Here is a 72,089-nt window from a genome sequence, read left to right as displayed (position 1 = left end):
TTTGCATTGAGACTAAAATTTGAATGGTTTGCAATTTCAGGATCACTTTCTTAACTTTTACAGGATGCAGGATTTCGATGACATGCACGTGGCCTATAGAGATAATGCTCAGAGAGAGCGCTACATCGCTCTGTATCAGTGCCCTATGGCACCCACACGTTATCCTAATCAGCACTGTATGGAGGCACTGGGTATCGAGCCGAGTGACCGATTCCTTAGCCACCAGCTTCACTGGGACGAGTTTGCTGATGACTTGAGTAACACCTACAGGAACCTGACATTGGAGTTCCTGAGTTCATTCGACTATGACCCATACTCTGGACCAAATGGGTATGCTGCTTTCAGGCTCTTTGGAGTTGAGTACTTTTTCAGCCAGAAAGAGTTCGGCGACCTATTGGGTTTCCAGACCACTCCTGATGCTATCCCGGAGACACCTATGGGATATTTTCTGGGTAAGGAGGTGGAGAAGTTTTGGAGTGATATATCAGGTGGCGGAAGCCAAGATCCATCTACGCAGCTATCTCATGTTATACATAACCCCGCCTTTAGATACTTTCAGATGATATTAGCATATTCCTTCCTGGGAAGGCCGGATGCAGAGACACTACTAAGTGAAGAGGAGATCTTCCTATTATTTTGTGCATCCCAGTCTCGCCCAGTAGCATGTGGGAACTTTTGGTTATATAGTCTCAGCGGTATCTCCAGATCTACCGAAGGAGTCATCCATGTGGGCGGAATCATCACACAGATTGTTGTCGCTTTAGGTCTGTCTCGCAAGCTGTCACATCTCCGGATCTACTGTGGGTACACTACCATGGACATCGACTTCTGTTTGACCAGAGGGTTGATGAGGAGAGCCTCTTTCCACCCATGTCAGTTCCGATTGCTGGTCGACAGCGAGGCTATCCATTATTTCACACTGCCAGATCCTATGATGACCAGTGTGCATGATCCAGCGAATTGGAGTTATGCTCTAGAGGGCCAGGGAGAGACCGTCGAGGAGCCGAGATCACCACCCATTGCTGAATACACGCCTACACCACCATCTCACAGGATCACTATTTTCTCTAATAATCTTTCATTGCAGACCCCCGACATTCGCACTCAGATTGCTGAGTGTCGTAGAGAGATCGCAGAGCTTAGACAGGAGGTGGTTGACCTCACTTTACAAATGGGAGTGTCTGATCTCACCCATGCTACTGAAGCCGACTGTCTATATCAGGAGATCGCAGAGCTCAGGCAGGAGGTAGCCATGCTCCGTGGATCCTCTCAAGAAGACGACATCCCTACTATATGATTTCACCATTTCATCTTATTTTATCTCTTTTTTATTTTTTCTCGTATTTACATAACTCATCTTATATTATCGCATTTGGAATATTATATAAACTATGTCTATACATTAACATTTCTACTTTTATTTATATATGTCTTATGTTTGTTTTATTTGCATTTTTTATTTTCAGTTATTTATTTATTTATTAGTCTAATATTTAATTTTTTCTTTCATTTTCATTTTTTATTTTTACTTTTATAAATTATGCAAGCCAATGATACTAGGAAATCACAAGACAAATGCTATCCGAACCCCTCAAAGCCAAAAGACAAAGAGAAGCCCAAGCAAAAGGACCAAAATCCGGCCCAACCAGATTTTGCCTTGTGGCGCCCACCATAGGCCCTGTGGCGCCCGCCACAGCGTCTATAAAAGGTCGGGGCAGAACCCCTTCCTTCACCATTTTCACACCTTACAACCTTCCAAACCCATTTTTTCACCTTGGAAAAACATCCTTGAACCCACAAAAAGCTCATACTTTTCTAACCATCACACCGTACAAATCATTTTTCCGATTTCCATTTTCATTTTCATCCGTCGGATTTCGTAAAAATCCAACCTTTTCACATTCCACTTCATCTTCTTCATCACTTTTCAAGAGCTTCCAAATGGAGTTTAACGGATTCATTCTCCGAGGAGGGAAACCGGGGGATAGACAAAGAAAAATTATCAAACGGTTGTAAAATCGGGAAATCCTCCCGACAAGGTATGTTGACGAAAACTGTCTCTACACTTTAGGTATCTATCATAGCATATTTCATTTATTAGATAATTTAGATTTGCATAATTTCTTTTCCAACAAAGAACCTACCTATGAGCGGTTGACAATTGAATTTTTGAGTTCCTTAATTTATATTGTCAACCCTAACACTGCTAGCACAGTTGGTATTGTCAGATTTAGAATGTTTGCTGTTGAATATGAATTCAGTATCGACGAACTAGCCAGCTTGTTAGGAATCCCTCATGGGGAAGGTGCTATTTGTGAGGCCCCTTTGGATTCAGAGTGGTCAGTTGAGGTATTTTCCTTCTGGGAGCGTTTATCAAACACTTCCATAAACTCTTTTGAAGGAGTTCTTGCCTCAACTATCCATAACCCGACCATCAGAGTTTTTAGATATCTGTTGGCATGCACTATTTTTGGCCGAGAGAATCCAAATAAGGTTAATGCTAGAGAGCTTCTATTTTTACAAGGAAGCCTCACAAATAGACGAATTAATTCGGTCCCGTTCATGCTTGCTCATATGACTTTAACTTTGAATAAAGCGGGACCGATTTCTTTTGGTGGATTGATTACATCTATTGCTCGGGCGCTTAACCTGAACAATGAGATGGCTACCCTAGACCCCTTACCTCCTCGCACAATTAACCTAAAATTTCTGAGAGACATGAAATTGTGTCGTTTGAGGAGAGAAGGAGGCTATATGCTTATGGTTCATGGTGTAGCCATCCCATCTGTTGTTTTACCGTGCACTAGACGTACAGATGTATGAGATGAAAGGAATTGGACCTACGCTTTAGATGCTCCACCTATTTTGGGTCCTCTTCCTCCTAACATTCCTGATGAGGTGGAACATGACACTGATGATGAATATGATCGGAGAGAGAGATCTCCCGTACCCCATGTGTCCCCCCATCATCCTTCACCACCACACACCGCACCATCTTCTTCTTCTGCAGGTACCACTCCTGGCTTTTATATTACAGAGGAGATGTGGCGTGACCACATGGCTAGAGAGCAGAGGCGTGACGACCTACTCTCTACCATCCAACAACAGCAGGCGAATAACATGAGTTTCATACAAGAGTCGCAGCGGAGGACAGACAGGTCCTACGACACTGTTCTACAGTCCCTGCAAACGATCACAGATACACAAGCCCGTCAGCAACACTACCACCAGAGACACATGGCACTCATTGAAGCCACTCAAGGTTCCATTATGGGTAACCTTCGAGAGGTGAGGACCGCTCAGGATGCCCTGCAGGCGAGGATGGATCAGAGAGACCGTCGTCGTACCCGATCCCGTCGTCCACCTCAGGATGGCGAGGGCACTAGTGGTCAGCAATAGGTTGTCAGGTAACTCTTCCCTTATCTTATTTTGTAACATTGGGGACAATGTTCGATTTAAGTGTGGGAGGAGACTCTATCGTCTTTTCTTTATTACCTTTCTCGTTTCTTCCTTAATCGCTTTTTCTTTGCTGTTTTTTTAGATAGTTTATTTATTGTTATTTCCTTTTTAGTTGTTTATTTTGCTTTTTAGTATAATGCATGAGTCTGACGAGTCACCAAATATAGTATATCTTTAGTACAATCCTACCTCCCCATACCTTTAGCCCCACTGAAAAAAAAATTGCAAAAGAAAATAGTGTTATTCCGAAAGTTTTCAGGTTTTTAAAGACATGTTTTGCGTAAGGATGCGGTGACTTGGGAGAACTTTGCGAAACATCAGTATTATTTTAGCACCATAGACTTCGTAAATATAGGAACCACTCCCGAAACCCCATATACCATAGCCTTAATCATCATTTCCGTATAAGTCCTCAGTAGTTTATCTCAGCAGTCAGCTTCGGCCTACGCATTCTCTACGTAGGGGACCGATGCAAATAAGTAAATGATCCAGCAAAACAAAAAAATAAAAGAAAGCAAAAAGGCAACTCCGGTATAGGTGACCCTCACAAAGTCATTTAAACTAAAGAATTGTAAAAAATTGCTACAAAAATAAAAAGAAAAAGAAAAAGAAAAACTTACCCACTATTAGTTGGTTCAGAGGTATCTGGCACTGAACTCGGTAGGGCGGATTACGATCCGATCCCCCACAACTACAGTTGGGTCCAATAAAAGGGTTTACACATATTTATGTGCCAGAAACCCCATGCTTAGATCATAATCACTGACATGTCACTCTACTATGAAGCATGTACGGATAACGGGCTTAATGTGATTGCGCCTGAATGAAAAGGACACAAAAAGAGATGAAGAGGCAGGCCTAGGTATTGTGGGATAATATGGGTTGGTTAATATAGGAATGAAGTTTATGTCCGTATTTGCGGATTAGTGTCATCATGATACCCTTAGTTCACTCAGTTAGTACCGATCATTGCATCCCGACTTGAACTTAGAATTTTTACCTGAAACACTCGTTTGCACCAGTTTTTCTTTTATGAGCTTTTTAATGTTTTGCTTGAGGACAAGCAAAGGTTTAAGTGTGGGAGAGTTTGATAACACTGAAATTCACCGTATTTTCGACTCCGATTTCACATGCATTCTAGTTGTTTTATTGTTATTTTGTTGTGTTATTGCTATGTTTTCCTTTGTTTTTCAGGTTTTTACTTTAATCGGAGCCCCGATCGAGAAAAGGAGTGAAAAAGAGCTAAAAACCCTAAAATTCAGCATTTTGTACTTGTGGCCTACCCCATGGCTAGCGCCATAGACCCTGCCATGACGTGTCCAAGCTCAACCTCTCTCAACTGCCACGTTCCCCACTACTTCCACTAAGGCGCCTCAGATTGGCCTTGTGGCGGGTGCCATGGCCTTGTGGCGGGCGCCACAAGAGGAAAAGTTTTCCCTCCCATTTTCAAGTTGAAGGGCATCCTTGTCATTTCCATCTTTTTACTTGCTTATAAATAGAAACTCGAAATCACTTTTAAAATCATCCAAACTTAGAGCAGAGGCAAACTCAGAGCAACTTTGTTTCACTTAGGCATATATTCAGTATTTTAAAGTGGTAATCGCTTCGCATTGGAGTGTTACCACAATTGTGTAATCGAGTCTGTGATCGAGTCTGTAATCGAGTTTGGAGCACTTTTGAAGGAAGTTAATCATGCCGCCATTTTCATTTCCGCTTTGCAATTTACTCAACCCTCCGATTGGAGCAGGTTTTTATTACTTGTCTTTATCTTATTTATTTTCCCGCACTCGCTTTACTTTATTTATTTCTCGCACTCGCTTTACTTTGTTTATTTTCCCGCACTCGCTTTACTTTGTTTATTTCCTCGCACTCGCTTTACTTTATTTATTTCCTCGCACTCGCACTACTTTTATTTACTTTCCGCACTCACACTACTTTTATTTAAATTAATGCACTTTTACTTTACCATGTCTAACTAAATTTATAAGGTTAGAATGTAAGGATCTTAATTGAACCAATAATTCGTACAATTTTTCGTAGAAACACTTAAGGGCTATTTTAACTTTCAACTTATGTTTTCCCGCACTTCAATTCCGTTGGGTAAGATCGAAAGCCGTCCAACGTCTATTTAAACTTAATTGTTTTTAACTATTTCAAAAACAGCGAAAGCGCTTTGTTTAGTTCATTAGGAGTTTTTAACTTAAGAAGAAAAGAGATTTTAAAACTATTTTCGGACGCGTTTATAAGTTTAGAGTCTGGTTCGTGAGAACCTCTTTTGGTTAAGAAATCTGGGTTATAATACTTTTCAACTTAGTCAAGATACTATATTTCTTAAAAATAGGTTTACTACTCTAACGCAATGTGCGCCTTTTTATAAGTGACAATAAGAGAGTTTGATTAGGGGGTACAACTCGGTTCTGAATACGTGAAAGCGACAGTTCCTGTTAAATTAGTTCTTTTTAAAGTAGGAAACATTGCCCATAAGTAGCTCTATTAGCAAGTACTTGGATTATTAATTGATTACGTGAATTACATTCGACACTGTCTTTATTAATTGAACTTTATTCAATACGTTACTTTTCCTTGCACACCCTAAAAACACTTATTTTGATTTCCTTTGATAAACACCATAACAATAGATAACGATAGATTGACACTTGGTCTCTGTGGATTCGACAATCTTTTATATTACTCTGACGCGTTCGTATACTTGCGAAACACCGCATCAGTAACCTATCAATGCCTCAAAGTATCATGAATGATCTATTAGTCAATCATTAATAGGTTTGAAACATTGAAGATTTAATCAACTCTAAGCAACCATGATTATGATCTAATAGACTTCATCAACCAAACAAATGTAACAACAAGTCAATAATAAACAGCAAATGAAACAAATAACAAAGTTTGATTGAAAATGGTGGATAAAAAGTAGTAAGAGCAAAAAATCCCAAAAAAAAGTGTAAACTCAAAAAAAACCCCTTGTCTCAAACTTGAGACAAATCTCTCTCAACAAACCAACCCAAGAATAAAACTCTGTTTCCAAACACAAAACAGAACCAAAATGTCAATGAGTTTGAGTTGCAACCATTACCAAATTGTGGTGTCAAAACTAGGTTGTTGTGGTATTTGGGTTTGAAAATGAAGCAAAAAGCTTGGAAGAGGGTGGCTATGATTGTTGTGGTAGAAAAATGGAAGAGAATAAAGTTGCATGTTTATATGGTGGTGGTGAATGATTATGTAAGTGAAGGTTACAAACTTGTTACTGATGTTGTTGTATGAAGATGGTGGATTTTTACCTGGTGGTTGGGTGGTTCAAAGAAGAAAAAAGGGTTTGAGTGAGTTAGGGTTTTTAGGTTAAAAGCAGAGAGCTTGAATGTGATTTTGGCAGAGGTTTAATGGCTGTCAATATTGAAAAATAAGGAGGGATAATTCTCTATTTATAGAGGAAGCAAAGTGGTTGAAGTGGGGAAAGAAAACCACTTTGTGTAAAAAAACAGAGTTACTGATGTTGTCTGCGCATGTATAATCGATTACCATGGTTAGGGTAATTAATTACACCAACCAAAATGGTCTGGAAATCAATTTTCTATCCGTGTAATCGATTACCATTATTAGGGTAATCGATTACACAGACCAAAAAATGATTTTTTTCTTGTTTTTGTTGGTTTTCCCTCCAAGACTTTAACTAGAAAACCCTAGTTTTTCCCATGTTTAAACACCATGCCTTGAGTCCGTGTAATATGTCTTTGGTTATGAATGTTCAATGAAGTTGTGATGATGAAATGATGAATGCATGCATGTGCAGTAGGGCCATGGATTAGATGAAAGTTGTATGGGGGTAGAGTGAATTTTGGGGTATGACAGATGCCCTTATTTAAACTTCTCAAACCTGAATATTTGGATAGCAACGACTTCCACACATTCAAGGTAAGAGAGGATTAAATACAAAAATTATCCAAAAATTTGCCCTACTGGGAATGAATGAATGTGATATGAAGTGATGTGTATTTGTGAAGGTTATTCATGAGACGGAAAATAAATTTGATATGAAGTCATCTACTGAGGATCGTTTATGGTATTATGTGGGGAGAACATGGGTCACCTATATGATGGTTATGTCATGATGTGTATGATATGTAATGCATGTTATGGTGTGTAACACAAGTATCTCTACAAATGAAGAACAAAGAGAAAAAGATTTATGACAAAAGGTCAAGAAGAAATATAAGAGGGAACATGACTTCGTTGGGGATAAGTTTCTTATGTAAAAGGTGGTGAAAATCCCTAGCAACGGCTGGGAAGATTTTAGTTCAGTGATGATTCCTAGCAATGGCTGGGAAGAAGAAGTCAATTCCTAGCAACGGTTGGGGAGATTTTAGTTCACTGCCGCTTCCTAGCAATGGCTGGAATATCTGAAATCTAAAGAGGTTAATCCCTAGCAACGGCTCAGGAAGTTTTAGTTCAGTGACATTTTCTAGCAATAGCTGGAATACCTGAAATCCAAAGAGGTTAATCCCTAGCAACGGCTGGGGAAGTTTTAGTTCAGTGACGCTTCCTAGCAATAGTTGGAATACCGGAAATCTAAAGAGGTCAATCCCTAGCAACGACTGGGGAAGTTTTAGTTCAGTGACGCTTCCTAGCAATGGCTGGAATACCTGAAATCTAAAGATGTAAATCCCTAGCAACGACTAGGAAGGTTTTAGTTCAGTGACGCTTCCTAGAAATAGTTGGGAATACCTAAAATCTAAAGATGTAAATCCCTTGCAACGACTGGGGAGGTTTTAATTCAATGACGCTTCCTAGCAATAGCCGGGAATATCTGAAATCTAAAGATGTAAATCCCTAGCAATGGTTAGGGAGGTTTTAGTTCAATGATGCTTCCTAGCAATAGTTGGGAATACTTGAAATCTAAAGATGTAAATCCCTAGCAACAACTGGGGAGGTTCTAGTTCAGTGACGCTTCTTAGCAATAGCTGGGAATACCTAAAATCTAAAGATGTAAATCCCTAGCAACGACTGGGGAGGTTTTAGTTCAGTTACGCTTGCTAGAAATAGCTGGGAATACCTGAAATCTAAAGATGTAAATCCCTAGTAACAATTTGGGAGGTTTTAAATTTGAAAATGTCAACCCCTAGCAACGGTCGGGAAGGTTTGAATTTTTAAAGTGTCAATCCCTAGCAACGGCTGGGAAGGCTTGAATTTGAAAGTGTACAAAAGGCAAAGAGGTACTTGCAAAAGGAAGATGACTTGATGATCCTCGTACCAAAGGTAGAGAGAACTTTCTAGTAGGTATGAAAACCTCATTATATCCCTCATGTGCAATGGTGTTGATGAAGTTTTCAAAATATGGCTACCACTCGGGACTCGGTAAACCTACGTCACATGTTTTAAGACAGACGGTAAGAGAATAGGTCAATCATCCAATCTCTTATTTTTGCTTAACATGCAAAGTTTTGATAAACGTAAACTCTTTCGTGCAAAAGGTAGCAAGGAGACTTGCAAAAGGCAAGATGGAACTTACAAAAGGTAAGCGGATGGAAATACTTCCTATGCAAAAGGCGGTGGGACTTCCCAGGAAAAAGACAAGGGGAAACTTGCAAAAGGCAAGTGAATAGATCTGGTGATTATCATACACAAGGTAGAGGAAACTTTGTAGTAGGTATAAAAACATCATTATATCCCTCAGGCACAATGGCGGGGATGAAGTTTTCGAAATATGGCTACCACTCGGGACTTGCCAAACCTACGTCAAGTGTTTTCAGACAAACGATAAGAGAATAGGTCAATCTTCCAATCTCTCATTTTTTCTTAACATGCAAAGTTTTGATAAAGGTAAACTCTCTCGTGAAAAAGGCAGCAAGGAGACTTGTAAAAGGCAAGATGGGGGTTTCCCATGCAAAGGGAAAAAGGGACTTATAAAAGGCAGGGTACTGACAAAGGGCCAAGAATATTTGCAAAAGGAAAATAAAAAAGAGATACTTTCGGGAATCCTACTGGGGTTGTTCACGGGGATCCTTGCGCTTTTGAGAAAGGCTTGAATCCAACTTATGCCAAACATACTTTCCCCAATATGAAGAGTATACTATGATGCAATGTTATGTATGCAAAATGTCGATGTATGCAGAATGTTGATGTATGCTCGGGCTGCAGAAGGTATGCAAATGTGTGGTCTATGGATTGTGCCAAGCATGGTTGGGCTTTGTGGAACTTTCCGTTTCAGAGGGAAAATTATGCATGAAGTTATGCATGCAATACACGTGGAAGTACAACTGGGCATGTGGATTATTCTAGGGATTGATTTTTGTTTCCAATGAGAGATTGTTGGCGAATATCATCATCAAAGGTTTGATGGAAAAGGGGTTTGGAAAATCGTCATCAAAGGGTTGATAGAAAAGGGTGTCGTTTATGGATTGATGGAAAAAGGGTTTGGAACATCACCATCAGAGGGTTGATGGAAAGATGTGTCATATATGGATTGTGCCAAATATGGTTGGGCTTTATGGTTAATGATAGAAATTTGTTTTGGAAGGTGCCAATAACGAATGGGCTTTTGGAATTTGGTTTGAATGAAATCAAGTTGGATCTGATGGCGATTGTATTTTTGGGTTTTCCAAGCAGGCTTTGGTTTTTTTGAAGGTATCAAGCGAGGCTTGGCTTCATTATTCTTGTGGGGCAAGGGCTTCATGTTATGCATGATGCATGATATGTATGAGTGAAGCGACAGGGTTGGTGCATAATAACTAATGCAATTCTTTTGGATAGTTCAACAAATGTCCCTGAGATGGGTCATGAATGGATGAAACTAGGAAATATTTTTGCTTGGCTTCAAGGCTCATTGCTGAAAATTTGTGGGATAATGTGCTTAGCGTGACTTCCCGACATTCGCTTTGAACTTGGTTGATGTAGTGAGCTTGGTCTGGATCTTATGATGCCTCGTGTTTGATCTGAGCAAGAGAATCGAAGATAATAAGAAAAATCTCCTTTCCATGGTCAGTCTTTCCCCAGTTTGTTAGGTATTTGCATGGATTGCCCCAATTACAAGCTATGAAGCAAGCCTTGTGATGGAGTGATTTGACCTGATATGCCTCAGTGTCTTGGGTATGCCTACCCCTATTTATCCATCTCTTAGAATTTTTTGATTTTCTTATGCTTTTGAGGTGGTCTACACTATTACAAACCTTAAAGGGATTTTCCCCCTAACTGGTTGATCTTTGAGAGAATTTCCTTGGCAACTGCCTTTGGAGAGATTTGCCTAATCTCGATATGGTTGTCCTAGACTAACTGAATCTTGAAGTGGCTTGCTCAACGGAGTTCTTAGATGCCTTGCCCCTTTGGTGAGATCAATCTAAGAGGATGGCCTTTGCTCATCGGAGTCCTAAAAAAAATTGTCTCTTTTGGGTGACTAGAACTTCTCAAGTCATGTTCATTGTAAAACGCTCTTGATGTTAATTCTCATTCACAAGTAAAGACTATTTATGTTAATGTTATGTTTATGCCAGTTTTAGAAATCCAAGTTTGTCTACTAAAAATATAACATATAGTGAATGGATCACTAGTTACAAAAGTCATTCTGATACTTAGCCAAACAAATAGGAGTCAGTTTCGACACAAGCTCTAATGCAATATGCTTTTTAAATAAACCTTGCTTCATTTATGTCTTTTGAGGGTTGTAACATGGGATGGTTCACGGTTTGAGAAACAAAGGATTTATGGCTCAAAAATTTATTTAGCCCGCCCATTCTCCTTGATACCCTTCAGTCCTACGCTCAACTAGTTTGACAAGGACGTCCGTCTCTTAGAATGATGGGAGTGGTAGTAAAAGAACCCACAAGGTTTCAGGAGTGACATTCACTTGCCTTACTATTTTTGTTTACAGTCACACAATTATGTTCTTTCTAAGGATTCTTTGTTTTCGATTCCCCTTTTTTTTTTTAACTTCTCTAATTTTTCCTGGACTGACTTTTTTGCTTACAGTCCATCGGGATACCTTAATTTTTGCCTAAGTCACTTGTTTCCAAATTTCAACTTATCCAGGCTTTCTTCTTCTCTTTTTTTTAGAATTTTTTTTGTGGAACAAATTGTGTGACATTTGTTCATTTGGTTTGAAAGGATTTCTATTTGTCTCACTTGTTTTGTTGGTGAGGGACAACCATTGGGTTAGTGATTTCGACCTCTCGTGAGGGAAATTATGTGGTTGTCCTTTAGACAAGATAGTCCCTAGGATGTGGTTGATCCTCAACTTGGACACTCCATACTTTTTCCTTTTAAGAATTGAAGGCGTGGTCAAATTAGCTGAAGACTACCCTTCCCCAGGTTTAAGATGTGAGGGTTTTTCTACTTTGAAGAAAACTTCTACTTCTAGGCTCAAAGGGGTTAACTAGGGGTTATCATCGTTATACCTCTGGTGTTTGGGGATTTGAAGCAATACCTTACATCATCAACAAGGTTTTTATTTAAAATCATATATGCACTGAGCTATTGTACCTTATTGTCATCATTTTTGTTCTAAGTTTCATTTTTAAACAAAGGTAAAACAAGAATGAGCACGATTGGATTGACTTAAAACATGCATATTCATTTCATTGTTGCAAAAACAAGTTTTTAAGAGTGAATATTACAATAACAAGCAAGAAAATTACACATGAAAACAAATGAATGACAACATAATTGCTGGCGTGATTAGCCTTGATTCAACCATAGACTGGTGTCATCATGCTTGCAGAAACTGGTGTGTGATAGTCCCCAAGGAGGCTCCTATTCAGCTTCTTGTTCCTTTTCCATTGGCACTGGTTGTGGCATTACAGAAGTGCCTTCATGTGGCAGTATGAGGTTGCTCAGTATATCAGGTCGTTTGGTGTGAATGCAATAGCCTTTGAACTAATCAGTTCCTGAACTTTGTATTTGATGCCCTTACAACTCTCGATCGAGTACCCAGGTGCTCTAGAGTGGAACTCACACCTAGCATTCATGTCGTAGTTCAAGGCAAGAGGTGTTGGAGGAGGTCCTAGTTCCCTTAACTGCACCAATGATCTATTAATAAAAAGAGGGAGAATTCGACCGTACGACATAGGAATCAGGTCAAACTGTTTCTCCGACCTCTTTGATTTTTTTGGCCTTTTTGAGCATAAGAGTTTTGCCTTTGTTTTGAGCACCAATTCTGATTCCGCGTTTGGTTCCTCGGAGTTAGATGAGAAACGAACAATGACTGTTGATTAAGAAACCTCAGAAGTTCGGTTGGGGATGGTATCCATGAGGTAGCTCATGACGTGAGGTAGAGCCAGACAGATGCACAGGAGAAACAATTTCCATCATGGCAGCTGGTACGAGATTGCCTTCCTTTTTCAACAGTGTTTGCAAGATTTCCATAACCAAGCTCATCTAAGTCTTCAATTGGCTGATCTCTTCCTTCAATGCATCTTGGCCTTGCTGAAGTTCTTCCACAATGGCTTGAGACATGCTTCTAGTTCTGAGCGTACATCGGAAAATCAACTAGCGGGGTAGAAACAGAAGGTGGTATAAGGTTTTGTTTGTGAGATGTAAATGATACATGAATGCGATGTTTGTTTATGAATGAATGGGTGAGCAGATTAATGGTTTTAACGGAACTCAGGCACAGGTTCATAATATGAGATCATAGTGATGAAGCATGAGGTTCAATAATGACTGCTTTTCAAACTAGGGTTCTCACTTTGTATGATCTAAGGCTTTTGAGAAATTGGGTGTAAGACATTTCCCCTAGAGTCATGGACTCCCTTGACTGTCAGCCGCTTATGTCAATTTACTTGTCAGGCGACTGCTCCATTAAGGTGATCTACTCTAAGTGAGATCTTCGTATCGACCCTTAGAAGGAAGGCACCTCGATGGCCTATACTACGTGACCATAGGTCTAGGATGTCCATAGTTAAAGGTTCTAAAAGGGGTCTTAGGGTCACTGACTCTAGTAAAGGAAAACATGCTTACGCAAAAAGCATGACGGTTATCAATCCCCTTAAAAGAATCTACCACTATGTGAGGTTCTCGTACGACCCTAACGAGGAAGGCACCTCGGGGACCAATTCTACTCAACCTCCCCTATCTCAAGCCAGCTCTCAGACTCGGCTCGAGGGTCTTTCACACAAGGTTTTCTTTGCCATTATTATTTCTTTCCATAATTTCTTCGTCACGGGACCAAGGATTTGGATCAAGAAACAAACAAAGAAAATATATACAGGTTAGCAATGAAAGCAATATATACAAGAAAAAAATAAGTAACAGATAAATCTTCACATACGTAAAAGAGAAACAACCCAAACTAGGCTAGACTCGCTTAGGGAAAACCGGATTCCCAACAGAGTCGCCAGCTGTCGCTACCAGGATTTCATGATAACAAACCGCGACTAAAGAGATGCTAAAGAGAAGCAAAATTAGAAGAGTCGCCATCAAATTTTATTTGTCTGCCTCTATCAGAGAGAAGAGGGGAAATAGTCGATAAAAACCCTAAAAAATATATGCGTACGGGAAACGTGTAAAGAGAATAAGGAATCGGTCTCGCAACCGAGATTTGGGTTCGGAGATCGGTTACACGAGGGAAAGGTATTTGCACCCCTCACGTCCATGGTACTCCATGGGAACCATTTGGGTTATTTTACATACATATGGATTTATCTATCATTGTTTTATTTTCAAAATAAATGAGTGTGAAAGAGGGGGTATTTTATTATTATAGTGCTCGTCAAGGGTTGAGGCCCTTGTGTCTACGTATCACTCATTCGGAGATGAGGAATCAGAGCTCCGTAGTTTGGAGTAGAAAATAGTTGTGTGTTGGTTGATTTTACCTTTGAGAAAAGGGTTTTCGGGATGATTCCTTAAGGCATAAAAATGAGTTTGATGAGTTGTATTGTTTTTACCTTGAATAAGGGTTTCATGAAAAGAATGTTTATGATCATATTGTACTAAAGTCTATGGGTGGAGGTGATTGTTCTAGACAACAAGCCAAGCGTCTTGCATCCAAGTTGATTAAGAGTGGAATGAATATTTTTGGTCTTATCATTTTATCAAGTTTTTGTTGTTTTTAATGTTTGATGACAATAATATAAATAACAAGTAAATAAACATGCATGATGAGTTTGTACAATGATGATGGTAATGAGTACTTGAATGTAAATTACAAGGTAATGGCATAAAAGTAAATTACAAGATAAAGAATGAAAATATCACAATAATAATGGTTAGTGGATATAAATGACATTAAAATAAATATAAAGTTAGTAGTGCCAAAATCACAATAAAAAAGGTTAATGATAAACAAAGTTAGTGAAGTATAATTAGTGGTTACTAATATTTACAAAATGAGCATTTTTAGGACTATCTATCCATAAGTCAAAAACTCAAAATATGACACATTAAGGGATAACTTATTATTGATGCAACGTATTGAAAATGATTAATAATCACCTTACAATAGATTTGTAACAAAAAAAGTTATACAACCCTAAATCTATCTATCAATACTTATGATTTGTTCTCTTTCTTTTGTTTTTACTCCTATTTTATTTAGCAAGATGGTAAGAGAGCAAATAAATTAGCATAATGTAAATGATATAGTTAGATAACAATAAACATAAACATAAACTATTTGAGTTCATGGCAGCTAGCATGAGGCAAGCAACTTCATTGGCATCATCAACATGCTTCTTATAAGCATTTCTTTCTGCCTTAGGCGCAGAGCTAGGAGGTTCCTCTTCAGGAACAGGTTTCTCCAAGACATACAACTTTTTATCATGCTTAAGGACAATCATCAGATTTCGGTGTCAATTTAGAAAATTTATCCTAGACAATTTTTCCTTATCAAGGATTGATTGCAAAATGTTGTTAGAGATGTTTGTTGTCGTGGTAATCTACATGAAAAATATGAAACTATAAGTATCATTAAAATAAAATATTTAATTAGGCCTTTAATTAAATATTCTCCCACTATTTTACTCAAAACAAATGCCACTCACCATTTGATTCAGAAAATACCGTTGGAAGATTTTCTAGTGGGTCGAGATCCACATTTCACTTTGTTTTAAGTCCGCGTAGGAGGATTACACAAAACTAAGTTATTTAGGTAGGAATTCCTTCCAATTGTATCTAATACAACTCTCAAATATTTTAGTTGGGTGAATAACTCTTTATTCCAATCCATCATATGGATCATTTCTAACTCTTGCTTCTAAACGTATATAATCTTATTATAATTTGTTTATTTAAGTTTGACCCATTGTTTTAGCAATTGGATATTACAATTATCCCATCGCACCTTACTAATATAGAACATGCACCTCGCGTAGGAGAAACCTACATTATTCGATACTAGTCTTGATGAGTGCTAAAACTTGGAAAGCATAAACTTAATATTTAATTTGAGGGAATTTGCAATTATTTTGATCTCTCCGTCTTATTTATCATATAAATCATCTCTCACATGCATCAACATACATTCACATGCATCAACATACATACAAAATGAAACAGTTATGACCCCTAGCGCAATTGTTCTCCCAAGCCAATGAGATAACCTAAGCTAACCTAATAAATATCTAAGCTTCTACAAGCAAGATCTTCAAGATTGTCCTCCTTTGATATTGTATTCTTCTCTTTCTTCATAATATTACATTACATAAAAGAAACTCGTTTTACATATGAGGGAGTGAGATGAGAAAAGAAATTACATTAAGAGATTAAAAGAGAGGTACGACACGCAGACCATATTTTAAAATCTCAAAAACAAAATAAAGGAAAACTAAGGCCATAACTGATCACCACAAGACAATAATAATAAGCACATTATTATTATTAATTTAAATTTTGTTAATTACATAAACCAAATTAAATTTTAGCGATTGATCACACTACCCAGAGTTAGCCGGGGGTTCCGCAAAATTTTAATGAACAATTCATTTGAAACCGACGTTGGTTTTTGGATCAACACCTGATACTTTAAAGCACAACTCTTGTGTAGACACATTGCTAATGTATAACTCTTTGACAACACAACCCTTATACCGTCACGAACCCTAATGCAACAATTTCATTCCGTCAATTACACCATGATTGATCAACACGTCATTGCTTCACCATACTAATATCAGATTCCGAAGAAAATGACCATTGATCGCTCAAAGGAATAACAATCATCAAGTGTTTGAATGCACGAAATAGAAACAATATATCATGTATACCATATTTTGCATCAGAATTACTTATATCACATATATAAATTGATCTATCTCATTTGTGTAACCTATGGATGATCGATGTATCACTGCTTCACCATACTAACGTCGAATTCCGAAGCATAGTCAACATCAATTATCCAAATCGTACACATAGAAAATACTAGTTTATTATTTAATTCATTCTGTCTTTTAATAGTATTAATATAGAAAACACATAAAATAAACAGATATCAGATGCATGGTTTCGTAAGTGGCTCTGATACCACTGAAGGGAAATTGTGATTCAAAACACAACGGAAATTTAAAAATTTCCTTCACTTATCCTTACGAATGAGCATGATCAATGATTAAAATCGTTACCTCTTGTGGCGATTGAAACCTTTGATGCAGATCTAAGGAGTGATCACGAGCGTTGAATGGTGACAACGCCTATACTCGGTCCACACGAACGGATTCCTTCAGTCTTAGTGCTAGCTGCTACGAATGAAGGCTTTGAATGAGAGAGAGAGAGAGAGAGAGAGAGACGAACAAAATTTCATCAAGTGAAATGCTTCTGCACAAGGGTTCTATTTATAGAACCACTTGTGCGGGTTGCAAGCTAAAATCCCACTTAAGTGTATGTGGCCCATATCTTATGGTATACCGAAAATCACTTAAGCGCGTGGTACCTTACCATATTTCATATTCTACTTAAGTGCATCTTACCTTACGATGTTCTAAAATTCACTTAAGTGCACCGTACCTTACGATGTTCCTTATTTACTCTATCTCTCATCAATTCGTCCTTTTGTGTGTGACCCTGTAGGTTTTCGCAAAATTGGCAATTATATTAAATCACATATTAACATAATAAACAGTGAGCGGTATCTTGAAACATACCTTTGCTACCCAAGACACGAAAATATCATGTGATCTGACAAATCATTTTTGTGATAATACTTGTGTGTACGATTACCCTTTTTGCCCTTATGTCTATATTGAACACAAGGGATAAAACGTGCCATCCTTGTCCAGTTCAATATTGGGACCTTAGACATTTATCATGTTATGTAGGATGGGCAAATTCCATCTAGGTCACTCATGTCCCTCAGCATGCTTAGTGGAGTACCCATCAACTATCTTTATGGTCATCCAGTTACGGACAATGTTTGATCAGCAATAAAACACTCGACTTTACATCTAAGGTCCATAGTGGTTTCAGGTCGAAGGGTGGTATACACCACTATCACCATGAGAATAACTTATGACACTTTGCATAAGATTCTATGTAGTATTCTCATAGCGGGTCAATCCAGTATAAATATTACTTCTAATATTCATACCTATGTTTAAGACTTGATAACTCCTTATCCATGAGATGTGATCACCAGTCTATATACATAATAATATTAATGTTTTAATGTTATCCCACTTTACAACAAAGCTCGACTACGGATACTTTAAGAATAATGTCCTTATGTTTAATGGGATCTCATGATTAAGTCACACTTGATACATTAAACGGACTAGATATTCTAGGGACTTTATTAAACAAAAATAATAAAGAAAAACATTTTATTATTAATAAATAATTCGATACAAGTACCAAAAGTATTGGCCTCTAGGGCTTACACCAACAGTTTAGACTGAAAAGTATTGTTTGCTTCATATGTATTGGCCTCGCAAAATTAGATTTAGGGGCGATGACCTCATATGTGTTTTTCTTAAAGTATTGTTTGCTTTACACTGTTAAGTGAAATCCAAAGACCTTGCTCTGATGCTAAGCAAAGGTGACAAAACACACGAAATAAGGGTTTGAATTATTTAAGATTTTAAAAAAATGATAATACAAAAACAAAGCGATTAAATGCTAAAAACAAAGATAGTATGAAAGATAACTCACACAATGAATTTATCACAGTTCACTATACAATTTGAAGCTAATCTAGTCTCTTCACGCTCAAAAGAGTTTTAATATAATCAATCCTAATTACAACAACCACTAAGACTATTTATTCATAGGTTTCCCCACCTTAAATATATGAGGACTTCATTGCCTCACACTAGAGGACTTCCTTAAATTACAAAAAGATGATTGTTTACAACAACAATAAAAAAGAGTAAATTCAATAAAGCTCAAATTACAAGTGAATAACTTTTCTAAGAAAGAGTAATGATAATAGTACTTGGGCGTGCTTTCTATTTTTTCTAATTTGACAATTAAATTCGAAGCACACGAATAATTTAAAATATTGTGAAACTATCCAAAAGTATAGCCTTCAACATTAGAATACTTCCTTTTATAGAGGTCTTGACTATTTGATTTTGTCGATCATTAGATCTTTAGAAAAAGAGTTATTATGAATTGTATTGTCTTGATACTATTCCTTGTACGATCACAATCGTCATGATGTGCCATTCCTTGTGGCTTGAATATCGATTAATCAACATAGCATGTCATTTGTCATATGGGCATGCGAGGTTAATTTGAATATGGTGGAGATGATCATGTTTGTTTAGGTACAGATGGTCATATTTTATTTAAGATCTAGGTGATCAACCTTGTTAACTTTAGCACAAATGATCGTTGTCTTGTCTGAAGGCATATGATCATTGTTATAATATGTATGATGTGATATTTAAATACATCTAACAAATTATACGGGGTCAAAGCTTTATCAAATGAAACATACATGACAGGTGGTTGAGTGACTTTTTGCTGATCCGCTTAAAAAGATCATATTTTTGTGAAATAGTCTTATTAACACATATCAGTTAAGTTATATATGAATAATACTGTAGGCAAGACAAAAGACCAACCAAATAAAGAGTTTCATTCATACATAACAAATGCAATATAAAAATGAACCAGCCAATAAGAAATCCAATAAAATATTAACAATAGAACACCAATTCAGCAGAGAAACACAATAACGAGAGTAATATCATTATACCAAAACAAAATCACTTTTAATATACAGCTTGCAACAAATCTAAATCGTATCATAATCGTGATAAAAAATACACTCACGTTGTCCAAGAAAACCGCTAAACCATCACAAGAGAAAAGCCATAAACTTAAGAAGAATCACAATATTAGCAAAAATCAACTATGTTGGAAACTGCAACACAAAAGAAAAGATATATAACATCGCACTAAATATCAATAGAAACACGCTAAAAAAAGAAATAAAACCACCATAAAAAAATAGGTTGTACAATGCACAATCAACCTAGAGAACAACTCACAATTCACCTTCTAATGACAAAATAATCACTTGGATAAGTGATGTAACTCAACTGATATGTGTTAATTGAGTTAAATAAATCTAGATTATTGGTCTAAGTTTAAATTCCTGACGACATTTATATATATTTATATATTATTGTATACAAATTCTTAATATTTATAAATTAACAATTAAAAAAAACAAAAATTACGTTAAAAAAAGAAAATCAAATTCGTCGCAATAATAAAAAAAATCACACTATAAAATAGAACAACATGATGGAAGACACTCATGACATGATAAAACTCATATTAAGGAAGAGTAAAGTAACTTACAACGGAGAAAAATAACATAGTCTCTGTTTAAGATGACATATTTTGAGCTTATAGTTTATAAGTTCATATGAAATAAATATTTGTTTAGTAATAGTCTTTATAGCGTATTTTACTACCTTATAATTTATTTTCTAAATACTATTTTAAATAACATTTTAACTTATAGCTTATAGATTATCCTTATTATTTTAATTAAAACTCATTTTTACCATTTATAGTTTATTTTAATTTAAAATAAAACAATTATGTATTAAATGCACTTTATGTCATTTTACATTTATAATTAAACCGTTAATTTTACCAAATACTTCAATTAATTTATTAATTATGAATAATCAATCATCAACTATCAACTATAAATTATTAGTCATCAATCATAAACTAAACCATTAATTTTATCAAACACAGTCTCAATGAGGTTCTGAAATCCCACATTTTATTTTATTTAGTCTCTATTTGACATGACATATTTGGAACTTATACAGTATAACATATAACTTATAAGTTTATATGACAATGAAAGATCTCTTTAGTAACAATATTTTCATCACGAATTTATAGTTTATTTTACTAATTTATAACTTATGTTATAATTTATAATTTATCATTTTTACTTCCACTTTTACCCTATTATTTTCACTAAATCTCACTTTTAACCTTTATAATTTGTTTTAGTTTAAAATAAAACAATTGAACATCGAACAATTATATAATTTTACATTTATCACCATTGAACTATTGATTTTATTTAATAATTCAATTAGCTTATTAGATATCAATAATCTACTATCAATTATAAATTATTAACAATCATTAATTATTAATCTTAAACTATAAGTCATTTTTCAACTTATCAGACCACCACTACTTTTAGTAAACTGAGTCACAATTGAAAAACAGTCACTCTTTGTCTCAATCTCATATATATAATTTGCCAATATGATAGTTTTGTAGTTTATAAATAATATATATATTATATTAATTATTTAGATAGGAAAGTTAAAATTGTAAATGGAATTAACAGAAGTAAATATCAATGACTAATAATTTTAATAAATGAGCAAGCTTTATTATATGTTTATATACTATTTAAGACCTACAAATATATTATTTTTTCTTTTACTCCTTGTAAAAAAATTGTTTTATTTTTAATACATGCAAATATACTTCTTTTTATTTTTTTATTTGTGTTTTGTTTTATTCTTTATAAAATTTATTCACATCAAAATTGATCTCTCTAAAATTTATTTACTTTTTATTTTGAGTGATTTAAAAATAAAGTTCTACAAATTATTCAAACACATTTCAATATAAATAAATTTTACGACGACTAAAATAAAATAATAATAATCAATAGTAAAAAGTGATATGTTTACGTAAAGTAAAAATAAAATAAAAATTCCAGAAACAAAAATTAATATATTTATATATTTGTAGTATAAAATTATATTTTAACTTAAATTTTATTTCTTTGAGGGTAATTATTTACAAATAATTAACAACCTACACCTAAGCATGATAATGGGTGGAGTGAAAACGGTTTTTACCTTTTTCGTCTCAAAATTCAATTTTCTAATAAATCTTTCTTTATCATGCAAATAAAGCAGACGTAACTAAATTATTTGGTTTATAAAGTTATCCCCATAACATTATTTCTTACAGAATATCCTACGTAACAAAGCACATGTATTAAAAGCTTATTTAATTGGTCATCGAATGAGAAAAGTGTTGATTTTACAGTAGAGAGTTATTATATTTAAATAGATTATTTACAGACACTACATGAAATATAAATAGCATTGTATAATAAAAAACATAAAGACAATTATTTTAAAATTATAAAATGTATACAGAGATTGGTGTTACTACAAATCATTATTCTCTACAATAGTGTGAAAAGCCATTGGTCCCAAGCCAATAAATCATCGACAAAAGTCACAAGAACTGTTTACGCTATATGTTCAATTTTAGGTACCGTTTTTGTTGTCCTAACTTTATGCTAAATTTCATTTCTTTCTACTCTAACAGATATAATTTAATATCGAGTTTGAAAAATATTACATTGTCAACTTCAAATTTAATACTTTTGTTGAAATCTGTAAAAAGCTTTCTTCTCCTTTTAAACTTGAGAAAACAAATAGCCAACATACATATATAACTTTACTTAAATTTTTGACACATGTTCAATCTTTTAAAAACTCTTCTTTTGTTTTTTCATTAAAAATATTTATAAATAAGTCATTAAAAATTATCATTAAATTATATAATATATATATCTTTATATATATATATATATATATATATATATATATATATATATATATATATATATATATATATATATATATATATATATATATATATATATATATATATATATATATAATATATATATATAATAACTTTATTATTAATCAATTAATTTAATTATTAATATTTTTAAATAATAATTATAATAGACGTGTTTCTGTTCATTAACAATTGGATCTGACTAGTTTTTAGACAGAAGATTCATGAGATATAATAACTTTGTTTCGTTGAGATCTTCAAAACAAAGGTCAACGAGAAAGATATTATGTTCACACTACATTAGATTTTTAGGGTCTTTTTGTATTCTCATTCTCAAATTGGTGTTGCCCTCTGATAGGATTTGGTTACGTAAACCCTACTCTCTTAAGTAATCATGCAACCTTCGATTATTTGTTCTTGGGGCTTCCTTTCTAAATTGGGTCAGTTGGTTATCCGTTAACCTATCTCTCCTCCTCATGCATTATCAATGAAAGAACTTTACATATCTTCTTTCACAACCTGTTGAACTTTCACAACTTCCTAAAGTTTCCTTAAAGGGGATCACATCTCAATCAAGATAACTGAGGAGGAGTATCAAAAATTTATAGAGGGATGACAATCCAATCTTCATAGGAGACTTATGCTTCATAAAGGTGCAAAGCCGATGAATTTTTCCAGACCTCCGCCTTAAGCTTTTGAAGATCTGGAAGAATATTTGCGAATGGACATTAACTCCATTTGGTAAAGCTTTCTTTAATCTTAGTTTTTCTTCTCAAAAAGGTTTACGAAGTGTGCGGTATGTTGGAACGTTAACATGGCATCTAAATCCAGGTGTTTTGAGACTTTCTATAAATGAGTTTGTGATTTTAATTAGAATTTGCAACACCAGACACATGCTCAAACAAGGATTCATATTTAGGATCTTCCTTTGAAATATTGGCGGCTTCATATTCTTTTTTTGGGTGATAATATGGATAGAAAAAGGTCTAGAAGGGGTTTGAACAAACCATTTTCCCTTAAGACAATTTCAAAAATATTTTAGATCCCATAAACGAAATAAGAGATTTTAAGAAATACGAAAGCAAAACACAAATACAAGAGAGCTTGTAAGCATCTTAATGAATTAAACCAAGTGATATAATAATGGATGTCATTAAGAGCTTGATTGCTTCTAATGCAAGTCAATCACAAGACAACTAAAGCTGCTTTGAACAGAGTAATTTAAAAATTTCACATAGATGTTTTATCAAGTCATTATTGGATTCATGATGATTCTATAAGCTTGATACTCCACAAACCTAAGCTTATTCATGAAATCTCTATAAGCAAAGTCTATCTTATATGACATATAATCAATGCAATTAAGAAATTTATGCAATATTAATATTAACGGATGCTAGTAAAACAAAAGAGTTGAGGGATGGAGAAAAGATACATAAGATATATAGTGGTTCGGAGTTCGTCCTCGTTTTTCCTACTCCACTCTTTAATGGTATTAATTAATCACTGGAAAGTAATCACGATCTTTCATTATTTTGATGATTTTGATACAAGCATTTTGGTTACAATGAAATATCACACGATAATTCCTTTTGTTGATGCAGACACTGAAACTACTAACAAAAACAAGATCCCTCGGGATCCTGATCCGATAATCTCGCTATCCACAATACCATGCTCCAAGTATTCGTGTGTGGCGACCCCCCCTGATCTTATTGATTTCTTGTCTGAGCGATTGTCATTAACTGAGTGCATATTGGACAACTCCCAACTTTATATGCGAGTAAATCTTTCTCCAACGCTACCAAAGAAGGACAACTTCCAACTCCGCCTTATGGACCATTGATAATTTATCTCGCCAAAGTCTTCCTTGGAGTATATCGAGAAACTCCCTTCTTGATCAATAAAAAAGAAAACCAAATTGCATTCAAGAAATGATATATGCACCTATTACAAACAACAGACTTCACACAAAAACATTAAAGATCCTAATGTACCACTAGTCTCATTCAATCACTCAATATTTAGATATGAAAGTCCTCAACAATGGAATAGACTAAGGGTGAAGATGATGAACAGTGCTAGAATATCTCACAAACCAATCTAAAAGCACAAGCTATTAGTCAAGGGATTATATCAATGTGAATGAAGAGCACACACACACACACACACACACACACACACACACACAAGGTTATTTCAAATATCTGGGTAAATGAGTATTGGTTTTCAATTGGCATCATGAGTTTGATCGATCATGATGAACACACAAGATTAATCAAGTCACTCTCTCTAATTCACAAACAACAACATAAATTGCACTAGAACAAGATGGAACAAAAAGAAGTGAATCTAACATTGATTACACTCAAGAAGTTGTTCTGAAGAAGAAGAGAAAGATTAATGATGATGGGTATAGACACACTAAGACGGGAGGACAAAATTAAATCTTTGTCTCTATGGATTTCACCTATATGTTTTAAATTAATTTGTTACTTTCATCAAAGAAACAACTATTTAAATTAAGGATGGAAAATGGGTCTTGTAGCTTTGATTCGAATCAAGAAAAAATTATGATTCAAATCAATTTGAGCAAAGCTCAAATACGGCTTCAAAAAAAACATTTGATTCGAATCAATTTTTACACTTGATTTGGATCACATGAGATTGTGATTCGAATCATGTTTATTTTGAGATTCTGATCAAATGGTCCAAAGGCAATCCCCAATTTCTCACAGCTTATGATTCAAATCATGTTTTATGCTTGATTCTAATTAAGCAATTGAAAATCTAAATTTAAGAGTTCTAACTTGTGATTCAAGCAACACATGTTGAAACGACAAAGTAGCAACTTGTTAGACTAAAAAAAGCAACAATATCATGGATCAAAATAAACTCTTATTCAATTGAGCAAAGAGAGTTCTTAGTGGTACATATCACAATAATCGAAGTGATTATAATACATATGGAATATTAATATCGTACAGGCACACAAATAATAAATGATAGGCAAATTACAAATAAGCAAACAAAATAAGACAACTATATTTAAGCAGATTAAAACAGCTATATTCAAATTGACAAAAACATCAAAAACACAAAAGTGATATCAAACGATACCGTGAGAGCACTTTCATTATTTTCGAGGTTGCTTCAAGTGTTGGCACACCAATCTCTTTAGTGAGAAGACAAGACCTAAAACCTATGGTCATTATACCAGTGTTTGTTGAGGTTGATTTCTTAAGAAAGTTTCTTAAGGCCTCGTGGTGGAGTGTAAAGAATTTAATTTCTATGTGGGACTAGAATATGAATCACTTCTAGACTTTTGTAGTTATTGTAGAGCTATTAGTCATCTTATGCACAATTGCAAGTGTGGTGTGAATGATTATCATAAGCAACACGATAGAACCAAAGCCAGTGTTCCTAAGAACAATATTGTAAGGGTTTTTAAGAAATATAATGTTCATGAAAGTAAAAAAAAAAGGAAGATAAAGGCTAGGCAATTGTTATTTATAAGCAATATACCACACGTCGAGAACTTAATCATGCAGACCACAAGCAGCTCGCTAATGATACTCATGCCAAGAAGGGTACTCAGGGACACTCTTCGAATGAGAACAGGGAGGTAAAAGACAACATGGAAAATAAGTTAGTAGATATTTTCTTTATTCAAAATATTCAAAATCTGTCTCCGAGTAATAGTGTTCCCTCCTCTCATAAGGAAGGGTTATACGCCTTAAGAAGTATGATATTTTGGTTATACCTAGTGATGGAGCTTACAAGATAAGTCCAAAGAGACACTGGATTGGTTAAGGAATTATGGGTTGATTTTATGGGTCAAGGGAAGGAAACACTAGAGGTTTTACATTGGTTACTCATAGAAAAAAAATTGCATGTTGGTAAGCTAGATCATAAAAGTTCTCGTTCGCAGGGGATAAATTTTTCTACATAGTTTTGTTTTTCTTGGGTTTTGTCCTAGTCCCCCTTTGTATTTTTTGTTCATGTTTTTTTATCTAATAAATTTGTTGTTTGGTGTTATAAAGGATTGTTGTTGTCTAAAATGTGTTGGGATGCTATAAGTAGTCATTATGATGTTCTTGAACCTCGGTAGTCTTCGAAATGTAATTATAAGAAAAATAAATTTTAAATTTAAAAAAAAAAAGTAATAGTTACTTAAAAGTATAATAAGGTGGGTGATATAGTTCAACTTATATGTGTCAATTGAAAATGATTGATGTAAGTTGTTGGTTTATGGTTCGATTTATGTACGGACAATAACTCAAATGATATTTAATCTTTATATACATACAATTTTAAAATAAATTAGATTTAAAAGTATAAGGTCGTATAAAGTTTGTTAGATTGTAATAAGATTAGATTAAATTGAATAATTAATTAAAATTTGTTTTGGATCGACTATATCTCTCTCAATCCGATCACTTTGAGGTAGGTCGCTCTGGACTAAAATATATCAACAAGCTATCGCATCGTGCTTATAGAATATTCTCTTGAGCAATGGACTATCATATACCCCACTACATAATATCTATGCATCAATTACATATAAGGATCCTTTGTATTCCACGCCTGAAAGATAGAGAGACAGTTATTCCCTTATCATATATATAGGGAATGATGCCATTTTAGGAGATGATTTATAAAATAAAATTTGAATAATCTCTAATCTTTGACATACTGACTTGAGCATCGGAGTGCTAACCTTGCAGGTACACCCCTGCGATGTTGCATCAGAAGCTCAACTATGTTGCAACTTCCATATCTCTATCTATTTTTTGTTTCAGGACAGAACGTGGCACCGTCTGTAGGAATCGAATTTTGATTCCCGCGTTTTATCCAGAACAACTCGATCTCAACCTCAAGAAAGATCTCTACTAGAAATGAATCGAGTGTAAGCAGTAGCATCTGAGAAGATGACCGAAAAGCCTGATTCCTCTTCAGATTCGGTCTTTCAGAAATCAGTATCGATCGATGCATTTTGAAACATCACCTTCTTCGATGCTTCACCATTCTCCGATTTTTTCTCCTTATTGGATGCCAATTTAGGGATTCGCCAAGTCTATAGGTCGGAGTTAGGAATTATGGACAGGGAAAAGATTAACGAAATCATGAACTTTGAGTTATCGCTAGTCATAATGGTCGTAATTGCTGATCGAGCCTTGCCAACACTTCTAGAAGATGATGAAATCTCTTGAAATGTACTTTACGAGGAGACTTTAGGATTGTTGAATCTTAAGTTGACATACCTGGACCTGTTCGGTAGGGAATACATGTTAGCTTTCAACAATTCAGCTACTCGACCATGTGGAGCGATAAATCTGACATTATCGAAAGGAGGGACACATAAAAAGTGACTCCCACGTTACTCGTAATACATTGCATAAATGCCTTCAAAGAAATTCTAGGAAGATCTTTCTTGGCGAGGTAAGATGCAGTCGCTTCCACCGTACACTTGAAGATATCATACCACGACGAAGAAAGAACATCAGTCATGTTCGACGTAGATTTACAGGAGGTAAAAAAGACGAGGAGGATAATTTGCAAGGATATCCTAATGTCATATTCAAGAGGAAGTGAAGAATTCTACCTAGATGTGGGAAAAAAGAAGTCATATATACCCCGGACGACGAGTTCGAGTCCGTGCAACTTGGAGAGAATCCGACCAGGTCGGTCAAGATCGAATTTGGGCTATCCCCCGAGGTAAGATCCATGTTAATCAAATTCCTCCAAGCTAATTCTGACATATTTGTTTTCTCTCATTCCGAAATTCCTGGATCCGATCCCCAAGTGGCTTGCCATAAGTTGAATTTGAATGCCAATGTCCGATACGTGACCCAACATCGGAGAAAACAATCCCCTGAAAAGGAATATGCCACTGAAAACACAATGAAATACATATTAGATGTCATGTTTATCTCGGAAGCAACATATACCAAATTGTTATCTAATGTGGTTCTAGTCAAGAAAGCCTCAGAAAAAATGGAGAATGTGCGTCAACTACACTAACGTCAACCGAGCATGTCCAAAGGACTCATATCTGATTCAAAACATTGAACAACTCATTGATAATTCGGCTACCTATCAGTAGTTATCATTCATGAATGCATACTTAGGATACATCAAAATACCCATGTTCGTACCCGACCAAGTAAAAATCACGTTCATGGTCGAACAAGCGAATTACCAATATAATGTCATGTCATTCAGACTCAAGAACATCGGGGCAACCTACCAAAGAATGATGAACAAAATATAAAGTTTGTTATAGTGTAATATGATTAGATTAAATTGAATAATTAATTAAAAGTTGTTTTGGACCGATCACATCTCTCTCAACTCGATCACTTTGAGGTAGGAAGCTCCAGAACAAAATATATCAATAAGTTATCGCATCGTGCTTCTAGAATATTCTCATGAGCATTGGACTATCATGTATCCCACTATAGGAGATCTATGCCTCAATTACATCTGACGATCCTCTGTATTCTACGCCTGAAAGATAATGAGGCAGTTATTCTCCTCTCATATAAATATAGGGAATGACACCATTTTAGGAGATGATTTTTAAAATAAAATTTGAATAATCTCTACTCTTTGACATACTGACTTGAGCGTCAGAGTTCTAACCTTGAAGGTACACTTCCGCTCTATTGCATCAGAAACTCAACTATGCCGCAACTTCCACATCTCTCTTTAATTATTGTTCTAGAACATAACGTGTCATCGTCTGTAGGAATTGAATTTTATTCTTGTGTTTTATCCATAACAACTTGATCTCAACCTCAAGAAAGATCTCTACTAGAAACAAATCGAGCATAAGCAGTAGCATCTGAGAAGATGACCGAAAAACCTTATTCCTCTTCAGATTCGATTTTTCACACATCACTATCGAATGATGCATTTTGAAATGTCACCTTCTACAATGCTTCACCATTATCTGATTGCTCCTTATTGGATGTCGATTTAGGGATTCAGCAAGTTTATAGGTCGGGGTTAGGATTTATGGACAGGGAAAAGATCGACGAAATCAAGAACTTTGAGTTATCGCTAGTCATAATGGTTGTTATTGTTGATCGAGCCTTGCCAAGACTTTTAGTAGATGACGAAATCTCTTAATGTCCTTCATGAACACACTTTGGGACTGTTGAATCTTAAGTTGACATACCTGGACCTGTTCGGCGGGGAAGACATGTTAGCTTTCAACAATTCAGCTACTCGACCATGTGGAGCGATAAGTCTGACATTATCGATCAAATGAGGGACACATAAAAAAAGTGAATCTCACGTTCCTCATAACACAATGCAAAAATGCCTTCAAATAAATTCTAGGAAGATCCTTCTTGGCGAGGTCGGATGCAATCACTTCCACCATACACTTTAAGATATCCTACCATGACGAAGAAAGAACACCAATCCTGTTCGGCATAGATTTACAAGAGGTAAAAAAGACGAGGAGGATAATTTGCAAGGATATCCTAATGTCATATTCAAGAGGCAGTGGCGAATTCGACCTATATGTATGAAAAAAAGAAGTCATATATACCTCGAACGACGAGTTCGAGTCCGTGCAACTTGGAGAGAATCCGGTCAGGTCGGTCAAGATCGAATTTGGGCTCTCCCCCGAGGTAAGATCCATGTTAATCGAATTCCTCCAAGCTAATTCCGACCTCTTGGTTTTCTCTCAGTGCGAAATTCCCGGATCCGATCCCCAGGTGGCTTGCCATAAGCTGAATTTGGACGCCAATGTCCAGTACATGACCCAACGTCGGAGAAAGCAATCCCCTGAAAAGGCAGATGCCATTGAAAACACAATGAAATACATATTAGATGTCATGTTTATCTCGGAAGCAACATATACCAAATTGTTATCTAATGTGGTTCTAGTCAAGAAAGCCTCAAGGAAACAGAGAATGTGCATTGACTACACTGACATCAACCGAGCATGTTCAAAGGAATCATATCCGCTTCAAAACATTGAACAACTTATTGATACTTTGGTTGGCTATCAGTTGTTATCGTTCATGGATGCATACTCCGGATACAACCAAATACCCTTGTTCGTACCCGACCAGGTAAAAGTTGCGTTCATGATCGAGCAAGCCAATCACCAATATAATGTCATGCCATTCAGACTCAAGAACATCGGGGAAACCTACCAAAGAATGATGAACAAAATATTCTAAGATGAAAAAGGGGAAACACGGGAGGTGTACATGAACGATATGAAAGTAAAGTCCAGTGCAGACAAATTTCACGATCAACATCTTCAACGAGTATCCAAAAGGGTCCGACAAAACAAAATGAGGCTTAACCCCGAAAAGTACACCTTCGTTGTAAGGGTCGGAAAGTTTATGGATTTCTACTTGACGGAACGAGGGATTGAGGACAATCACGATATGTGCGAAATAATTATTCAAATGAAAATGCCACCTTCGAATAAGGATATTTAAATGTTAAATGGGATGCTAACCGCCTTGAATAGGTTTATTTCTAGATATGCTCAACAAGCATTATCTTTCTATAGGTTGTTGAGGAAACAAACAGAGTCTAAATGGAATACCGAATGCAATGATACACTCGAGTCCTTGAAGAGAATCCTAGCTACCCCTCTAGTGCTCCATCAACTTTTGTTAGAGGAGACCTTATATCTTTTCTTGGCAGTTGCCTAGGAAGCGGTGAGTGTCGTCCTCATAAGAAAGACAGAGGTCGAGAAAAGTATAGTATATTTCATATCAAATTCCCTAGCCGAATTCAAAACCCATTATTATAGAGTTTAGAAAGCTTCCCTTGTATGGTGGTGGAATCATGGAAACTCAGAAGACATTTCATGGAACACTCCATATTGGTTCAGACAAATCTCCCCTTGATGCAGGTTCTTTATCAATCGGACTTGGCTTGGAGGTTAAGGAAATGTGCAATAGAGTTATACGAGTTTGAAGACTCCTTTGAAGAAGGGAAAGGATAACTATTTGCCAACTTCTTAGCAGAGATGACTACAACACTGGTTGGCCAGACCGCACCTGATGATATTCACATATGTATCATTCAACTGTTAGGGAGGCGGAGCAAGAGTCATTCTGGAAAACAAATGTGGGCTCATGATCGAAGTTTCACTGAGATTTGAATTTCCGACCACCAACAATCAAGCTGAGTACAAAGCGGTAATGGCAAGAATAGCGGTTAGCCGAGAAAGTGGGGGAAGAATTCATCAAATTGAGAATATATTCCCAGTTAGTCATCTTTTAAATCCGGGGCAAAATTCATGCCAAAGACAAAAACCCATTGTTACAACAATACCTTAAGTTGGCTAGAGAAAAGTTAGAAAAATTCAGAGAATACGAAATCGCCAATGTTCCCCATGAAGAAAACACATGTGTCGATGTATTGTTCCATTTAGCGAACACGCAAAGTCTCGAAATCAATCATTTACTCGTCCAGAATACTAAGAAATCGCCAAGTATTGAACCAATGGAAAAGCAGTAACAACCATAAGTGGACCAACCTTTCCTTCTTGGATCACTCCAAATCGAGAGTATATTGAACACGAGAGTCTACTCCCAAATGCATCAGAAGCTAGACTATTAAATAAGAGGTCTATAGGATATGCAAATAGTAGGAGGGAGCCTATACAAGAGGGGTTTCTCCAATCAACTATTAAGCTTCCTGGAAAAGGCAAAAGCTAGCTACACTATCCTAGAGGTGCACAAGAGAATAGTCGATCAACACTTGGGAGTCGCCGCCTTTGCCAAAAAAGTCTTGAGAGCGAGATACTTCAGACCAACCATGGTCCAAGATGCCCGAGAGTATGTAAAGAAATGCTACCAATGACAACGACACAGAGACATTTAAATTCCCCATCCACCAAATTTCATGTTATGACTTCAGACTGGTCTTTCATACAATGGGGATTGGATATTCTCAGTCTCTTCGCCCCGGTGCTCGACAAACTCAAATACTTGATTGTAGAAGTTGATTATTTTACCAATGGACCGAAGTTGAAGCTTTAGCAAAAATTACGGCGAAAAATGTTTTAAAATTCTTCAAGAAGAAAATTTTGGCTAGATTTAGGGTCCCCCAATCCATCGGGACAAACAATGGGACACAATTTATATATGACAAATTTCAGTGTCTAATGGAAGAATTGAGAATCAAATAGTAATTGTCATTTTTCAAACACCCCCAAACCAATAGTCAAGCAAGGCCAGCTAATCGAGTACTAGTTAGAGGTTTGAAAAAAATATTGGAGGAATCCAAGGGTAATTGGGTGGATGAGCTGCCGCATGTTTTATGGGCATACGATACTACCTTAAAATCAACAACCGGAGAGACTCTGTATCGACTCACATATGGCGTGGACCTAAAAACAACATTTTACTATTTTATGCAATTTTCTATTTTAATTATGTTTTGGATTAAAAGCTCATTAGAGTTTCGTTATTTCTGTATTTAAACACCTTTGGCGTGGTTATCAAGATAACTTTTGATCATAATAAAATTCAATACTTTTCTCTATCAGGTGGATTCCAGAATTTTATCTCACATGTTTGTTGCTTGAAACCTGTATTTTCATTATAGATTTAGCACTTGCTAATCCGTAATGTTTCTGATTGCGCCAATTATAACCACATGGTCTGACAGTGGAAGGAAGAAGACATTTGAATATGGGAGTTGCATAAAAATATGAATTGTATGGTTGAATCACTCGATCACTACTCTAATTAGAAACATCAACAACTAGAAAGGCTTCTCTTAAATCTTCGGAAACAGTCATCTCGATAATCGTGTATGGTGTAGTCGAGATCTCAACATCAAGCAAATAAGAAGCATTGATCTCTTCTCGCAATTTATCGATCATTCTTGTAAGCATCAGAAATGATTGATTTTTTGAAGATTGTGAAAATTAGTCTAAACCACCATTAGAAGCAGAAATCGCTTGAAGTGAGACCAATTTCTCTTCAACACAGTTCATGTGCAAGGCGTCATTTCCGTGTATCATTATGTACTTAACATGGTGTATGTTTATGTACTTAACATGGTGTACATTGTCCTTTTCCATAAATTTCTTCATTGTGGCGTTGAGTCTTTGGATGACTGTCTTCAACCCATTCATACAAATAGTATCTGTCATGATGATGGATGAAAGCACCCATGCAAGAGTTATGATTTTATGAGCAACCTAAAAGGAAATAATACAATAGTAAAGGAATGAATACTATGTAGTTTTGATTTAAGAATATGGAATTACAGTTGAAATCAAAATTTTAAAGTAAAATGGAATCAATATTTAGAGAATAAAAATAATAGTAAGATAGAAGAAAGCTAAGTACATGACTTAAGTTATGACTCTCAATGAGTATCAAAGAGTGAGAGAGGAGTGACTTCATCAATTTTCAACTTCCCCTTTCCAATCATTTGCATCATATTGAGGAATCTTTATGTTAACATTTCTTCTCAATTCCTTCATTTATGGATCACATGTCTTATGTCCCTTAAATTCTTTACTTTTACTATTTGAAATCATAACAATATGACAACTAATTAATATGGACGAATAGAAGTATTTTATATGAATATTTTAAACACTTACTTAACTCATAATAAATGGTGTTATTTTCTATGTATATTTCTAATTGCATGTTGCTTTAATAGTACACTAGTTTAACACCCGTGCTTTTGTTCAACTTCAAAATCCCATAAATATAAATATTATTAATATCTAAAATATATTATTGATTTTAATATTTTTTAATCTTTATAAATATAATATTTGTTTGTTTTAGTTTTTATATTTTTTTTAGATTATGTCTTTATAAAGTCAACAGAAATCATTTCTATCTCTAAAATAGTGATTTTTTTTCAAAAATGTGAAATGTACAAAACAATAGTGATTTGACAATTTTACATTCTATAACTAAGAAGTAGTATCCATAAATGTATTATAGTAAAAGAGGGTTTAAGCAATGATACTCTTTGTCTTTCTTAGTGGTTGAAGGTCTTTGTGGGTAGTTTCGGAGAGCCTCTGAGCTTAGTCCTTTTTGGGATTAAAATTGGTTCATCTAGTTTGGATGACTCCCATCTCTAGAATGTAGATGATACATTAACCTTGTTTGATCCTTCGGCCGAGAATCAATGGACTATCAAAGTGATTCTGAGGGGATTTTAGTTAGTGTTTGGCCTTGAGGTTATTTTTCATAAGAATAGTTTGATTGAGATAAATGTTTTGACCCTCCCTTTTTAGAGTTAGCTCAAAATTTTCTTCATTTCAAGATTGAGTCTCTCCCTTTTAGGTATTTAGGATTTCTTGTAGGAGCTAAACCTTGGTTAGAAGCCACTTAAGAACTTCTTCTAAACTTGATGTTGATTGGAAGTTATTCTAAGCTTGAATCGACTCATGAATTATCTTATTCTCAATTATAAAAAGCTTTTGAAAATCTACATAGACAAGTCGTAGACGCTTTCAAAAAGTTAGCTTCAAACAAAAGAATCTTTTCACACTTGGAAGCTAAAGTTTTGGAAAACTAAAATAATATAGAAGCTCCTAAGAAATCTATGGTAGATATTCTAAAAGATAATAATGAGGATAAGGAACCTTCATGGTTTGGTTATGAAACTTATTACATTTGGCAAAAAGAGGTCCATATTCTTCAAGCTAAGTTAGATAAGGCATTACAACCAAATGTTACTTTTTCTATTGATACTTATAAATATAAGATGCCTTCTCATAATCCTTATAGAAGGTATAACCTTGTTGAAAATGGATCAAATAGAAAAAAACACATCTTCTCACAACTGGTATTGTCATTATTGTTGCAAGAAAGGTTACACTATTACAAAGTGCAAGGTTAGGAAACTCTTTGTTCCTAAAGGTGCTTTTCAATGGTTGCTTAAATTCAACCAAAGATTCATTAATCCTCGAGGACCCAATGAAGGTTGGGTATCTAGCACTTTTCGTTGATCTTGTAGAATAAATGTCTTGGCTCTGTGAAGAGAGTATGAGATCTCGTTTGTGGAGGCTCAAGACATGATATAGGTGACATCTCTTTATTTCTTTTGATTTGTGGCAAGAAAAATGGTTGTGTTACCAATGAGGTCAATATCTAGTGTTATTTAATTGGTAAAAGTGTGTTGATTACTATTAATGCTTCCTATTCGAGAAATGTCAGAAAATGTATTTTATTTCGTGATATAGGTTTATCTTCAATAACACATGCCCAAGTACATAGAATAAGGGATTGATCAACCTAAGTCTATGAAAACCTGAGGAGGAGCAATATAAATATCATGATTTGAACGAGAATGAAAGTTCAATCTTAAAGGATGATCATCAAGTCAATAATCTTCTTGGATACATTATTAATCACACTTTCGGGTACTTGTGCAAAGTGAAAAGTGGTAAGAGTGTTTGATGTCTAAAGGTTTTCTGACACATTTTGCATTTATTCCAACTTTTGTTCGAGAGTTCCTTTTGGAATGCAACTACATCCTCCGTCATTGGTACGGTGAGGTAATATTGTTTCAATTTTCACTTTGTAAGTAAGTTTTTTTCTTTTACCTGTTCATTTTTCAAAGGTATGTGATATATTGTATGTATGATACATGTTATGAGTGTTCATTTCCAAAAATTTCAAGTGATAACCATTGTTTGTTTCATTTAACATATTTATAGTGGCCTCATTCTAAATATCTTCACATGTGTTATATATCTTTTAATATTTCATGCTTACATTTGTGTGTTTGCATGTTATTGGCTAGAAAATCGTGAAAAGCAATCACTTGCATGTGTCTCTCATAAACTAGTTATGTATGTGTCAAGTTGAGTTTTCTAAATTCATCCCAAATGCATATGTGTCAAAATTTTCAAATTTTCGATCTCATGTGTCGACACATGTTTCGTATAGGTCGACACAGAAAAACAATTTTCATGAATTTTTCAAAATTGGTTCAGTGTGTGTCGACTCATATTTGTATAGGTCGACACATAAAACTAATTTTTTAAAATTTTCAAACCTGTTTTAGTATGTGTCGACTCATGACATTTTCAGGTCGGCACATGCTTCCAAGAGATCGACTCATAAGTCATTTTTGGTTCATTTCTCTTTTCCTCTCATACACGCACCAAATCTCCATCACTCTTCATTTCTTCTTGAATCTTGCAAACACTTAAAATTGTCATTAACTCTTGTTAGATCCATGCATCATATATCATCTAAATTCAAATTTCCAATAAATCATTAATATTATCATCAATTTTCTTTATTTCATCTTCAAAAACCATCATTCACCCAAATTCTCCAAAACTCCAAAAATTTTCTCATTTTCGGTTTTTTCTTCACATCTTTATGTGTTTCAATGTTTGTTTATCTGATTTGAGTTTGTAGGTAATCTATTATCTCTCAAACATCTTTACTTCTCGTTCACACATTTCATCAAATAGTTGGTGTGCAAACTTTGTTTGAACAATTCTACATGGCACCTAAGCTTTCAAAAACCAAGGGTGATTCTAAAGGTAAGGGAAAGGAAACTACATCTTCTATAGTTCCGAGAACTCTTTTTTCATTGGTTTCAACTAGATGTGTTGAAGAATTTGAGCCTGGCCTATTGTGGCTGGTTATTTGGATATTCCAGAAGTGGTTAGTCTTGTTGCGCATCAAAAAAGTGATTACTTTCTGAAGCTTTCACAAGACTATAATGAAGACCTCATTGGTGTACTCTGTTCGGGGCTACATGATAGGCGTGGTTCTTCATTCAAGGTTACTATAGGTAACACTGTTTATAAGGTCACTAATGATCTTTGGAAGTCTTTATTTGGTATTACTATTGTTGATGTTGATGATGATGTTGAGGCTGAACCATTGGTGATGGATACCAACCTTCATCAAGATTTTAAGTGGAACATATATCTGAATTAGTTACTTAGGGATCCTCATCCAGATATTTACAACTGGTCAAATGAAGATGGTTTCTAGGATTTTGTTATGGCTGGTTTCTCATGTCTTGTGCCCAAAGAATGGCGGGTTCTCAAGAATAGATGGTGTTGAAATTCATCTGGTCTATATCCTTTTGAACAAGATTAAGATTAATTGGGCACATTACTTTATATCTCGCATGTTCTCCATCAAGTAATGCAACAAGGGAACCTTATTCTTCTATGTTTCCGTGATTTCCAAGATTTTGAACTATTTCAACATTGGGATGCCTAATCTTCAGTATATATCTCTAGGCCAGGCTCAAGAGTTCTCTCAATGTACCCTAACCAACATGGGCTACTTTTGGGATGTAAACCATCGGGCGTACTACTTTCGTATGGGTATGAATGGTAGGAAGATTTATAATTTCGATGACCCTATAGAGTTTAGTGATGATGTTGCTGAGATACATATGGTTGATGATCAACCAATTGGTACTTCTCATGATGTTCCTGATGGTGATGATTTTATGCAAGATGCTACTTATGAAGATGCTCATGGTAATAACTTTGGTGCTGAATTTAGTGATTCGTCTTCCATCATGACTATGCTTCAGAATATACAACTGATGCAAGATGAGCGTTATGAGGAAGATTGTAGGAGGCGAGATGCCTTTGAGGTTTCTCAAGTGGAGAGATTTTGTCTAATACAAGAGCACATGACTACACAAGATGCCAATTTTAAAGCCTTTGCTTCTTATGTGACGGAAAGTCTTGTGCCTATGCGCAATGAGATGGATGCAAATCATGTATCTATAATTGCTAGGATTAACCATATGATCTCAACCCAAAAGGACAATCATTATCATTATACTCAATTTTATCGAGAAATGTGTGATTTCTTGGATCATCATTATGGTAATGATGGGAAAGGTTGGCATCCTGGAGTGAGACCAATATCTAGGGTTCGTGGGGGACAATGAAGTGTTATATTGTTGCATCTTTGAGTCTCATGTCTTATGGAGAATTTCTTTTAGCCATACTTTGAGTCATCATGCATTGTTGTTTGTTGTTTTGTTTTTCTTTTAGTTATGTCTTGACAATGTTACTATTTGTTTGAATATGAGACAATGCTTTTACTATGTGTATTGCCTTGGATGATAATCGTGTAATGTTGTTATGTTAACATTCTATTTATGTTGCATTAATTTCTATTGTGTATCTTCATATATGTTAGTGCATGTTCTTATATTTGCAAACGCCTCTATATGGTATATTGTATATGTTGTATCTATGTGATGCTGTTAATAACTTGCTTTATCTCTTTTTGATATTGTCAAAGGGGGAGAAGCATATGCAGCTATGAAGCTATGATGCATACATTCAGGGGGAGCCTTCATGAAGACACGAAACATATTGTCTCAAATTTTTCCATCATAAAAAAGGGGGAGTATGTGAGTGCAACCTTTTGTTAGATGTATTTTGTATGATGCCAAAACTAAGATACTTTAGCGTTTATGTATATTGGATGGTATCCTCTGAGTCTAGTTGTGCATTTTAGCATTAGGAAGCATAACAAAATGTTGGGAAAGGTTTAGAAAAGGTTCACGCATCAAAGAAAAGGTTTCATGCATCAAAGAAAATGTTCCATGCATCAAAAACTGATTTTCATGTGAAAAATAACTATGTATCGACACATACGCTCTGCAAGTCGATATATAGACATAAATTTTCTCTACAGGTCGACACATCCGTTTTTCAAGTCGGCTCATGTACTGCGTTTTTAAATCATGTAGGGTATTTTTAATGTGCCGTCTTTACAGATCAACACATGCATCGTATGTGTCGACACATAACTTGCATAGGTCAACACATACATCAAATATCTTAAGATTTTGCATTTTTTTCTATTCCTTTTGAATTCATTTTGCTTTATACTTGCTTATATATATATATATATATATATATATATATATATATATATATATATATATATATATATATATATATATATATATATATATATATATATACACTTTATGCAAGTATTATTTCTAGTAAGGTTCTAGAGTAAACCTACATGAAACCAGTATTTCAAAGCATTCTCATCATCTTCAACCTCATTATATGCTTACACATAACAAACTACACATAATCATTCTTTGTTTGGGTGCCATCTAGAATTAAGGTTGATAACGTCTAATTTAGGTTGATTGAGTTGTAAATTGGGTTGAGATCTTTGAGGGTTCAAATAAGAAAATCGAGTTGGGGTTTTCCTTCAAGATAAAATTGAGATTTGAAGGTTTTGGACACGATTACACAATTTGGATCCGATCTAGTGAAGGCTTTGAAGAACGGAAGGTTATTGCAAATGAGTAGCATGGGACGGTGGATCATATTGGTAAATCTTGGGTTACAATAATTCGCGGTTTGGATTCGATCGAGTGAAAGCTTTGAGGAATAAGGGATTTCTTGCAAATAAATAGCATGAGACAGTGAATCAAATCAACATTGTTGGGTTACTTGATCAAGCTTTGATCAAGGGAAGAGAAGGTGTCAGAATAAACATCAAACTTAGGGTTTATAGGGTTGGATTGTTACATCTCTCTTGTATACATACTTTTGCAAAGTAGGGTTAATTTCATCATCTCAATTCGAGTTCGAATTGAGGGTAGACATAACCATAATGAGATCGTTGGGGAAATTCCTAAACAAATCCATGTGTACTCTATCTCCCTCTCTATCTCTTTTATTTTTCGTTTGCAAATTGTTGAATTCATCGATTGTGCGATCAATTTGTTTGGATAATATTTTTTATTACCTTTTGAAATATGTGTTGTTGAATTGATCATAATATTTTAGATTATGATTGGATTTTAATATAAACAATATCATATAAATTTCCAAACAAAATTGATTGGGCACAAGGTGTTCGATAATTTGTCACAATAGATTTTTTTGTGATTGATCATTTGAAATAGACTATCCTTGTAGCTTAGCATTCAATTGGTAGTGATTCAAAATCTTTGATAAATTTGTATTAATTATCATACATTTATAGAATTAACACATATCTGAGAATTTCGATAGAGGTTCGGTTACACTGTCCGATTCGGGTTACTTCTACTTGCCATAAACTTTTCAAAATTGTTTTTTATTCAAAGTTTTTAACTAGTGATCTATTCATCCCTCTCTGGATCGAAGTCTATCGTCTGACTCCTTTTAATCATTAGTTTTATAAACTTTAATTTTTATAATTCAATCTCTCAAACAAACCGAAGCAACTTTTTTTTCAACAAGTAGAATTTTCTATTCAATACTAGTTTCAATATTCATATTTGATGTTTATTTGTATTCAGCATAATATTACTTGCAACAATCAAGTACACTTGCTAAATCACCATCAAGTTTTTCATGTTGTTATGAGATACAATCAAATTTTATTGAACTTAGTTATTTACTTTTTTTTGAAAGTCTGGTAATGAGTTGTTTGTGTTTGCAAAGCAAGTGGACGAGTTCGTGGAGGATGAGGCAGGAATGTTTATGTTATTAGCTTCCTTGAAGGCCGAGATAAAAGATGTTATTGATGAATTACCAGTGGTGTGCGATTTTTTAGAAGTGTTTCCAGATCACATCATTGATTTACCTCCAGAGTGCAAGGTTGAGTTCGCTATAAACTTAGTACCTGGGACTAGTCCTGTGTCGATGGCTCATTATAGAATGTCTGCTTCGGAGTTGAGTGAATTGAAGAAGAAATTGGAAGAGCTTCTTGAGAAAAAAAAATCGACCGAGTGTTTCACCGTGGGTTGTGCCAGTGTTACTCGTAAAGGAAAATTATGGTAGCATGAGGTTGTGTCTTAATTATCGACATCTAAATAAAGTGACTATCAAGAACAAGTAGCCACTTCTGAGGATTGATGATCTGATGGATTTGTTGGTTGGCACTTTTGTTTTCAGCAAGATTGATTTGAGGTCAGGATATCATTAGATTCAAGAGAAACCAGAAGACATTTCGAAGACTGCATTCAAAATGAGGTATGGTCATTGTGAGTGCTCAGTGATGTTATTTGGAGTGTCTAATGTGCCTAGGGTTTTCATGGAGTACATGAATCGAATATTCCATCAGTACTTAGATTAGTTTGTGGTTGTGTTCATTGATGACATCTTGATATATTCGAATTCAAATGAAGATCATGTAGAACATATGAGAATCGTGTTACAAACCTTGAAGGATAAGAAATTGTATGCAAAGTTATCTAAGTGTGAGTTATGGCTGAAAGAAGTGAGTTTCTTGGGTCATGTAATTTCTAGTGGAGGTATTGTTGTTAATCTATCGAAGGTTTATGGCGTGTTACAATGGGAAACTCCAAAGTCGGTTACTGAGATCAGAAGCTTTCTAGGTTTGGTCGGTTACTATAGAAGGTTTATTGAAGGCTTTTCGAAGTTGGAGATGCCTTTGACTCATTTGACTCGAAAGGGTCAATTGTACGTGTGGAGTTCTTTATGTGAAGAGAGTTTTATATAACTCAAGAATAAGTTGACGTCTTCTCCAATATTGATTTTTCTAAATCCGAGTGAGTCTTTTGTTATGTATTGTGATGCTTCGATGATGGGTCTAGGTGGTGTACTAATGCAGAATAGATAGGTTGTAGCTTACGCTTATAGAATTTTGAAGGTTCGTGAGAGGAATTATCCTACACATGACCTAGAAGTAGTTGTCGTCATGTTCGTACTTAAGATTTGGAGACATTATCTATTTGGCTCCATATTTGAGGTGTTCATTGACCACAAGAGTTTGAAGTATGTATTTGATCATAAGGAATTGAATATAAAGTAGAGAAGATGACTCGAATTTTTGAAAGACTATGATTTTGGTTTGAATTACCATCCTAGTAAAGACAATGTCGTAGTTGGTGCTTTGAGTAGGAAATCGTTGCATACGTCGGTGCTTATGGTTCGGGAGCTGGATTTGATTAAACAATTTTGAGATCTGAGTTTGGTATGTGAAATGACTCATGATAGCGTGAATTTGAGCACGTTGAAGTTGACCAGTGGTATTCTTCAAGAGTTCAGAAAAGGTCAGAAGATTGAATTAGGATTGGTTGATCGATTGGTGTCGGTTAATCAAGGTCAAGGTGGTGATTTCAGAATTGACGAGAATGGTGTGATAAGATTTAGAGACCGAGTCTGTGTACCAGATGTGCCTGAATTTAAGAAGAGTATTCTTGAGGAAGGTCACATGAGTGGCTTGAGTATTCATCTTGACGCTACTAAAATGTATCAAGACTTAAAGGATTTCTTTTGGTTTTCAGGAATGAAGAAGGGGATTGTTGAGTTTGTGTATGCTTGTTTGACTTGACATAAGTCAAAGATTGAACATCATAAGCCATTGGGTATGATGCAACCGTTGTCTATTCCTGAGTGGAAATGGGACAATATTGCGATGGACTTTGTGTCTGGTTTGCTAAGGACAATGAATAGTTATGATACCATTTGGGTTATTTCTGGACAGGTTGACTAAGTCAGCTCACTTCATTCCGATTTGACTTAAGTATCCATTGGAGAGACTATCAGAGCTGTATATTGAGAAGATTATCGGTTTGCATGGGATTCCATCCAATATTGTATCTGACAGAAACCCAAGGTTTACGTCGAGATTCTGGGAGAGTTTGCAGAAGACTTTGGGTACAAAGCTACATTTGAGTTCTACTTATCACCCGCAGAAAGATGGTCAGACGGAAACTTTATAAGACTGTAGAATTGAGAAGATTATAGTTGTTAGTTTAGTAATATACATACACCACTTGCATCCTTTTTAATACCAATTGAATGGTACTCACTACGCCAAATAAGGGAAAAGAGGGCGCTTTTTTTGGCCTATAACAGCGCTTTAAAGCGCCCTCTAATCTGGCGCTGCCATAGGTAAAGACAGCGCTTTTTTTCCTGGTGAAAGCGCTCTCTAAAGTGGCTCTTTAAGCCCTTTAAGGGCCACTTTAGAGGGCGCTTTTTAAAGAAAGCGTCCTCTAAAGTGGAAACTTTTAAGGGTTTAGAGGGCGCTTTTACTGGAAAGCGCCCTCTAAAGTGGAAATTTAAAGGGTTTAGAGGGCGCTTATTTTGGAAAGCGCCCTCTAAAGTGGGTGGTTATTTAAAAAATTTTTTAAAAAGCGCTATATTTTTTTATTTATTTTAGACAACCTGTATATTGAAGCAGTACACCTAAAACTGTATAATTTGAAGCCCTTTTTCACACATTGCATTCAACAAGCCTTATATACAACAATCCATACATATACAACAATCCACTGATATATAATCGTTTAACTTCTAAAGATTCTAAATATACAACCAATTCATAACTTAAAAAGAAATAAAACTAAGTAGCAAAAGCATCTCTGAGATGTATGTTTTTTTTGCTAGCCGCAGTCTTCTTAGCAACAACCTCTTTTTGTTCAATATCAATAGCATGAACCTAAAATATCATAAAATTAGTTAGGTGAAGTATAAGATCAAGAATTAACATTTTCTATGCATAAATATCATATAATTGTGTTTATACCTTTTTTTTGATGCAACTGACTCGATTTGCTGTAATAAAAGCCATTTTACCTGTAATAAAGAAAACAATTAAAATCATTTGACCTGTACCTTTTTCACTAAGTTCTCTTTCTTTTCTTGGTTGGAATATGTTCTACATGTCTCTTAACAACACGGACGGTTGGATTGATCCAAATACCCTCATTAAGAACACAACTTAGTTATAGAGCTTCTTACTTTTTCTGGAAGAATATAACGTATACCTATTGGGAGAAAATGTTCCATTATAACATGGCAATCATGGGTCTTTAAACTCTTTAACTTGAGGTCTTTCATAGACACAAGTCTTCTAATATCTGAAGAGTACCCTTCTGGAACTTTAACTTCACTTAGAAACTTACACAATGTTTTTTTCTCCTTTCTAGATAGAGTATAAGCAGCAGGCGGTAGATATGTTCGTTTTCCTTTCTTCAAGGGTCCTAATTCAGTTCTTATTCCCATCGCTATCAAGTCCTTTCTTGCCTTAAGGCCATCCTTAGACTTTCCTTGTATATTGAGTAACGTGCCAATAACACTTTCAAATACATTTCTCACCATGCAAATTCCAACATGTATAACTTCGATCAATTCCATGCCTCATTAGATGCGATGTCAACTGAACTGCGTCAACCCGTTTCCCATAACAACAACCCAAGCAAGGACATATCATTCTACTGGGGTCTTCGGCGTGCGCAACGGCAAACTTAACGAATTCTGATACCCCATTCTCGTACTCTCTCGACAATCGATTGGAAGACATCCATGTATTATCCATTACTAATTAGAATAAACAAAAAACAATTTCAGAAGAGAAACCAAAAATGGGATGAGACAAAACAATTTCGCTTTATTGAGTTAGTCTCTGTGCAGGGCATTCATGTCTCCAACAACAACCCAAAACCAAAACAATTTTGGTTTATTGAGTTAGTTTCTCAACATTTTCAGATATCTCTGACTTCAATAGCATGAGAATGTATGAACCATGCATTAAGCATTAGTGGTATGCACTAATTTGTAGCATAGTTATATATCATCATATAGTTTTTACAAAAGATAAACATTGACTAGAAAATATATATGTAGAATTGTATAATGGTCTAACTGAAAGCTAACAGAAGAATAGTCGACTCTAATTTACTCTATCAAATAACATCCATACCTAAACTTCTTAAGTTACTAGCTACGCTATGTATGCTAGAATAAATACACTCATAAGCTGCATAGTGTACCTTTGATTGGTAGAAGGTGTTTTAGATATTGCTGCCTCCTTTTTCTACATCGAGAAACAAATGGAACAGTTGGTGAAATTTAACCCATAATGCCTAGTCTCTATTGCTAGCATTGCAACACAATAATTATTGTTGAGAATACTCAATAAATGTATGAACCAAGAAAAATGAAACCAAAAATGAACAATTGCGAACGTCAGAAGAGAAACCAAGTAATATGAAGATTAGAAAAATACCTATGGTGTCAAAATCGAACAGCTAACAACGAATTAATAGAAGGAGGAAACATCGTAGATCTAACAGAGGTGGAAGGAGAACTCCTTAGAAGTAGCGAAAATCGTAGCAGTGAGAACCCTAACGTGAAAAAGAACGAAAATAACAGAGAGTGAAATAACAAATCGCGCAGTATGTTATAATTTTAATGTTTACTAAAGGGGACCTTAGAGGGCGCTTGTGGAAAAAAAGCGCCCTCTAAAGGGGGCCTAAGAGGGCGCTTATGAAAGCGCTCTCTAAGGCTTTCCAAAAGCGCTTTATAAACTGGAAATGCACATGGACTTATAGAGCGCTTTTTTAAAAGCACCCTCTAAGGGTAACCTTAGAGGGCGCTTTCTAAAAAGCGCCTTGTATTGTTGTCCCTCTATCTCCTCCTTATTTTTTCGCTTCACCTTAGAGGACGCTTTATTACAAAAGCGCCCTCTAAAGTGCGCTGTCTATTCCAGTTGTTCGCTCCTTATTTTTTCGTTTCACTTTAGAGTGCGCTTTTGTAATAAAGCGCCCTCTAAGGTGCGCTGTCTATTCCAGTTTTTGGCGTAGTGACTCCTTTTATTGGTTAAGTTGCTTTTCTTGCTTTTAGTTTTATTTTTTAAAATTTATATAAGGATTAAATATGTTTGTAGTTCTCATAAATATCTTAATTTCCACTTTCATTTTTTAAAATAAAATTTCTTCGTCCTCTTAATATTTTTCATCCATGTTTTTTCTCCACCTGCTAACGTCTGTTAATAGAAGTTGGCATGATAATGTCACGTGGAAGTCTTTTACTAACTAGGCATGGGTCTGCCGATGTCAGTATGACTAAAATGTTGACATGGATGTCACGTGACATTTTGTCACTATTTTATATTATTTATATTAATTAAATTTATAGACACGGAAATTCTGTCGCTAAATCCATTATTAACATGGACATGCAACACACGGGTTAGTTATACATATTATTATGTCAAGTGTTTTTTATACTGTTTATGTTAAGTATTAGTAATTTGAAATAAATAATATATTTTATTATTTAAAATATCTAAAATAAAGTTAACTATTATTGTTAAAATTAAGTAATATAAGTAATGTCAATGATGTTTTTTATTGAGCAATTTACTCAATGTGATTAAATAAAAATAATTAGATTGTAAATTTAAGATTAATTTGATTCAAATATTTGATACAACTCACCGACAGAGTTGTTTCAAATTTTTGTAGGCTATGTGTAAATTAAACATAATTTAAGTAACAATGACAAAATAAATAATGGTCATACTTAATCACAATTTACTATTACATATATTTTATGAAGTCTTATTTAATTATAGTTTTTATCCCTAATAAATTTGAGATATTGTACGACAGTCCATCTTACACACGCTCTCAAAGATGACATGCATATAACCTTCATCATGAATTATGAAATATCTACACAGTCATAAGTGATAAGTGATGAATCTTAGCCACATTAACAAGCATCATTCTCCTCCTAAAATGAAAAGAATAACTTGACATTTTGTACATATTTGAAACTCATAATAACTTGTTTTTGTTATTTATAAATGACCTGACATAAAATAATATGACATGTATTTAAAAAAAAATCCACATTAATGTTTTCTAGAATAAAATTGGGAATGAAGAACCAAAACTGTTTAAAAATAAAATGGGGGGATTAATTCAAAGAGTAAGGAAAAATAAGGAGACTAAAAATATAATTTTTCCTTTATTTTATTAATAATCTTAAGCAAAAAATTTGTAACTAAATAAAAAAAATTGGTAGCAAATCGAAAAATTCGGTAGGCCATTCAAAAAATTTGATATACATTTTTACCGGCATTTTCAAAAAATTCTATTTGTGACAAATTTTTCTTTTTTTTCCAAAAATTTGGAAATAAAACAAAAATAAATAAAAATTAGATTCTTTGAAAAGTCATAAATGACCGTGAATTTAATGATATTTTCCAAAGATGAGGTATCCTGCGTTTTTGAAATTATCTGTATGCATGTTTTTTTTTCTAATAAAAATTATAAAAATTTTAATAAAAAACAGATAGATACCATAATCTTTTAAATATCGATAAAAATATATGTAAAAAATTGGATTTTATTGGACATTTCAAAAATGTGAACAAATGCATGTAATAAATTGAATTTTATTGGACATTTCAAAAATGCCGATAAAAAATCATAATTTTTATGAAAAATCCAGTGTAAATTCTAAATCGTCAATATACATGCATAGATATAATAGACAGATAACACTTATTTCTAAATACATCATTAGAGTCTTATCGAAATTCCTTTTTCAGAGTTAATTTGCATGGATCAAGTTGAATCTAACAAATAGTTACGGTAATAGTGGTTATACTGGATCTATAAGGTGGGAGAATTTGAGGGCAATGTCGTGCCATACCCGATGGTTTTGGAGTAACAAGAGAAAACATGATGATGAGTATACAGTGCCAGATAACTTAACTCATACTATTTGAGAAAGAGCTAAGTTATATGCTTATAGTGCAAAATTCCATAATCAAATTTATGCTAGCACTCAGGTGTTTTTGTTGTATGTAAAATTTTATAATAAAAGTTATAATATATAATATTATTATTTAGATGATATAAACAATTGAAAATATTAAACTGTATAATATTATAATTAATATATTTTTTCTAATTTTCTATATATAATATTTAAAGAATAATATATGTAAGTAACATATAAATGTATTGTATATAATTTTTAAAAATAAAGGAAAATGGTAGAGAAAATAAATTACCTATAAGTAAACAATTGAAAATATTAAAGTGTAAAAAGTTATAATTAATATATTTGTTCTAATTGTATATATAAAATATTTAAAAAATAATATATGTAAGTAAGATATAAATGTATTTATATCATTTTTAAAGATAACAAAAATGGTAGAGAAATTTAGTGTGAAGCCAGAAATCATAAACACAAACACACCCGTCTAAGATTTTTTTTAAGTGTTACATCATATACGCTCTTAAAAATAAACATGTGTCATAAGTTTAAAGTCAAATATAAAAGGATAAAAAATTAACTTTAATTAAATGAGATATACAATAAGTTGTTGTAACTGAGTTTCTATAATATGCAAATTTGCTTGCTAATTCATTTTTCATAGAAAGAAAGCAAACTCCTCTTTTTCTTTTTCTTTTATCACTTCGTTTTCAATGTTAATGAATTTGGTATTTTTCTTGATCAAAAAAAGAGAATTTGGTGTTTTTTCATAATACAGAAAACTACACACGTTTGACTACGTATAAGTATTGGCATATAGAATGACTGTGATAGGTTCATATTTTCAAACACTTTTGTCAGTCATTTTGTTTGTACGTGTATGTAGATGTCCCATTTTAGTAAATTCCTCCCATTGCTTAACTTTTTATTTTTTAAAAGTTTTTTCCCTATTTAGAAAAAATAAAATCCCTTGAGTAAAAATAAAAAGTTTCTCTTTTTAACTTTACAGCTTTAGTCAGTATTTTTTTCCATCAATATTTTATAACATGTATATTTGATATTTTTTTTAAATTAAATATAAAATTTTCACATAAATATTTAAAAATAATTAATTATTTTAAATTTAGAAAAATATAAATTTATTTAGTTACTTCACTTTTAGTATTTTTATTGATAAATATTAATATATATATATATATATATATATATATATATATATATATATATATATATATATATTAAAATATAACATTTATTGATTATTATTATTATATTTTTTATTATACTTATTATTATTATTATTCATACTTTTAAATGAAAAACTATTTAAAACAAAAATATAAATATATTTTAAAATGTGACTTTTTCATATTGAATAATTTTTCTTATTGGATATTAGGATCCAAAAAACTTTAAATATTAAAGAATTTTCCTAAGAAAGTTGTATAAATATAGGCTCCAATACATCAATAAACTTAGCAACATTCAAAGAGTTGCAAGCATTTCCCTTCAAACCCAACTTATTCATACACTTTAGATAGCTAGATACATAAGCATCTAAATAAGGCAAATTAACAAAACAACCAAATGGATTCACTTCTAAAACTTCCAACCATCGACAACTTTAAGGAAAAACCGTTCTTTATGGCAACCATCTTCATCCTACCACTAATACTTTTGTTAGGTTTAGTGTCACGAATCCTCAAAAAACCAACATATCCACCAGGACCAAAAGGGTTGCCTTTTATAGGTAACATGTTAATGATGGACCAACTAACCCACCGTGGTTTAGCAAACTTAGCTAAAAAATACGGTGGCATCTTCCACCTACGCATGGGATTCCTCCACATGGTGGCTATTTCCGACGCGGATGCCGCCCGTCAAGTTCTCCAAGTTCAAGACAACATCTTTTCCAACCGTCCTGCAACGGTTGCCATAAAATACCTAACTTACGACCGCGCTGACATGGCATTCGCTCACTACGGTCCCTTTTGGCGCCAAATGCGAAAACTCTGCGTGATAAAGCTTTTCAGCCGCAAACACGCAGAGTCTTGGCAATCGGTTAGAGATGAGGTTGACTATGCTGTCAGAGTTATTTCTGACAACATAGGCAAACCTGTAAACATCGGAGAACTAGTGTTTAACTTAACCAAAAATATTATCTATCGAGCAGCTTTCGGGTCGAGTTCGAGAGAAGGACAAGATGAGTTTATTGGAATATTACAAGAGTTTTCCAAATTGTTCGGAGCTTTTAATATTTCAGACTTTGTACCTTGTTTAGGAGCTATTGATCCTCAAGGGCTTAATGCAAGACTTGTTAAGGCTCGTAAAGATTTGGATAGTTTCATAGACAAAATCATAGATGAACATGTGGAGAAGAAGAGAGAGATTGGTGATGAAGAAACTGATATGGTGGATGAGTTGCTTGCTTTCTATAGTGAAGAAGCTAAAGTGAATAATGAATCAGATGATTTGCAGAGTTCCATCAAACTTACAAAGGATAACATTAAAGCTATTATCATGGTAAGTCTTCACTTTCAATTATTTAATATTTATGATTTTCTGAAGTATATAAAGTTTTGTTTGTTTCTCTTTTTGACAAAGAAAATAGTACTAATAGTAGTTAATAAGTATTGGGGTATTGGCCCCAGGTCATTAAGGCACCTTGGATCTCTCTCACAAACCACAAATACCACTGAACAAAATGTGTCAGTACAACAGACAACTCCACACTTCAATTATTTGAAAGGGTATTATTTGAAAAAACTTTATTATTATTATTATTTTTGAAACATTATTATTTCAAATAGGTCATCCATGAAACGGAGGGAATATATATCAAGATCAACTGACATCAAAATGTCAAACTTAATAATATGACACCTCCGATAACTCATCATCATATATTCGTATAAAAAAATCTCTGTTTGAATTTAAAACTATTATCATATAGATTATGTCTATGAAATTTAATATCAACAAAAAAAATCATTTGATATATTAACGAAATACATAAAAACTAACGTCTTACAAAACTTTATGAAAACGTTAGTTTTTTTCAATCTCTGTCAACATGTCAATAATTTTTTGTTGATGTGAAATTTTATAAATTGATCTATATGATAATAGCTTTCAATTCAATGACGAATTTTGTTTTACAAATATGCGATAAAAAATTATTGGTGTTATTTTATTAAGTTTGACACCTTGGTGATATATATATATATATATATATATATTATATATATATATATATATATATATATATATATATATATATATATATATATATATATATATATAAAATAAAACTATGCATTTTTATAAATCAAGTGACCAACAATCATATTGCATATATTTATTTGTATATATATTAGTTATTAAATTTTTATATAAAAAAGTTAATCAGTCTCAAATTAATCGATACTAAAATTGAAAATGAATAAATATTTCATTTTTAAAATATAAATTATAAACATTTATTTGTTAGGATGTTAGCTCTAAAACCATATCCTTAAATTTATTATTATCTTTTCTATTATGATAAATAAAATTTTAATTTGAAATTTCACATAAATATGTTTATGGTTAAATTATTAGGTTGTAGTAAGAGATATAAATTTTTTATTTAAAATTTAAAACCATTGATAAGTATTTATAATATTTTTCATCAAAATTAAAATAAACCAATTTTATAGTTTTATTTCTTTTCGTATTATTCAAATCATAAATATTCATTTGATACATAAAGTATATTATAGTATATATTTGCAAGAGTGTTAATCATTTAGAATGTACATATTTATCCATTTTCTCTAAAATAACCAAAAAAAATGTACCACACTATTTATTTATTTTTATATAGGATTGAGTTTAGTTTTATAAATTAATTAATATCATTTGATATATATACCTCTAAAAAATTTATAATTAAAATCAAATATTTTTTATATTGATTAAGTATTTAAATATAACCTACAAGTATATAGCATGTGATGTGGATATTTTTTGGTTTGGGTATGAAAACAAAAGCCACCAAAGAGGCAGTGACATTGCAATAGCATTTTCATTGGTTTGGGTTGGTGTTGTTTCTCCGTCCTCGTCCACTCTTTCTTATTTTACACTCAAATTTAGAATAATTTCAGTGCCAAAAAAAGCCAACACTAGATTTTTCTTTTTGTTCAACGTGAAGATAGTGATATAAATAAATAAACTAATAAACTGTCATTTTCGTTACAGGATGTGATGTTTGGAGGAACGGAAACGGTAGCATCAGCAATTGAATGGGCCATGGCTGAGTTAATAAAAAGTCCAGAAGATCTAAAAAAAATCCAACATGAGTTGGCTGAAGTTGTGGGCCTAGACCGTCGGATCGAAGAGTCCGACTTTGAGAAACTTACTTATTTAAAATGTGTAGTTAAGGAAACCCTACGTCTCCATCCGCCGATCCCGTTGCTCCTTCACGAAACTTCCGAAGATGCAATGGTTAACGGCTATTTTATTCCAAAGCGCGCACGCGTGATGATTAACGCGTGGGCGATTGGGAGAGATAAGAGTTGTTGGGAGGAACCTGAAAGTTTTAAGCCGTCACGGTTTTTGAATCCGAATATGCCTGATTTTAAAGGGAGTAATTTTGAGTTTATTCCATTTGGGTCGGGTCGTAGATCTTGCCCTGGGATGCAGTTGGGATTGTACGCGCTTGATTTGGCGGTGGCTCATCTTCTTCATTGCTTTACATGGGAGTTACCTGATGGAATGAAGCCACACGAAATGGACATGAGTGATGTGTTTGGACTCACTGCTCCTAGAGCAACTCGACTCGTTGCCATTCCTACTAAACGTGTCTTGTGTCTTCTTGATTAGAAAGAAGAATGAAAAGAAAAACAATCAATCATTTTTTCGATTTTCTTTGCTTTTCTTTTTGGGTTTACTTAATTCTAGTACTATTCTATTACTATTAGAAAGAAAAAAAAGTATTTTATGAAAATAAAAATAAAACATGAGAGGTTTATAGATACAGGGTTCAAATGCAATATAGAACACGTATGAATGTTAAATCTTTTAAGAAAGGCACCAAAAAGAACATGAGAGTTTAAAAGATGAGGTTTTTTTTTTCATTCTTCTTCTTGTTGTAAGCTTTTATTTTTCAAGTATAACATCATGTATTATTCCATAAAACAATTGCTTGTAAATTTCATTCTTAGTTTATTTTCAAATGTACCACACTTTTGTTTCTAGCCTATTATTAAGCTTTGCATGTGTTTATGAATGATCTCAATTGAATAATATAATAGTGAAATCTAAACCATGGAATGGGTTGTAATATGTGTAAAAAGATATTGCATTACTTAAAAATTTGATATTAAGAATAATGCATAAACAATATACTGTTTAATGAAACTAGACACTTTTTTGTTTTTATAAATTACAAATTTATAAAGATTGTACTTCAAAACCAGACAATATTATTAAGACTTTTTTACTTTTCTATTATTTGACTTGTTGTTTTATATCCTAATCATTTGTATTAATATCTTATAGGTATCATTGTTATTGTTAATGAAAGAGAACAAAAATATTATCACCCTCAATAAATTATCTCCCTCAATTTCTCTCTCCCTCTCCACACCCTAATTTCTTCATTACTCATCAATCTTGTGGTTCTAAGTTCTAACATTTGACATCAAGAGTCTAGTTCTGATCCATATACACCTAGTGTGCAACATGAATTTTGTCTCCAATGAAAGAATTCATGCAAACCTACTCATCTTTGATGCGAAGAATTACGACAAATTGTGCAAACAAATTAAAGTGTTATTTGACTACCAAGATATTCTTTAAGTGATCGAGAGTAAGGTGAATCCTCTTGTCGAATGTGCAACAGATGCACAACGAGTAACAAATAAGGATGAGAAGAAGAAAGATTTTAAGGCGTTGGTTTTTATCCATCAATGTGTGAATGGTGACAACTTTGAGAAAGTTGGTGATTGCGAATCATCAAAGCAATCGTGAGAAATCTTAGATAAGGCATATGCAAGGGATGACAAGGTGAAGGTGGTGAGATTACAAACTCGCAAACGTCAACTTGAATTGATTCAAATGGTGGTAAATGAGATGATCAATGATTTCACAACAAGAATCACTCTATTAGTGAATCAAGTGAATGCATGTGGAGAAACAGTCACGAAGCAGTATGTTACAAAAATCTTGTATTATAGTGATTGAGAAATCAAAGGATCCTGCAATGATGAGCAAAGAGGACACTACGCCAAAACAGGTTTTTGGCAGCGCCCCTTAGACAGTGCTTTTCTCCAAAAGCGCTGCTACACGTTAAAAAAAAATAAAAATAAGGAAACTGAATACGTAGATGGCTTAAAGCGCTGCTAAATGGATGGTCTTAGACAGCGCTTTTTAAAAGCGCTGCTAAATGGCCTACCTTAGACAGCGCTTTTGAGAAGGTCCACCTTATACAGCGCTTCTCCCAAAAGCGCTGTCTAAGGCCTTAAAATTATTTAAATTAATCACAACAAAAGCGCTGTCTAAGGCCTACCTTATACAGCGCTTTTTAGAAGGTCACCTTAGACAGCGCTTTTGGGAGAAGCGTTGTATAAGGCCTTAAAATTATTTAAATTAATCACAACAAAAGCGCTGTATAAGGCCTACCTTATACAGCGCTTTTGACAAGGTCACCTTATACAGCGCTTCTCCCAAAAGCGCTGTCTAAGGCCTTTTAAATTTTTAAAAAAAGCGCTGTATAAGGCCTACCTTATACAGCGCTTTTAGAAGCGCTGCTATTGACCCCTCCTGTGTCAGCGCTTTCCTTCAAAGCGCTGTCTAAGGCCATTTTAATTTGTGAGCTTAGCCAGCGCTTTTCATAAAAGCGCTGTCTAAGGCCTTATTTACCAATTTTTTTTTTAGTAAATTATAATATATGAATTCATTCAGTACGTTAAGACCCATTTTGTTTCCCTCGCTCCCACAACCTTCTTCTCACTGCGTTCATACTCGTTGCGTTCATCATCACTGCTTCTCCCAAAACCTCCATTCTTGATTCCTGCGTTCATCACTCACTTCGTTCATCACCGTTTACATTTTTGTAAGTGCATTTTCTGTTCGTTTCATCTTTCTTTATTTAGGGCAGTTTATTAGTGATAAAGGTTTGCTTCTGGGTTGATTCTTTTGTGGTTCATGTGTTAGGGCAGTTGATTCTCTTGTGTTAGGGCAGTTGATTCTTTTGTGTGTTAGGGCAGTTGATTCTTTTGTGGTATGTTAACAAATGTATATATTTTTGATATTAATCACCATGTCAAAGGGAGATGGTTTCTGTTTGCTTCCATTAGGTTTCTATTATACTGATGATGAATTGTAGCAAGTGTTAAATGTGATTGTTAGCATTGGCGTGTAAGTTGGATAGGATTAGATAGAACTGTTAAAGGGAGATGGTGTTAGTGTTAATGAAATAGTTAATTAGTGTGGTTAGTGTTAGAATGAAAAACTGAAATGCAAGTTTAGAAAATGCAGGTCAGCTGTTAGACAGTTAAAGAAAGGCTAGCTTGTTAGAATGGGAATGATGTGAGTCAAAGTTAATTGAATGGAACTGCATTGACTTGGCTTGTGATTTTACCTTGTTGAATTGTTTTTTTTCTGATGCCATGAAACTGAACTGATTAAACTTGAATTATGTTGGACTGCTGAACTATATTGCACATTTGAACTACACTTGTTATTTGCTTGAATGTGTTGGACTGGTTTGGAAAATATTTTGCTAAGTTGGATTGGTATTAAATTGGTTTTTGACAATGCTGAACTAGTTTTGGATTGACATATTACCCTACTTGAATTGCTTGTACTTTAGTTGATTACTTTACTGACTGATTGATACATTGCTTGATCTGTTTAATATCTAATAAGCTGTTGTTTATTTTATAGGGTGTTCATTTCCTTAGGACTCAATTGAGGACTATTGCTAACAAGCTTTGTTGACATCCACAATTAAAAGGTAGTAACTTATTGCCTCTTCTTCTTTTTTTCATAGAAATGACTTATAATATAAGCAATTATATGATAAACGCGGAAATAAGTTGTTTATTCATATAGGGTGTTAGTCCTCTAAATTATTTCCAATCATTTGACATTCAATCATAATAAATATCCAAATTGTCATGATTTTAATAGCATAACTACAACATAGTTATAGTTACTTCACTTCATAGTTAGTAGAAGAATAGATATATATATATATATATATATATATATATATATATATATATATATATATATATATATATATATATATATATATATATATATATATATATATATATATATATATATATATTCTTTTTGTGATAATCTTCTTTTTGTGACGCGAAAGTGTTTATCTTAGGAAATTCTTCTTTTATGTTGTTTTGAAATAGTTGCGTGAATAATTTAGGAAAACCATGGATAAAAAATGGATGTCTGCCGATCGATTGTCGAAAGAGTACGAGAATGGGGTATTGGAATTCGTTAAGTTTGCTGTTGAACATGTCAAAGACCCCAGTCGAATGAAATGTCCTTGCTTGGGTTGTTGTTATATGGGTCGGGTTGACGCAGATGGATTGAAATCGCATTTACTGATGCGTGGAATTGATCGAAGTTATACGTGTTGGATATTTCATGGTGAGAAAATTAACGAGAATGTTGAACAGAGGGAGAAAAGTAATACGACCTATGCTTCATACGACAAAGACACGGAAACATACGATTGTGATCGAGTTGAAGAGATTGTAGAAGCACTGGATGAAGATCTTCATGATTGTCCTGAAATGTTTGAGAGGATGGTAAGCGATGCAGAGAAACCGTTGTACAAAGGTTGCACTAAATTCTCAAGACTTTCTGCGGTATTAAAGTTGTACAACTTAAAGGCGGGCAATGGATGGTCGGATAAAAGTTTCACAGAGTTGTTGGCCCTTATGAGAGAAATGCTACCGGATGATAATGTTCTTCCTAATCGAACCTATGAGGCAAAAAAAATGTTGTGCTCTATTGGCATGAGCTATGATAAGATACATGCTTGTCCTAACGATTGCATTTTGTTTCGTAACGAATATGCAATGTTAACTGAGTGCCCTAAATGCGGTTTGTCTCGATATAAGAAAAGATTATCTCCCGCAAAAGTCTTATGGTATTTTCCGATAATTCCGAGATTTAGGCGCATGTTTCGTAGTGAAACCGATGCAAGACATCTTACTTGGCATGCAGATGAAAGAATTATTGATGGAAAGTATCGGCATCCGGCTGATTCACCACAGTGGTCGAAGATTGATAATGATTATCCTGAGTTTGGATCAGAAGCAAGAAACCTTCGATTGGCATTATCTACTGATGGAATGAACCCACATGGTCTTCAAAGTATCTCACATACCACATGGCCTGTGATTCTTATGATTTATAACCTACCTCCGTGGCTATGTATGAAGCGTAAGTACATGATGTTATCTATGTTAATCTCTGGGCCTAAACAACCAGGGAATGACATAGACGTATACTTGACACCTCTGATCGAAGATTTAAAGATTTTGTGGGAGAACGGTGTGGAGGTTTATGATGGATATAGGAAAGAAAGTTTCAATTTGAGGGCGATGTTGTTTGGCACAATTAATGATTTTTCAGCATACGGGAATCTATCTGGGTATAGCATTAAAGGTCAACGTGCGTGTCCTGTTTGTGAAGACGGAACCGATACGATTCGATTGGAACTTTGCCAGAAGAATGTGTTTCTCGGTCATCGTAGATTCTTACATTCTAAACATCACTACCGTGGGTGGAGAAAAGCATTCAATGGAGACACCGAACATCGTAGAGCTCCACCCGCATTGTCAGGTGAACAAGTTTTTGAAAAGGTGAAAGATGTGCGTACTGAGTTTGGCAAGCCTTTTGCACATAAGATTGTGAAAGGTGGGTGGAAGAAAAGGTCGATATTTTTTGAATTGCCATATTGGAAGTCTTTGTACGTGAGACATTTTCTCGATGTTATGCATATTGAAAAAAACGTATTTGAAAGTGTTATCGGTACATTACTCAATATAAAAGGCAAGTCTAAGGATGGCCTTAAAGCAAGGCAGGACATGTTAAAAATGGGAATGAGAACTGAATTAGCACCCGTGAAGAAAGGAAGACGAACATATCTACCACCTGCCGCTTTTACTTTATCTAGAAAGGAGAAAAAAATTTTGTGTAAGTCTCTGAGTGAAGTTAAGGTTCCAGAAGGTTACTCATCTGATATCAGAAGACTTGTTTCTATGAAAGACCTCAAGTTGAAGAATTTGAAGACACATGATTGCCATGTTATAATGGAACATTTTCTACCGATAGGTATACGTTCTATTTTGCCAGAAAAAGTAAGAAGTGCCATAACTAAATTGTGTTTTTTCTTTAGGTCAATTTGTAGTAAGGTGATCGATCCCGAGATCTTACCAACACTACAAAAAGAGATTGTAATTACCTTGTGTGAGCTTGAAATGTATTTTCCTCCGTCTTTTTTTGACATAATGGTTCATTTAGTTGTTCATCTTGTGAAAGAGACACAGTTGTGTGGACCAGCTTATATGAGATGGATGTACCCTGCTGAACGGTATATGAAAATATTAAAAGGGTACGTGAAATCCCGAAGTCGACCAGAGGGTTGTATTGTTGAACGATACATTGTTGAAGAAGCTGTTGAGTTTTGTACTGAATATTTGTCTAACGTTCAATCGATTGGACTCCCCAGAGCTCAGATTTTCGACAAAATGGAAGGTAAAAAATTAATTGGGAATAAAATTGTGACAATATCAAGGGATGAACGGGATCAAGTTCATTTGTATGTTCTGCACAATAATAATGAGGTTGAGCCATATGTTGAAATGCACAAGGATGTACTCCGAAGGTTAAATCCGAACAGAAATGAAAATTGGATAGTTATAGAGCACAATCAAAGTTTCATACAATGGTTGAAGGATCATATTTATTTGAAGCGCTCTTCAGATCCTTCTTCGGTAACAGAAAGGTTGAGATGTTTGGCATATGGTCCAAGTTTGCATGTGTTTTCTCATAGCGCATATTCAATTAATGGATACACATTTTATACCAAAGAACAAGATGATAAGAGTACTATGCAAAATAGTGGTGTCACCGTGCTAGCTGAAGCAATGCATATATCAAGTATGAAGGACTTAAACCCCAAATATGCAAATTTGTCATATTTTGGAGTTATTGAGCACATTTGGGTGTTTGATTACGAGAAGTTTCAGATTCCCATCTTTGGTTGCAAGTGGGTGAATAGTAGTGGCATACGAATGGATAAGTCTGGATTTTTGCAAGTTGATCTTACTAGGGTGGGGTACAAAGATGAACCTTTTACTGTTTTCGATTCGGACAACTTTTTCCCTGATTTTACTGTTGCTGTACTGTTACAAAAAACATGCTTCCACTCGGAATTTGGACGAATCGAGTTCATTTTTGAGTCCTTTGGCCCGTTTGTAGGCTACCATGTAATTTTCGTCCAATTCAATACACTTTGACTTTGACACTTACTTGATTTGTATTCATATTTGCTTAATATTGTGTTTATGTTTTTCTTTATTACAGATGGCTAGTAACGAGGATCACCCACATGGTGATGAGACCGTTGGTGGTGCGGAAAGGGAAATTAAACGTGGAATAACGGTTATGAAGAAAGTTATTCGAGATAGAGATCGAGGCGTTTTAATAAAAGTGCATTGGAACGAAGGTGGACAACTAATTGAGCCTAACGGTTCAACATTGACAAGTTTTATTGGTGCATTGGTAAGGAATGAAGTTCCAATTACTTGTGATAATTGGAGAAATAAACAATTGAACGAAGCTAAAGACAAAATATGGAGTGAGATAAAGGTACCATATGTGATGTTATTTGTTTTTAATGACGATTATGTCTTTAAATTAATTGTACTAACGCAATGTGTGTATGTTTTTCGTAGAGGTGTTTCGACATCGAAGAAAACAGAAGAGATCATTGTCTCAAATTGGCCGGAAAGTTACTAAGAGGGTTTAGAACCTTTTTATCAACCACCTTTCTTAGGGATACGGAAGGTACTTTTGTTGATGCAGAGCTTCCATCTAAATATGCAAGTTTGATTTCACCTAAAGAATGGGAAACGTTTAAATCCAAACGAAAAACCCAAGAATTTAAGAGTGTAAGTGAAACAAACCGGCAAAGAGCATCAAGTCCGGCGTATCCCTATAGAAAAGGGCGTGTTGGATATGGACGCTTAGAGCAGTCTATAGTAAGTATCTATAAATTGCATTGATATACTTGTTATATTTGATCATATTTTGTCATGAGTTATATTTGATCATATTATGCTTAATGTGTAGTTAACAAAGGAGAATAGTTCTGAAACATCTCTTCCGGCACATGTTTTGTGGAAGGAAGCCCGTGTCGGTAAGGATGGAAAGATTAAAGAAGACGTTCAACAAATATTTGAGAAATGTGTAAGTATAGCATTATTTAAGACAATAACACTTTGACTTTGACACTTTTGAATCGTCCAATTTCGAACACTTTGACTTTGACACTTACTTAAGACAATAACATTACTATTGTGTGTATGTTCATATGATTTTCAGGAGACTCTATCTCAATCTATAGTTCCATATGAAGACACTGATTGCAGGAGCATACTGAGTCGAGCATTAGATGTTCCCGAGTATTCTGGTCGGGTGAGGGGCAAGGGATTTGGGATCACTCAAAAATCCTTGAATATTAAAAAACAAAAGACTCCTAGCAATAAAGAACTGCAGCAAACTTTGGAAGCATTAAAAGCTGAAGTTCTTGAATTAAGAAAGGAAAGAGAAAGAGATCGAGCAGCGGGTTTTAAAGATACTAGTGACAAAGATAGTATCAATTGTAATTTTCAACCGACTATTCCAGAGGTAATTATATATCTTATTATGAAATTAAATTAGCTTAATTTATTTAATTGTCATATATACACATTAAAAATGTCATATTTATTATTGGTTTTAGGGCATTTCACCTTGTCACCTCTACTTAGCGAGACCGACTTATCGGATGGTTGGCAAGGGGAAAGTTCATAACAATTTGGGTGAATTACTTCACACTAAACCGCTCCCTACTGGATCTTTGAAAGTCTCGGTTGATATTGCTTTGGAGAAGGATGCGTTATTACCACATCCTGACGATGTTTCGGATGCAACTTTATTGGGAGATGCCATAGGTTCATTTGTTGCATGGCCGACAGACCTCATTATCGTAGGATATGAGGTATGCTTAAAACCATTATGAACCTTTAGGTATTCAAATTTTTTACGCGCATTTTACGTACACATTTTTTACATGTTAATGTTAATTAGACTCCCACAAAATCCAAAGCAAAAGATAAGGGGATTGCGCGGGAAATCGAGTCAGTTGCATCGCAAAAAGAGGTACATCACAATTATATGCTATTTAGATTCCTGTTAATTCGTCATCTTACACTTCACCTTACTAATTATATGATATTTAGATTCCTGTTGCTAAGAAGACTGAAATTTCCAAGAGGACCGGGGCTAAAAAGAAAAATCCTTCCAAGTATAGAGCGTGCCTCCATACATATTTAGAAACGACAGATATTTCGGATGGATGTGTTCGTTTAATACCTATGGATGGAGCTATTTTTGGTTTTGAGTATGCCGAGCCATTGGGTAAAGAGGATTTTGATCAAATTTTGTATCATACGCAATTAAGCGTTGGTGTTATCAACACATACATGAGGTATATCCGATCTACTTTGTTTAAATTCTTGAACAAGTTATTTACTCGTTTCATATGAATAGTCTAAATGTTAATGATGTTTTTATATAAGGTATTTATATGACAAATTGATGGGTCCGCGTGGGTTGGAGCAAAGATTCTCATTCTTAAATCCCATGAAAACGAACTTAACCGAAATGATAAGAAAACCAGATGAAGTCAGGACGTATGTAGTCGAGCGCTTTATGGCCGACACAGATAGAGAAAAGTTGTTCTTTTTACCGTTTAATACCGGCGACGGGTTAGTTCTTCAATCTAAATTCATCTGTTATAATTTTTCATATTTTGACGTCGTGTAGAAAGTTTCCATCTAACATTTGTTTTATTACAGTGGACATTGGTTGTTGGTCGCGATAAATCCTTTTAAAGAAATTGTGTATTATTTGGATTCTTTACACAATGATTGGACAACATACCCTGCTATGAAGACGATAGTTGACACGTAAGTGCAAATAACCCAATATTTGTGTGTATACTTATTTATTTATGTGAATTGTTCTAAATATTCGTTTATATTTCATTATAGCATTATACAAACTGTTCGAGCACAAAGAAAAATTCAAGTACCAAAGAGAAAAGCCAATAACATTACATGGAATAGAGTGGAGGTATATTAATTATCACAATTTTGATTATATTAGTGATGACACATGATAAAACTTAGGATATTTATCCATATTGTTTTTCCATGTGTAGTGTCCTCGACAGCGTAATAATATAGATTGTGGATATTACACGTTGAGGTTTATGAAAGAAACTCTTCTTATGGATCGAACAGATATTCCATCTGATGTATGGATTTCTAACTTATGAGTTATTTTCATATTTAACACATATTTCTCATAATTAAATAGATTTAACTAAATCATACTATGTTATATTATTATGTAGTACTTTGATGAATATAGATGTGCTTATTACTCAAAAGATCAGTTGGATGAAATTAAAGAGGAATTGTGTCAATTCATTATCGAGCTACAGGTTTTGTGAGGTATTGAACTCTTACTTTAATTTTGAATGTGATCTGAATAACTTTGAGTGAATTCCATTTGCTTACTACAATCTTTATTTGGTGTTGTTTCAGGTTATATAGCATATTTAGAAGATAGAACTAGAATGTGTTGAAATACATTTTGATTAGCATTTTTGGAGGTTATTAGAAATGTGTAGATTTTTTGTAAAGGCAAACATTTTCAAGTATATATATAAATACTCAAAAAACTGCTGAAATTAGAAGTATATTGTGTTGAACTATAATGTGTTTATAATGCATATAGATTTTCAAGTATATGTGCATATTCAGAAGATAGAACTACAATGTGTTGAACTATAAGGTGCATATAGATTGGATTCAAGCTCCAATTTATGAAAATCTGCTGAAATTTGCAATTTACAGGTGCTAAATAATGTGGTGAAAACGTATAAAAAGATCCTCCAAAATTTGGAGTCTTAGACAGCGCTTTTAGGCAAAAAGCGCTGGTAAAGGCATTTTAATTTTGACCTTAGACAGCGCTTTTATCAAAAAAGCACTGGCATAGGTGGTTAATTCAACAAAATATAGTGTAAAAAAGCGCTGGCATAGGGTGGGCTATACCAGCGCTTTTTCTGTAAAAGCGCTGGTATAGCCCACCCTATGCCAGCGCTTTTTTACACTATATTTTGTTGAATTAACCACCTATGCCAGCGCTTTTTTAATAAAAGCGCTGGCATAGGGGGGGTTTAGACAGCGCTTTTTCAGTAAAAGCGCTGTCTAAACCCCCCTATGCCAGCGCTTTTTTAGTTAATTTCAACATGAAATTAACTAAAAAAGCGCTGGCATAGGGGGGTTTTAGACAGCGCTTTTACTGAAAAAGCGCTGTCTAAACCCCCCCTATGCCAGCGCTTTTTTAGTAAATTAAGCGCTGTCTAAGACCTATACCAGCGCCAGTATAGCCAGCGCTTTTAAGCGCTGTCTAATGTCAAAAAAAGCGCTGTTTAATCCCTTGTTTGGCATAGTGGGAGCTGCAAAGCTCTCTTAAGGCTCATGAGCAAAAGATGGAGGAGAGAATAATGATAAGGCAAAGACAGAGATCGCTTTGTGTCGCATTACGCGAAAAACCGGCGGGAAAACGAAACAACAGAGCCGCCACCGTGCGTTATTTATCCCGAAGGAGGGAAAGGAAACGCTCGAAGTAAACCTGGAAAGGAATGGTCTCGCGACTAGAGAAAGATGGGATCGGGAGTCGGTTATGCGAAGGGAAGGTATTAGTATCCCTACACATCCGTCGTACTCGACGGGATCCACGCTCAGAAAGGATAGAAGAAAGGTTGCTAAAAAAAACTGCTCAAAACTGCACACACACTGAACTGAAACACAGACGAAAGACGGAGGAAACGGGACTCGACAGGATATCGCATCCTGGGCCTACGTAGTCTGTCAGACACAGACATCAGAGTCGACGTAGTTCGGGACAGGGGAAACGTGCTCGCTAGGATGTCGCATCCTATGCATACGTATCTTCTCTAACCAGAGAAGAATCAGAGCACTCGTAGCTCGGCTAACGCACGCCAAACAAAACACAAACAGGAAACCGACTGCCAATCGCTGGACTTACGTCAGACTCCACACAAAACAGGCAAACATGGAAACCGAATGCCAATCGTTGGACTTACGTCAGACTCCGAACCAACAAACGCACACACAGGAAACTAACTGCCAATCGCTGGGCTTACGTCAGACTCCAAACAAAGAAACAAACACAGAAAACCAACTGCCAATCGCTGGACTTACGTCAGACTCCAACCAGAAAAGGATAACAAACACACACAAAAGGAAAAGAAAGTGAAAAAGGGCGCCCGGAGAGATCAGCTCATCTCCTGCCTACGTACCTCATCTGGTATGAGGATCAGGGCGACGTAGTTCCCCTAAACAGGGAAAGAACTTCTATCCTAACCAGAGACTGGGAAAATAACAAGCTACTAGGGAGACTACGACTCGAGCCTAGAAGTTGCCATGCATATGATCCCTATGTTGAGGTTTCTATCCTAACTTGCACAGGAAGCAAGCTATCCTAAACAGCACAATCAAACAAGTACAAGCACAATAAAGCAAGCACACACACTATATGCAAACAATTGGCTCACACAAGGCTAGGCTGTAGAAACAAGCCAACTGGAATGGGGTGTTTTTAGTTCTTAACCCTAACATTGAAAGTTAGGGTGAAGCAGATGAAATGGAGATGAGGGTTATGCCTCATAGCTCTTATCCCTGGCCTGGGAGAGCTTGAATCAAATAGAAAGTGTGGGAGTTCAGAATGTAGGAACTCTTCTCCACATGACTGACACAACAAGATCTTGGGTTCTTATTCACAATGCATCAACACATGGTGTGAGCAAAGTGAATGACACAACTGAATAGCAGGGGATGGATTGCACATCCCTTTTATCTGCCAATTGCCTCTTAAGAGGTCTTTACCTGCTTGGCACAAAATTAAACAACCACAAGCATTGCCTCTTAAGGAGGGCTTCAGACAGGTGCCTGCCAAAGTAACATGACAGGTCTTCCAGACTACATGAAGATCAAGGGATTATACCTCAGTGGTATGCCAACCACAAGCAAGCAAAGCAAAGTTCAAATGAACTTAAAGCAACTTAGGTACTTGTGGAAACAGCTAAACCAATCAATATAAAATCCAGACAATCAGACAACAGTCAATATCCAACAGACAACCCAATATGCAACACAAAAGCCATAAGGCAAACTCAAATGAGTTATCATCAACCTACAAAACACACAATGTTAGAAATCAAAAGCAAATATTAACATTCAAGTGATGAAGCATCATCAACCATGGCATTTGGATGCTTAAACCTGAAATCAAAGCTCACATGTAAGTAACAAACCACTAGGTCAAAGCCTAGGGTCAAGGATGAAGAAAAAATTCAAAACAGGAGCTGAAATTCAACACAATGCAACTTCAAACACATATTAACATGTCCTAAAAAGGCTCACATCAAAATCAATAAGCAAAAGCATTTCATGATCAAAAGAAGTCAAAGGCAATTTCAAAGTTCATATACGGTCATCATGAATGAAAAATCCAAATCAAAACAGAAATGATTCAAATAATTCTGGAAATATTCATGAACATTCAAAACATCTAACATGATCAACATACAAAAACTCAGAAGCATCCAAGATCATTTGGCATGGAAATTAAATTGCACAAGTAAGAACAACCAAATGTGTGACCCAAATTGTCACACCATGTTAACACAAGCATAAAACTGAAATGGTAAATGGAAAAAATGTCAAACCAAAACCAAAATGTCCATCAATGTGTCTAGAATTAACATGTAAAATTTCAAGTCAATTGGATTAAAATCAAGCATTTCACAACAAGATGAATAAGGCAAGGTCACAAATGGACACATGATCACATATGATAGCACCAAATAAAATCCATCCGTGAACAATTTTTGAAATCATCATAATTAAAAACTAGACATCTCAAGGACCAATTAGCAAAAAACCAGGTATTTTTTGGATCAATTTTCAATTTGTTATGAATTTTACAAGTTGATGAAAAAATGTGAAATAAAAATGGCATAGCATGGCAAAAGTGAAAAATAAATTCCAAAAAACGCCTGAAGCAGGAATCGAAGTGAGGACCATAGATTAAATGAGTTCTGAGCGCGCGTTCTTCAGGTAGAACCCTAGCGCACCAGGCTATGAAGATCTTCATCTTCTTCATGAAGATGAAGATGAACACCATGAATGTTCATGCAAGCTTTTTCCAGAATTTCCAGATTTTCTCAGAATTTTACAAATTATATATCGTTGGAAAGCTCTTTCAATGTAGAATTCAAATATCATATTATCTAAGCCTAAATCTCCATGGATTTTCTGAATCGAAGCAAAGAAGTTTCTAGATCTAAACTTGAAATCATCATATCTCACTCAATTTTCATCCAAATTCCACAAAATTTATATCAGAATTCTCACCACAACAAGATCTACAAGATTATGTACATAAAACAGAGAATTAAGAGAATAAAAAATGTGACCTCTTGAAGAACAGTTGGCGAATTCTGCAGATCCAAGGCCAAGCAAGCATGCAAATCCACTCCAAATCACTTGTTATGAAGTTTGATGATGAAATTGAGGCTTGGAAACGTGTAGATCTTGCTTAAATCTCAAATGCCATGGTTATGTTCTTGAGCTTCACATGCACAATTCTGGTCCAAACTTGATGATCCAAGGCTTGATCTCTGCTAAATCAACACTAGAGAATCAGAATATGGAAGAAGATTCAAGGTTTATGTGAGAAAAAATTGAATTAAGATTGAAAGAAAATTTTGGAGGGAAAAAATTCTTAGATCTAGAAATGGTGAATTGTGATTAACCTCTCCAAATTCTGTTACAATTATCTATATATATACCATGTCCTAATCTCATTTTAATTAAAATTAATCAAAGTTAATTAGAGATTAAGCAAAATAAGGGTGCATGGCAAAAATTGGAAATTTGGTGGTGCATGGCAATTCCAAACGTGAACAGTACCATATGGGAGCTCATTTTCACTCAAAATCTTCCCATGCACATGTTAGCAATGGTCATTTGTTCCCATGATGCACCAATTTCAAGTTTATGATTTTCCCTCCAAAATTGACTTGAACGTACAAATAATCATATGTTCAAATTTCATGCAATGTGATGGATGTTTTGGAAACTTCATGTCATGACAAGCATTTTGCAAAAAGAACCACCAAATTTGGAGTTATGAACCAAAAGTTATGGCCATTTGAAGTTCCATGTACACTTGGCAATGATTTGACCATATCTCCTCAACCATTCATCAGATGCTCATGATCTTGGACTTTTTGGAAATGGGAGAAAGAGATCTTCAACTTTCATGTTGGACAAAATTTCATTTTAAGCTTCTTTGATGATGCAAGATCAAGTTGAATTTGAATCAAAAACTTTCCATTTTGGGAAACTTTCAATTATAGGTCACTTTCCATTTTTGGAAACTTTTGATCTGGCTTCAAAATCTTCAAGGTAGATGTTTGACATGTTGAATACCCTTCTTTGGGACATGAATGAAATGTCTCAAACCATTTCTCCCTCTCCTAGCCCTCAGTTGACTTGCAGTTGACTTTTATGGGCCTCAGATGACTTGGTCATGCACTGTGGACCTTGAACCTCAAACCAATGGTCAAGTTGCATCAAAATGAACCTTGGGTCATGTAAGATCTCTAGAACAACCATAGGGCCTTTGTCTCATGGAAATGCTTTTGCTCTCTTGCACAGATGGATTCTCCTGATCAGTTTTGATTGATGAAATGCAACATGCTATGCAATGCTAATGACCTAAAAATGAAATGAATGTACAAATGGGAGGTGCAAATTTGAGGTGCTACATCTGCCCCTATTCAATCAACTGGGAACCTGAACGGATGAGAGCAACGACTGTCAGACCTTCAAGGTAAACAAGGATTGAATACCAAAGAACCGTAGAAATTTGCACTCTGCTGGGATCCAAAAAAGAAAGTTCACCAAGGGCAACTTCAACTAGGATCTGATATTTATCACTGGACCAGACAAGACGTCTACCAACGACTTCACTGGGGATTTTGATTTTTTCAATGAAAAGATACAGCCATACGTCAACGGACGAATGGGAAAAACTCAACGTTTACCGATACCAACGGAGAAGTGACCAGACATCAACGGATGAATGGGAAGGGTACAACTAGACGTCAACGGACGAATAGGAAAAACTCAACGTTTATCGACACCAACGGAGAGGTGATCAGACATCAACGGATGAACTGGGAAGACTCAACCAAACGTCAACGGACGAACGGGAGAAGCTCGACGTTTATCGACACCAACGGAGAGGTGACCAGACATCAACGGATGAATGGGAAGACTCGACCAAACGTCAATGGACAAACGGGAGAAGCTCGACGTTTATCGACACCAACAGAGAGGTGACCAGACATCAACGGATGACTGGGGGAAAGAAATACAACCATACGTCAACGGACGAAATGGGAAAAACTCAACGTTTATCGAAACCAACGGAGACGTGACCAGACATCAACGGATGAACTGGGGAAAGAGATACAACCATACGTCAACGGACGAAATGGGAAAAACTCAACGTTTATCGAAACCAACGGAGAGGTGACCAGACCTCAACGGATGAATGGGAAGACTCGACCAGACGTCAACGGACGAACGGGAGAAGCTCGACGTTTATCGACACCAACGGAGAGGTGACCAGACATCAACGAATGAATGGGAAGAAAGAGATACAACCATACGTCAACGGACGAATGGGAAAAACTCAACGTTTACCGAAACCAACGGAGAGGTGACCAGACATCAACGGATGAATGGGAAGGGTACAACTAGACGTCAACGGACGAATAGGAAAAACTCAACGTTTATCGACACCAACGGAGAGGTGACCAGACATCAACGGATGAACTGGGAAGACTCGACCAGACGTCAACGGACGAACGGGAGAAGCTCGACATTTATCGACACCAACGGAGAGGTGACCAAACATCAACGGATGAATGGGAGAAAAAGAGATAGAGGATGTTACGAACATCGAAAGATGATGTCTACGGACACCAAAACAAGACCCACACGAGGATCAACACGACACCTCGGGTACCGCAAGGATGACATCTACATATGTCAAGACAAGGCTACACACTTGCCGGGGATCTCCCTGGGGAGAATCAAGCTTTTCTCTCACCTGCGGGTGAGGAAATAAACCTCTCTGGGGGATTATCCATCTTGAATGCTGTCTGTCAAGAGCAACTGTAGCAAACGTGCCGTACAGATGTTGAACAATGATCCGCCTCTGCCGGGGATATGGTCTAATTAGGTTTGACATGAATGCATATGTTTGAATTTTTCTATGGCGTAATGATCCATGTTGAATGGAAATGCTACGCGATTTGAGGATGCAATGATTACTACATGCAAGATACAAATGAAGAAAACTCCTGCTGGGGAGCAAATGATCGCTCAGCTGAGCGCACAAATCTGATTAGCTTCTCCAACTCTACGGGGAGACGCACTGCTGGGGGTGCTGATCTAATACTCTGGGGACGGCAGAGGAACCAACTCAACTGGGGAGACTCTGTCTGGGGAACGCACCAACTTCTCAACCGTGCTGGCGAATAGCATTGCTGCTGGAGAAAGGACAAATTCCACCAGGGACAACTTCACTGAATCCAATCCACTTGGGGACTACTCTGCTAAGGGAAGCAACCAATGCTTACCTCTACTGGGGATAATTTTCACCGTACCTGATCCGCTTGGGGCCCTCGCTGGGGAAAACCATCAACACAAACACAAACCTCCGCTGGGAAGACTGCCCACTTCAGACTTGGAAAACAATCACAACCCTGCTGGGCAAAGGCATTCACGACCCTGCTGAGGATTACAATACTTCATATCCAACTGCTGAGGAACAGACTACTCACTGATACCTCCGCTGGGGATACAACCTTCAGACTCAGTGGGGACCAACAGCCTTCAGACTGGCTGGGGATAGAATAGCCTTCAGACCTGCCACCCGACTGCTGGGGAAGAACAATTCTAACAGCTTTCAAACTTGCTTGGGGAAATAGCCACTTACAGACCTGGCTGAAAAACATCTTCAACCCTGCTGGGGAAAAACATCTCTCCACCCTGCTGGGGAAAGGCACTCATAACCCTGATTGCTGAGGAACAATCTACCCACAGACGCCAACGCTGGGGATATGGAAACCTTCAGGCTCGCTGGGGAGACACCGATCTCGAATCTGCTGTGGAGATAACACTCCCAAATCCCCTGGGGAGATACGGCTTATTTGACACGGAACACCCTTCGATTCGACGAACACTGGCCTTCATCATCCGACCGTAACGTCAACTTTCCACTTTTGAGAGACTCCCAGACTCATCCGGTCTTTTCTGATTCATCACCTAATATTCTCGTCTCTTCTTTGCTTCGAGACAACTGATTTCCTCAGATCCGGGCTAACTCCCTAATCTTCAGACTGTGAAGAGTCTTCTTGATTACCCTATAGGATCGTCGTTGCAATTCTTTCACCGTCTTTTCACCGTTTTTCTATCCCTTGCCCCTGATTGGACTCTGCAGGGATCTTCTGTCAAAATGTTATCCATCACAAACTACAAGTGAATGAAGATATCTAACAGCACCTGCACAAGAGATCGTTAGATAAAAGCGTGCCCCAGGCGTGCCAACATTTCAACACCTAGGTCACTCAAACTTCCGAATAAGATTTCCAGATTCCAATCTTATAAGCATGCATCGGAAGGGACCTCTATGTTTCAAAATGCAAATATTCTTATCAAAAATAAACGGATGTTTTCGCAATCAAAGCGGTAATGAAGACAAAAATAAAATTATTTGACTGAACATGCATTTTATTGACTAAAAAAGGTGGCTCAAAACCGAGCAACACACAGGAAGCAATCCCTGAAAAGAGGTGATCGCGCACAAAAGGAAAAATCTATCCTAATGGCAATGTGAAACCGTGATCTCATCGGGTTTCAACTTGGTTACACCCCATATGTCCTCAAAACTTTCCGCACTTTTTGTCTTCTGAACAAGACGCTTCCGATCGATCTCTGTCGGGGATTATCCAAGTCATATCTAAAGCACAAACGACCATGCTAGACGCAGTTGTTCGTTTCAGTCCCTCTTTTGCCTGGACCGCCCTTTCGGGTTTTCGATCCACCGAGATACCCTTTTTGCCCAAGCCGCCCTTGTGGGGTTTTCGACTTGCCAGGTGTACAGTTTTTCTTTTATCCCTAATTTTTGCCCGAACCTCTTCTTTTTCTTTTGGTTCGCCGGGATGCCCATTTTTGCCTGGACTCTTTTATTCTTTTCGTCCAGCAGGTCTCTTTTACGAAGTATTTTTTAACTGCGTCCGCATTCACAGGGGATGGAAAATCCTCACCCTCCATGGTCGTCAACAACAAGGCTCTGCCAGAGAACGCCTTCTTGACCACGAATGGGCATTCATAACTGTATATTCCCTTGCCCCTACGATCATCTTGAGGAGGAAGGATCCTTTTCAATACCAGCTCTCCCACGTGGTACGCACGAGGTCGCACTTTTCGGTCAACAACACACTTTATTCACTGGGTACAACTGGCCCATGACAAGTAACTGTCAGCCTCTTTTCCTCAATCAGGCTTAATGCGTCATACCGAATCCTTATCCACTCAGCCTTCTCCAATTAGGACCTCAAATGGTAGCACCGATTCCTTCTCATACACCTGTGAGGAAG

At 35.3% G+C, this 72,089-nt stretch overlaps 2 protein-coding genes across 2 annotated transcripts; both read left to right on the top strand.

Annotated features, from left to right (window-relative positions):
• The first annotated feature begins 49,413 nt into the window (after positions 1-49,413).
• LOC127120180 (cytochrome P450 84A1) lies at positions 49,414-53,202 on the top strand. The gene is made up of 2 exons (XM_051050589.1): positions 49,414-50,488; positions 52,205-53,202. The coding sequence occupies exons 1-2, from the start codon at positions 49,553-49,555 to the stop codon at positions 52,826-52,828; spliced, it is 1,560 nt and encodes a 519-aa protein (XP_050906546.1). The 5' UTR covers positions 49,414-49,552; the 3' UTR covers positions 52,829-53,202.
• Positions 53,203-54,941: 1,739 nt separating this feature from the next.
• Positions 54,942-63,020, top strand: LOC127120179 (uncharacterized). Its single transcript, XM_051050588.1, has 15 exons — positions 54,942-55,061; positions 55,895-55,964; positions 59,576-59,860; positions 59,947-60,252; positions 60,344-60,460; positions 60,596-60,901; positions 60,996-61,253; positions 61,343-61,414; positions 61,495-61,742; positions 61,834-62,022; positions 62,113-62,223; positions 62,308-62,389; positions 62,478-62,573; positions 62,673-62,772; positions 62,866-63,020. Exons 3-14 carry the CDS (start codon positions 59,576-59,578, stop codon positions 62,769-62,771), a joined length of 2,169 nt encoding a protein of 722 aa, XP_050906545.1. The 5' UTR covers positions 54,942-55,061; positions 55,895-55,964; the 3' UTR covers position 62,772; positions 62,866-63,020.
• The last annotated feature ends 9,069 nt before the right edge of the window (positions 63,021-72,089 follow it).

This window comes from Lathyrus oleraceus, chromosome 2 (genome assembly GCF_024323335.1).
Source record: "Lathyrus oleraceus cultivar Zhongwan6 chromosome 2, CAAS_Psat_ZW6_1.0, whole genome shotgun sequence".
In the NCBI taxonomy this organism is placed as follows: domain Eukaryota; kingdom Viridiplantae; phylum Streptophyta; class Magnoliopsida; order Fabales; family Fabaceae; genus Lathyrus; species Lathyrus oleraceus.
The sequence above is the reverse complement of the archived record's forward strand: the minus strand, read 5'-3'. Positions and strand labels throughout refer to the sequence as shown.

Coding starts and splice junctions, on each gene's coding strand:
- LOC127120180 (XM_051050589.1), top strand. CDS start 49,553: ATGGATTCACTTCTAAAACTTCCAACCATCGACAACTTTAAGGAAAAA. Junction 50,489..52,204: donor ACATTAAAGCTATTATCATG/GTAAGTCTTCAC, acceptor TTTTCGTTACAG/GATGTGATGTTTGGAGGAAC.
- LOC127120179 (XM_051050588.1), top strand. CDS start 59,576: ATGGCTAGTAACGAGGATCACCCACATGGTGATGAGACCGTTGGTGGT. Junction 59,861..59,946: donor AAATATGGAGTGAGATAAAG/GTACCATATGTG, acceptor TGTTTTTCGTAG/AGGTGTTTCGACATCGAAGA. Junction 60,461..60,595: donor AACAAATATTTGAGAAATGT/GTAAGTATAGCA, acceptor TATGATTTTCAG/GAGACTCTATCTCAATCTAT.